The sequence below is a fragment of the Arachis ipaensis genome, chromosome B2, assembly GCF_059453495.1.
Source record: "Arachis ipaensis isolate K30076 ecotype BB chromosome B2, ASM5945349v1, whole genome shotgun sequence".
NCBI classification, from domain to species: domain Eukaryota; kingdom Viridiplantae; phylum Streptophyta; class Magnoliopsida; order Fabales; family Fabaceae; genus Arachis; species Arachis ipaensis.
The window spans coordinates 246607-317796 of record NC_142437.1 but is presented as its reverse complement, the minus strand read 5'-3'; the positions used below and the strand labels follow the sequence as shown (position 1 = coordinate 317796).

General features: G+C 35.1%; 2 protein-coding genes, 4 long non-coding RNA genes, 1 other non-coding gene and 3 pseudogenes across 7 annotated transcripts in view; 8 read left to right on the top strand and 2 right to left on the bottom strand.

Annotated features, from left to right (window-relative positions):
- Window positions 1-6737: 6737 nt before the first annotated feature.
- Window positions 6738-6841, bottom strand: LOC148572756 (small nucleolar RNA R71). The gene has a single exon (XR_015906444.1). It is a non-coding gene; the product is annotated as a small nucleolar RNA R71 (small nucleolar RNA).
- A 15875-nt stretch (window positions 6842-22716) lies between these two features.
- On the top strand, window positions 22717-31637 carry LOC107626631 (elongation factor G-2, mitochondrial). Its single transcript, XM_088504483.1, is given in 13 exon segments — window positions 22717-23242; window positions 23950-24171; window positions 24732-24853; window positions 24941-25091; window positions 25726-25797; window positions 26642-26737; window positions 27765-27853; window positions 28556-28622; window positions 29029-29058; window positions 29060-29067; window positions 30755-30880; window positions 31167-31287; window positions 31399-31637. Coding segments are annotated over 13 exon segments (1701 nt in total). The 5' UTR covers window positions 22717-22819; the 3' UTR covers window positions 31573-31637.
- Window positions 31638-31750: 113 nt separating this feature from the next.
- Window positions 31751-37997, top strand: LOC148572755 (uncharacterized; annotated as a pseudogene).
- A 776-nt stretch (window positions 37998-38773) lies between these two features.
- LOC148572754 (uncharacterized) lies at window positions 38774-41253 on the top strand. Its single transcript, XR_015905473.1, has 4 exons — window positions 38774-39604; window positions 39695-40039; window positions 40693-40755; window positions 40882-41253. It is a non-coding gene; the product is annotated as an uncharacterized LOC148572754 (long non-coding RNA).
- A 500-nt stretch (window positions 41254-41753) lies between these two features.
- On the top strand, window positions 41754-44385 carry LOC148572753 (uncharacterized). The gene is made up of 4 exons (XR_015905472.1): window positions 41754-42739; window positions 42830-43174; window positions 43828-43890; window positions 44017-44385. It is a non-coding gene; the product is annotated as an uncharacterized LOC148572753 (long non-coding RNA).
- Window positions 44386-45816: 1431 nt separating this feature from the next.
- Window positions 45817-47523, top strand: LOC148572752 (uncharacterized; annotated as a pseudogene).
- Window positions 47524-48646: 1123 nt separating this feature from the next.
- LOC148572751 (uncharacterized) lies at window positions 48647-50658 on the top strand. The gene is made up of 4 exons (XR_015905471.1): window positions 48647-49009; window positions 49100-49444; window positions 49675-50160; window positions 50287-50658. It is a non-coding gene; the product is annotated as an uncharacterized LOC148572751 (long non-coding RNA).
- Window positions 50659-50668: 10 nt separating this feature from the next.
- On the top strand, window positions 50669-59161 carry LOC107623259 (uncharacterized). The gene is made up of 9 exons (XM_088506445.1): window positions 50669-52144; window positions 52235-52579; window positions 52810-53295; window positions 53422-53552; window positions 55054-55162; window positions 55253-55597; window positions 56256-56318; window positions 56445-56505; window positions 58991-59161. Exons 4-7 carry the CDS (start codon window positions 53502-53504, stop codon window positions 56261-56263), a joined length of 513 nt encoding a protein of 170 aa, XP_088362571.1. The 5' UTR covers window positions 50669-52144; window positions 52235-52579; window positions 52810-53295; window positions 53422-53501; the 3' UTR covers window positions 56264-56318; window positions 56445-56505; window positions 58991-59161.
- Window positions 59162-60981: 1820 nt separating this feature from the next.
- On the top strand, window positions 60982-66280 carry LOC148572750 (uncharacterized; annotated as a pseudogene).
- Window positions 66281-69819: 3539 nt separating this feature from the next.
- Window positions 69820-71190, bottom strand: part of LOC148572749 (uncharacterized) — a 2574-nt gene continuing 1203 nt past the window's right edge. The window contains exons 2-3 of the long non-coding RNA XR_015904841.1: window positions 71014-71190; window positions 69820-70469 (exon numbers count right to left, since the gene is read on the bottom strand). The exon at window positions 71014-71190 is cut by the window's right edge and continues 371 nt beyond it. This is a non-coding gene — a long non-coding RNA (uncharacterized LOC148572749). The remainder of the gene's footprint in view (window positions 70470-71013) is intronic.

Genomic DNA, 71190 nt, shown 5'->3' with positions numbered 1-71190 from the left:
TTTCACTGAGAGGACGGACGGTAGCCATTGACAACGGTGATCCCCCAACATACAGCTTGCCATGGAAAGGAGTATGAAAGATTGGATGAAGACAATAGGAAAGCAGAAGTTCAGGAGGAACAAAGCATCTCCATACGCTTATCTGAAACTCCCTCCAATGAATTACATAAGTATCTCTATCTTATTTTATGTTTTATTTATCTTTTAGTTATCAAAACCCCATAACCATTTGAATCCGCCTAACTGAGATTTACAAGATGACCATAGCTTGCTTTAAGCCGACAATCTCCGTGGGATCGACCCTTACTCACGTAAGGTATTACTTGGATGACCCAGTGCACTTGCTGGTTAGTTGTATCGGGATTGTGAATAACAATTTAATGCGACCAAGTCTTTGGCCATTGCCCACGAGGGAGCGAACAATAATTCCGTGCACCAAGTTTTTGGCGCCGTTGCCGGGGATTGTTCGAGTTTGGACAACTGACGGTTCATCTTGTTGCTTAGATTGGGTAATTTTATTTTATGATTAAACCTTCTTTTATTTTTTTATTTTAAAAAAGAATCAAAAATTTCAAAAAATTTTATTCTGTTCTTCAGAATTTTTAAGAATGAATTCTAGAGTTTCAGATGATATGTGAAGTCTGGTTGGCTGTTAAGCCATGTCTAATCTTTTGGACCGAGGCTTCAATTTATCATCACAAGAGCTTGTTGATTTCTATCAATCTTGCTGTTGAATGTAATGATCTGCTAAAGCTTGGCTGGCCATTGGCCATGTCTAGTGTTTTGGACCGAAGCTTTCACTTAAAGCTTGGCTGGCTAGTAAGCCATGTCTAATCTCTGGACCGGAGCTTTAGACTAACATTGCATGATTCCTGGAATTCTCATTAAGAATTTTGATTTCCTTATTTTCTTTTTTCCAAAATACTTTCAAAAAATACAAAAAAAAATTTATAAAAATCATAAAACTAAAAAAAATATTTTGTGTTTCTTGTTTGAGTCTAGTGTCAAGTTTTAAGTTTGGTGTGAATTGCATGTTTTTCTTTTTTTTTTCTTGCATTTTTTTCGAAATTTTATGCATTGTGTTATTTATTGATCTTCAAGTTGTTCTTGATGATTTTCTTTGTTCTGATCTTTAAATTCTCTTGTTTTGCGTCTTTTGTTGTTTTTCATATGCATTTTCAAATTGTTAGTGTCTCTAGTATAAAAATTTTTAAGTTTGGTGTCTTGCATGTCTATCTTTTCTTAAAAATTTTCAAAAATGTGTTCTTGATGTTCATCATGATCTTCAAAGTGTTCTTGGTGTTCATCTTAACATTCAAAGTGTTCTTGCATGCATTATTAGTTTATATCTTAAATTTTTCTGTTTTGAGTCATTTTGTTATTTTTCTCTCTCATCATTAAAAATTCAAAAAAAATAAAAAAAATATCTTTTCAAGTCAATAATATAGAGAATTGAAGATTCAGAACATACAGTAGAGGAATTACAGAGAAAAAACTGGGCGTTCAAAACGTCCAGTGAGGAAGGATTTCTGGCATTTAAATGCCAGCCAGGGTACCTGGCTGGGCGTTAAACACCCAAAAAGGTAGTGATTTGGGCGTTAAACGCTAGAATTGATACCATTCTGGGCATTTAACGCCAGGAAGACACAAGGGAGGTAAGCTTGTTTTCAATTCAAATCTTTTTCAAATTCTCATAACTTTTCAAAATCAAATCTTTTTCAAATCTTATCTTTTTAATCATATCCTTTTTAAAATCAAATCTTTTTCAATTTTCTTTTAATATTTTTGAAACCCTTGCTAACAATTAATGTTTTGATTCAAAAATTTCAAGTTTGTTACTTTCTTGTTAAGAAAGGTTCAATCTTTGAAATTTTAGAATCATATCTTTTAGTTTCTTGTTAGTCAAGTCATCAATTTTAAAAATCAAATCTTTTTAATTTTGTTTTTCAATCATATCTTTTTCTAATTAAATCTTTTTCAATCATATCTTTTTAAAACCCTTTGATTTTAAAATCTTTTTCTAACTTCTTATCTTTTCAAAATTTATTATTTCTTATCTTTTTCAAAACCACCCAACCACTTTCTCACTTTCAATTTTTGAAAACCATTAACCATTTTTCAAAATTCTTTCTAATTAAATAATTGTTTTGAACTCTAGTTTATTTTATTTTAAAAATTTTTTGAAGATTCCCTCTCTCTCATCTCTTTCTATTTAATCACTAACACTTCTCCTCTCTTAATAATTCGAACTCTCTACTCTCCTTATATGTTCGAATTCTTCTCTATCTACCTCATCCTTCTGTTCTTCTTTTCCTCTGACACATCAAGGAATCTCTATACTGTGATATAGAGGATTTCATACTTTTTTTATTTTCTTCTCTCTCATATGAGCAGGAACAAGGACAAAGGCATTCTTGTTGAAGCTGATCATTAACCTGAAAGGACCTTGAAGAGAAAGCTAAGAGCAGCTAAAGCACAATACTCTAAAGAGGACCTGACAGAAATTTTCGAAAAGGAAGCAGACAAAACAGTCATGGCCGAACCCAACAACAACAATGCAAGGAAGGTACTTGGTGACTTTACTGCACTAACTCCCGACTTCTATGGGAGAAGCATCTCTATTCCTGCCATTGGAGCAAACAATTTTGAGCTTAAGCCTCAATTAGTTTCTCTGATGCAACAGAATTGCAAGTTTCATGGACTTTCATTGGAAGATCCTCATCAGTTTTTGGCTGAATTCTTGCAAATCTGTGACACTATTAAGACCAATGGAGTTGATCCCGAGGTCTACAGGCTACTGCTCTTCCCCTTTGCTGTAAGAGACAGAGCTAGGATATGGTTGGACTCACAACCTAAGAAAAGCCTGAACTCTTGGGAAAAGTTGGTCAGTGATTTTCTGGCTAAATTCTTTCCACCTCAAAAGATGAGCAAGCTTAGAGTGGAAGTCCAAACCTTCAGACAGAAGGAAGGTGAATCCCTCTATGAAGCTTTAGAAAGATACAAGCAATTGATCAGAAGGTGTCCTTCTGACATGCTTTCAGAATGGAGCATCATATGCATATTTTATGATGGTCTGTCTGAACTGTCCAAGATGTCATTGGACAGCTCTGCTAGAGGATTGATGAGCGGATAATTTATACGCTTTTTGGCATTGTTTTTAGGTAGTTTTTAGTAGGATCTAGCTACTTTTTGGGATGTTTTTATTAGATTTTATGCAAAATTCATATTTCTGGACTTTACTATGAGTTTGTGTGTTTTTCTGTGATTTCAGGTATTTTCTAGCTAAAATTGAGGGACCTGAGCACAAATCTGATTCAGAGGCTGAAAAAGGACTGCTGATGCTGTTGGATTCTGACCTCCCTGCACTCGAAATAGATTTTCTGGAGCTACAGAACTCCAAATGGCGCGCTCTCAATTGCGTTGGAAAGTAGACATCCAGGGCTTTCCAGAAATATATAATAGTCTATACTTTGTGCGGGTTTTGATGACGTAAAATGGCGTCAAAACGCCCATTCTCTGCCCTATTCTGAAGTCAAAATGCCAGAACTGGCATAAAAGCTGGCGTTTCAACTCTAAGGAGCCTCTGCTCGAGTAAAAGCTCAATGCTCAGCCCAACACACACCAAGTGGGCCCCGAAAGTGGATTTCTGTATCAATCATCTATTTCTATAAACCTTAGTAGCTAGTCTCAGTATAAATAAGACTTTTTACTAATGTATACGGAGTCTTTTAGGCGGGGATCTTTGGACGTTTAGTCCTTAGACCGTATCTTTGGATTATTTGTTGATCCTTTGATCACGTTTTGGAGGCTGGCCTCACGGCCATGCCTGGACCTTGTTCTTATGTATTTTCAACGGTGGAGTTTCTACACACCATAGATTAAGGGTGTGGAGCTCTGCTGTACCTCGAGTTTTAATACAATTACTACTAGTTTCTATTCAACTCAAACTTATTCTTGTTCTAAGATATTCACTCGCACTTCAACCTGATGAATGTGATGATCCGTAACACTCATCATCATTCTCACCTATGAACGTGTGCCTGACAACCACTTCCGTTCTACCTAAGATGGAGCATTTATCTCTTAGATTCCTGGCTTATGCGTGTTGATTGCCTCTCCTGACAATAGAGCCGTCAACTCTTTGAGATCAGAGTCTTCATGGTATAAGCTAGAATCCATTGGCAGCATTCTTAAGAATCCGGGAAGTCTAAATCCTGTCTGTGGTATTCCGAGTAGGATTCAGGGATTGAATGACTGTGACGAGCTTCAAACTCATGAGTGCTGGGCGTAGTGACAGATGCAAAAGGATCACTGGATCCTATTCCAACACAATTGAGAACCGACAGATGATTAGCCCTACGTAACCCGTAGTTGGACCATTTTCACTGAGAGGACGGGAGGTAGCCATTGACGCCGGTGAAACCCAACATAACAGCTTGCCATGGAAATGAGTAGGAATGATTGGATGAAGACAGTAGGAAAGCAGAGATTCAAAAGGAACACAGCATCTCCATACACTTATCTGAAATTCTCACCAATGAATTACATAAGTTCTTCTATCTTTATTTTATGTTTTATTTATCTTTATATTTTCGAAAACCCATAACCACTTTGAATCTGCGTGACTGAGATTTACAAGGTGACCATAGCTTGCTTCATACCAACAATCTCCGTGGGATCGACCCTTACTCACGTAAGGTATTACTTGGACGACCCAGTGCACTTGCTGGTTAGTTGAGCGAAGTTGTGACAAAGTGTGATTCACGTTTGAGAGCACCAAGTCTTTGGAGCCATTGTTGATGATCACAATTTCACCCACCAAGTTTTTGGCGCCGTTGCCGGGGATTGTTCGAGTTTGGACAACTAACGGTTCATCTTGTTGCTCAGATTGGGTAATTTTATTTTATTTTGTTTTTCTTTAATTTCGAAAAAAAATCATAAAATTATAAAAATCCAAAAAAATAAATATTTCATGATTCTTGTTTGAATCTAGTGCCAAATTTTAAGTTTGGTGTTAATTGCATGAATTTAATTATCTTGCAATTTTCGAAGAACATGCATAATGTTCTTGATGATCTTCAAGCTGTTCTTGATGAATTGCCTTGTTTGATCTTCATGATTCCTTGTTTTGCATTGCATAATGTTTTACATGTGCATTCTTGCAAAGCATATGGACCAAACATGAGAAAATTCTAAGTTTGGTGTCTTCCATGTTTTCTTTTATTGAAAACTAAGTTCTTGATGTTCATCATAATCTTTATGATTGTTCTTGGTGTTCATCTTGACATTCATACTGTTCTTGCATATATCTTGTGTTTGATCCAAGAATTATATATTTTGACTCATTTTGCTGTTTTTCAAAATTGAAAATACATCTTCTTGAATAAAGAATATAGCAAAATGAGGTTTCAAGAACAAAAAGCAGAAGATTTACAGAGAAAAAGCTGGACATTCAAAACGCCCCGTGAAGAAGGAAACTTGGCGTTTAAACGCCAACTAGGGTACCTGGTTGGGTGTTTAAACGCCCAATGAGGAAGAAAAACTGGCGTTTAAACGCCCAACCAGGGTACCTGGTTGTGCGTTTAAACGCCCAATAAGGAAGGAAAACTGGCGTTTAAACGCCAGCCATGATACCTGGCTGGGCGTTTAAACGCCCAAAACATGCATCAAGTGGGCATTAAATGCCCAAAACGTGCAGCTCCTGGGCGTTTAACGCCAGAAAGCACTAGGGGAGGAAATTGTTTTCAAATCAAATCTTTTTCAAAATCTTCATAATTTTTAAAAATTTTTCAAAATCTTATCTTTTCCATATCTTTTCACATCAATCATATCTTTTTCAAATTATATCTTTTCAAAATTTGATTTCAAAATCTTTTTCTAACCTCTTATCTTTCCACATTTATTATTTCTTATCTTTTTTAAAACCACCTAACTATTTTTCTCTCTCTAGTTTTCAAAAATTATTAACTACTTTTTCAAATTTTAATTTTAATTTTCGAAAAATTTCCCCCCTTTTTCTCATTTTTTAAATTGAACACTAACATTCCTCCTCCATTATCAATTCGAACCCCATCTCTCCTTGAGTGTTCGAATTCTTATTCTCCTTCATCCTTCTATTCTTATTTTCCTCTGACACCTCAAGGAATCTCTATCCTGTGACATAGAGGATTCCATATTTTCTTTGTTTTCTTCTCTTGAGCAGGAACAAGGATAAAGGCATAATTGTTGAAGCTGATCCTGAACCTGAAAGGACTCTGAAGAGAAAGCTAAGAGCAGCTAAAGCACAAAACTCTGAGGAGGACCTCACTGAAATTTTTGAAAAAGAGGCAGCCCAAGAAACAACTATGGCCGAACCCAATAACAATGTAAGGAAGATGCTTGGTGACTTTACTGCACCTAAATCCAACTTCCATGGAAGAAGCATCTCAATCCCTGCCATTGGAGCAAACAATTTTGAGCTAAAGCCTCAATTAGTTTCTCTAATGCAACAGAACTGTAAGTTTCATAGACTTCCATCAGAAGATCCTTATCAGTTTTTAACTGAGTTCTTGCAGATCTGTGACACTATTAAGACTAATGGAGCAGATCCTGAAGTCTACAGGCTTATGTTTTTCCCTTTTGTTGTAAGAGACAGAGCTAGAACATGGTTGGACTCACAATCTAAAGATAGCCTGGACTCTTGGGATAAGCTGGTCACGGCCATCTTGGCCAAGTTCTTTCCTCTTCAAAAGCTGAGCAAGCTTAGAGTGGATGTTCAGACCTTCAGACAAAAAGATGGTGAATCCCTCTATGAAGCTTGGGAAAGATACAAGCAGCTGACCAAAAAGTGTCCTTCTGACATGCTCTCAGAGTGGACCACCTTAGATATATTCTATGATGGTCTATCTGAGTTTTCTAAGATGTCACTGGACCATTCTGCAGGTGGATCCATTCACCTAAAGAAAACGCCTGCAGAAGCTCAAGAACTCATTGAGATGGTTGCAAATAACCAATTCATGTACACCTCTGAGAGGAATCCTGTAAATAATGGGACGCCCCAGAAGAGAGGAGTTCTTGAAATTGATGCTCTGAATGCCATACTGGCTCAGAACAAAGTATTGACTCAACAAGTCAATATGATATCTCAGAGTCTGAATGGATTGCAACATGCATCCAACAGTACTAAAGAAGCAACTTCTGAAGAAGAAGTCTATGATCCTGAGAACCCTGCAATGGCAGAGGTAAATTACATGGGTGAAGCCTTTGGCAACACTTATAATCCTTCATGGAGAAATCACCCAAACTTTTCATGGAAGGACCCACAGAAACAAGGCTTCAATAATAACAATGGTGGAAGAAACATGTTTAGCAATAGCAAACCTTTTCCATCATCATCTCAGCAACAGACAGAGCATTCTGAGCTGAACCCTTCTAGCTTAGCAAACTTAGTCTCTGATCTATCTAAGGCCACTCTCAGTTTCATGTCTGAAACAAGGTCCTTCATTAGAAACTTGGAGGCACAAGTGGGCCAGCTGAGTAAAAGGGTCACTGAAACTCCTCCCAGCACTCTCCCAAGCAATACAGAAGAAAATCCAAAAGGAGAGTGCAAGGCCATTGAAGTAATCAAAATGGCCAAACCTGAGAAGGAGGAGGAGGACAAAAATTCCAATGAGGAATACCTCAAGGAACGTCTACCATTCAGTAAGGAGTACCCTAATGAGGAACCAAAGGAATCTGAGGCTCATACAGAGACCATAGAGATTCCATTGGACTTCTTTTTACCATTCATGAGCTCTGATGATTATTCATCTTCTGAGAAAGATGAAGATATTGTTGAAGGGCAAGTTGCCCAGTACTTAGGAGCAATCATGAAGCTGAATGCCAAATTGTTTGGTAATGAGACTTGGGAAGATGAACTTCCCTTGCTCACCAATGAAGAGAATGCATTGGTTCAGCAAACTCTACCTCAACAGAGACAGGATCCTGGTAAATTCTTATATCGGCACCATGATCTTTGAAAAAGCTCTGTGTGACCTAGGGTCAGGGATAAACATGATCCCACTCTCTGTAATGGAGAAACTGGGAATCTTTGAGGTACAGGCTACAAAATTCTCAATAGAGATGGTCTACAGCTCTACAAAAAAGCCTTATAGATTAGTAGAGGACATGTTGATAAAGGTTGGAGGCCTTTACATCCCTGCTGATTTCATAATCCTGGACACTGTGAAGGATAAGGATGAATCCATCATCCTTGGAAGACCCTTCCTAACCACAGCAAAAGCTGTGATTGATGTTGACAGAGGAGAGATGATCCTTTATGTAAAGGACGAATGCCTTGTAGTAAGGACTCAAGGTTCTCCCTCTGTAACCATGAAGAGTGAGCATGACAAGCTTTTCTCCATACAGAGTCATACTGAGCCCCCACATTCAAACTCTAAGTTTGGTGTTGGGAGGCCACAGCCAAACTCTAAGTTTGGTGTTGAGAAATCTCAACCATGCTCTGATCATCTGTGAGGCTCCATGAGAGCTCACTGTCAAGCTATTGACATTAAAGAAGCGCTTATTGGGAGGCAACCAATTTTATTTTATCTAACTTTATTTTATCTATGTAATTTTTGTTTTCTTTTAGGTAGATGATCATGTGAAATCACAAAGACACTCATAAAAATAAAGCAGAAGTCGAAAACAGCACACCCTGGAGGAAGAACTTACTGGCGTTTAAACGCCAGTAAGGGTAGCAAAATGGGCATTTAAACACCCATCCTGGCACCTTTCTGGGCGTTTAAATGCCAGAACAGGGCAGGAAGCTGGCGTTTAAATGCTAGAACAGGAAGGAAAGCTGGCGTTTAAATGCCAGAACAGGAAGGAAAGCTGGCGTTTAAATGCCAGAACAGGAAGGAAAGCTGGCGTTTAAACGCCAAAACAAGGCAGCAATCTGGCGTTTAAATGCCAGGATTGCACTCCTAAGGCGTTTTGAACGCCCAATTGGAGCAGGGATGAAAAATCCTTGGCCCCACAGGATCTGTGGACCCCACAGGATCCCTACCAACCTCAACTCCTTATACTCCCCTCTTTCTTATTTTGCTCGAGGACGAGCAAACATTTTAAGTTTGGTGTGGTAAAAGCATTGCTTTTTGTTTTTCCATAACCATTTATGGCACCTAAGGCCGGAGAAACATCTAAAAAGAGGAAAGGGAAGGTAAAAGCTTCCACCTCCGAGTCATGGAAGATGGAAAGATTCATCTCAAGGGTCCATAGTCCAGTGGTAGAGCATTTGACTGTAGATCAAAGAGCCACGAGAAAAGAGTAATAAAGTCAAAGAAGAGACATAGAGGAGCTCAAAAGCACCATTGGTCATTCAAGAGGAGGAAGACACCACCCTCACAAAGGTGGACTCATTCCTTAATCTCCTTGTTTATTTTTTTTTTCTGTTTTTTCGAATTTTTGCTTGATATGCTATCTATGTTTGTGTCTTCACTACATGATCATTAGTGTCTAGTGTCTATGCCTTAAAGCTATGAATAACTCTATGAATCCTTCACCTCTCTTAAATGAAAAATGTTTCTAACTACAAAAGAACAAGAAATACATGAGTTTTGAAATTATCCTTGAAATTAGTTTAATTATTTTGATGTGGTGGCAATACTTTTTGTTTTCTGAATGAATACTTGAACAGTGCATATTTTTTATCTTGTTGTTTATGAATGTTAAAATTGTTGGCTCTTGAAAGAATAAGGAAAAAGGAGAAATGCTATTGATGATATGAAAAATCATAAAATTGATTCTTGAAGCAAAAAAAAGCAGTGAAAAAGAAAAAGCTTGCGGAAAAAAAAAAGAAAAGAAAGAAAAAGAAAAAGCAAGCAGAAAAAGCCAATAGCCCTTTAAACCAAAAGGCAAGGGTAAAAAGGATCCAAGGCTTTGAGCATTAAAGGATAGGAGGGCCCAAGGAAATAAAATCCAGGCCTAAGCGGCTAAATCAAGCTGTCCCTAACCATGTGCTTGTGTCATGAAGGTCCAAGTGAAAAGCTTGAGACTGAGTGGTTAAAGTCGTGATCCAAAGCAAAAAGAGTGTGCTTAAGAGCTCTGGACACCTCTAATTGGGGACTTTAGCAAAGCTGAGTCACAATCTGAAAAGGTTCACCCAGTTATGTGTCTGTGGCATTTATGTATCCGGTGGTAATACTGGAAAACAAAATTCTTAGGGCCACGGCCAAGACTCATAAAAGTAGCTGTGTTCAAGAATTAACATACTGAAATAGGAGAATCAATAAAACTATTTGAATTCTGAGTTCCTATGGATGTCAATCATTCTAAACTTCAAAGGAAAAAGTGAGATGCCAAAATTGTTCAGAAGCAAAAAGCTACTAGTCCCGCTCATCTAATTGGAGCTAAGTTTCATTGATATTTTGGAATTTATAGTATATTCTCTTCTTTTTATCCTAATTGATTTTCAGTTGCTTGGGGACAAGCAACAATTTAAGCTTGGTGTTGTGATGAGCGGATAATTTATACGCTTTTTGGCATTATTTTTAGGTAGTTTTTAGTAGGATCTAGCTACTGTTTGGGATGTTTTTATTAGTTTTTATGCAAAATTCACATTTCTGGACTTTACTATAAGTTTGTGTATTTTTCTGTGATTTCAGGTATTTTCTAGCAGAAAATGAGGGACCTGAGCACAAATCTGATTCAGAGGCTGAAAAAGGACTGCTGATGCTGTTGGATTCTGACCTCCCTGCACTCGAAATGGATTTTCTGGAGCTACAGAACTCCAAATGGCGCGCTCTCAATTGCGTTGGAAAGTAGACATCTAGGGCTTTACAGAAATATATAATAGTCCATACTTTGTACGGGTTTTGATGACGTAAAATGGCGTCAAAACGCCCATTCTCTGCCCTATTCTGAAGTCAAAACGCCAGAACTGGCATAAAAGCTGGCGTTTCAACTCTAAGGAGCCTCTGCTCGAGTAAAAGCTTAATGCTCAGCCCAACACACACCAAGTGGGCCCCAGAAGTGGATTTCTGTATCAATCATCTATTTCTGTAAACCCTAGTAGCTAGTCTCAGTATAAATAAGACTTTTTACTAATGTATACGGAGTCTTTTAGGCGGGGATCTTTGGACATTTAGTCCTTAGACCGTATCTTTGGATTATTTGTTGATCCTTTGATCACGTTTTGGAGGCTGGCCTCATGCCCATGCCTGGACCTTGTTCTTATGTATTTTCAACGGTGGAGTTTCTACACACCATAGATTAAGGGTGTGGAGCTCTGCTGTACCTCGAGTTTTAATACAATTACTACTAGTTTCTATTCAACTCAAACTTATTCTTGTTCTAAGATATTCACTCGCACTTCAACCTGATGAATGTGATGATCCGTGACACTCATCATCATTCTCACCTATGAACGCGTGCCTGACAACCACTTCCGGTCTACCTAAGATGGAGCATTTATCTCTTAGATTCCTGGCTTATGCGTGTTGATTGCCTCTCCTGACAATAGAGCCGTCAACTCTTTGAGATCAGAGTCTTCGTGGTATAAGCTAGAATCCATTGGCAGCATTCTTGAGAATCCGGAAAGTCTAAACCCTGTCTGTGGTATTCCGAGTAGGATTCAGGGATTGAACGACTGTGACGAGCTTCAAACTCATGAGTGCTGGGCATAGTGACAGATGCAAAAGGATCACTGGATCCTATTCCAACACAATTGAGAACCGACAGATGATTAGCCCTACGTAACCCGTAGTTGGACCATTTTCACTGAGAGGACGGGAGGTAGCCATTGACGCCGGTGAAACCCAACAATAACAGTTGCCATGGAAAGGAGTAGGAATGATTGGATGAAGACAGTAGGAAAGCAGAGATTCAAAAGGAACACAGCATCTCCATACACTTATCTGAAATTCTCACCAATGAATTACATAAGTTCTTCTATCTTTATTTTATGTTTTATTTATCTTTATATTTTCGAAAACCCATAACCACTTTGAATCTGCCTGACTGAGATTTACAAGGTGACCATAGCTTGCTTCATACCAACAATCTCCATGGGATCGACCCTTACTCACGTAAGGTATTACTTGGACGACCCAGTGCACTTACTAGTTAGTTGAGCGGAGTTATGACAAAGTGTGATTCACGTTTGAGAGCACCAAGTCTTTCGAGCCATTGTTGATGATCACAATTTCGCCCACCAAGGATCTCTTCATCTAAAGAAGACACCTGCAAAGCTCAGGAACTTATTAAAATGGTTGCAAATAACCAGTTCATGTACACCTATGAGAGGAATCCTATGAATAATGGGACGCCTCAGAAGAAGGGAGTTCTTGAAATTGATGCTCTGAATGTCTTATTGGCTCAGAACAAAATATTGACTCAGCAAGTCAATATGATTTCTCATAGTCTGAATGGATTGCAAGCTGCATCCAACACTACTAAAGAAGCATCTTCTGAAGAAGAGGCTTATGATCCTGAGAACCCTGCAATAGAAGAGGTGAATTACATGGGAGAACCCTATGGAAACACCTATAATCCTTCATGGAGAAATCATCCAAATCTCTCATGGAAGGACCAACAAAAGCCTCAACAAGGCTTCAACAATAATAATGGTAGAAGAAATAGGTTTAGCAATAGCAAGCCTTTTCCATCATCTTCTCAGCAACAGACAGAGAATTCTGAGCAGAGCCTCTCTAGCTTAGCAACCATAGTCTCTGATCTATCCAAGACCACTCTCAGTTTCATGAATGAGGCACGGTCCTCTATCAGGAATCTGGAGGCACAAGTGGGTCAGTTGAGTAAAAAGGTTACTGAAACTCCTCCTAGCACTCTCCCAAGCAATACAGAAGAAAATTCCAAGAGAGAGTGCAAGGCCATAACTGTAACCACAATGGCCGAACCTGGAGAGAGTGAAAAGGCAGTGATTCCCAGTGAGGAAGACCTCATGAGACGTTCACTGACCAATAAGGAGTTCCCCTTTGAGGAACCAAAGGAATCTGAGGCTCATACAGAGACCATAGAGATTCCATTGAACCTCCTTCTGCCATTCATGAGCTCTGATGAGTATTCTTCCTCTAAAGAGGATGAAGATATTACTGAAGAGCAAGTTGCTAAGTACCTAGGAGCAATCATGAAGCTGAATGCCAAGTTATTTGGTAATGAGACTTGGGAGGATGAACCCCCTTGCTCACCAATGAACTGAATGACTTGATTAGGCAGACATTACCTCAGAAGAAACCGGATCCCGAAAAATTCTTAATACCCTGTACCATAGGCACCATGACCTTTGAGAAGGCTCTGTGTGACCTGGGGTCAGGCATAAATCTCATGCCACTCTCTGTAATGGAGAAACTGGGAATCTTTGAGGTACAAGCTGCAAGAATCTTACTAGAGATGACAGACAAATCCATGAAACAGGCTTATGGACTAGTAGGGGATGCCTTCGTGAAGGTTAAAGGCCTTTACATCCCTGCTGACTTCATAATCCTAGACACTGGAAAGGATGAGGATGAATCTATCATCCTTGGAAAACCTTTCCTAGCCACAGCAAGAGCTGTGATTGATGTGGACAGAGGAGAGTTGGTCCTTCAATTGAATGATGACCACCTTGTGTTTAAAGCTCAAGGATCTCCCTCTGTAACCATGGAGAGGAAGCATGAAAAGCTTCTCTCAATACAGAGTCAAACAAAGCCCCCACATTCAAACTCTAAGTTTGGTGTTGGGAGGCCCCAACCATGCTCTGAATATCTGTGAAGCTCCATGAGAGCTCACTGTCAAGCTATTGACATTAAAGAAGCGCTTATTGGGAGGCAACCCAATTTTATTTATCTATGTTATTTTATGTTTTCTTTAGGTTGATGATCATGTGAGGTCACAAAAACAACTACAGAATTAAAGCAAAATCAAAAACAGCATTAAAAACAGCACACCCTGGAGGATGAGCTTACTGGCATTTAAACGCCAGTAAGGGTAGCAGAATGGGCGTTAAACACCCAGTTTGGCACCATTCTGGGCGTTTAACGCCAGAAAAGGGCACCAGATTGGCGTTTAACGTCAGAGAAGGGCACCAGACTAGCGTTTAACGCCAGAAAATGGCAAAAAGCTGGCGTTAAACGCCAGAAAGGGAAGAAAAGCTGGCGTTAAACGCTAGAAATGGGCAGCAACCTGGTGTTTAACGCCAGGATTAGCACAGGAATGGGCGTTTACACGCCAGAATGGTGCAGGGATGAGAAATCCTTGACACCTCAGGATCTGTGGACCCCACAGGATCCCCACCTATCTCAACTCACTCTCTCTCTTCTTCACACCTTCCCATAACACCCTTCCCCAAATACTCTTCACCAATCACCTCCATCTCTCTTCCCTAAATACCCCCTCACCAATTACATCCACCCATTCTTTCCCAAAAACCCCCACCTACCTCACCATTCAAATTCAAAACCTTTCCCTCCCAAAACCCAACCCTCACACACGGACACCCCTCTCTTTCCGCTCCTATATAAACCCCTCATCACTCCTTCATTTCCACACATCTTATACACTTTCTCCCTACTTGGCCGAACCTTTCTTCCCCCTCCATCTCCTCTGTTTCTTCTTCTTCTCCGCCCTTCTTTCTTCTTTTGCTCAAGGACGAGCAAACCTTCTAAGTTTGGTGTGGTAAAAAGTGTTGCTTTTCGTTTTTCTATAACCATTTATGGCACCTAAGGCCGGAGAAACCTCTAGAAAGAGGAAAGGGAAGGCAAAAGCTTCCACCTCCGAGTCATGGGAGATAGAGAGATTCATCTCAAAGGTCCATCAAGACCACTTCTATGAAGTTGTGGTCAAGAAGAAGGTGATTCCTGAGGTCCCTTTCATGCTCAAGAAGAATGAGTATCTGGAGATCCGACATGAGATTCGAAGAAGAGGTTGGGAAGTTCTCACCAACCCCATTCAACAAGTCGGAATCTTAATGGTTCAAGAGTTCTATGCTAATGCATGGATCACTAAGAACCATGATCAAAGTATGAACCCAAACCCAAAGAATTGGCTTACAATGGTTCGGGGGAAATACTTAGATTTCAGTCCAAAAAATGTAAGGTTGGCATTCAACTTGCCAATGATGCAAGGAGATGCATGCCCCTACACTAGAAGGGTCAACTTTGATCAAAGGTTAGACCAAGTCCTCATGGACATATGTGTAGAAGGAGCTCAGTGGAAAAGAGACTCTAAAGGCAAGTCGGTTCAACTAAGAAGGCTTGACCTCAAGCCCATGGCTAGAGGATGGTTGGAGTTCATCCAACGCTCTATCATTCCTACTAGCAACCGGTCCGAAGTAACTGTGGATCAGGCTATCATGATCCATAGCATCATGATTGGAGAGGAAGTAGAAGTTCATGAGGTTATATCTCTAGAACTCTACAAAGTGGCTGACAAAACCTCCACCTTGGCAAGGTTAGCCTTTCCTCATCTCATATGTCACCTATGCAATTTAGCTGGAATTGTCATAGAAGGAGACATCCTCATTGAAGAGGACAAGCCCATCACTAAAAAAGAGGATGAAGCAAACAAGAGAGTCCACTCATGGACCTCAACAAGAGCATGAGGAAGTCCCTCATCAAGAAATCCTTGAGATGCCTCAAGGGATGCATTTTCCTCCATACAACTATTGGGAGCAACTCAACACCTCTTTGGGAGATTTGAGTTCCAATATGGAGCAACTGAGGATGGAGCACCAAGAGCACTCTATTATTCTCCATGAAATTAGAGAGGATCAAATAGCTATGAGGGAAGAGCAACAAAGGCAAGGAAGAGATATTGAGGAGCTCAAGCACTCCATAGGATCTTCAAGAAGGAGAACTAGCCGCCATCACTAAGGTGGACCCGTTCTTTAATTTCCTTGTTCTTATTTTTCTGTTTTTCGATTTTTATGCTTGATGTTTTATCTATGTTTGTGTCTTCATTACATGATCATTAGTGTCTAGTGTCTATGTCTTAAAGCTATGAATGTCCTATGAATCCTTCACCTTTCTTAAATGAAAAATGTTCTAAATGCAAAAGAACAAGAAGTACATGAATTTCGAATTCATCCTTGAAATTAGTTTAATTATTTTGATGTGGTGACAATACTTTCTGTTTTCTGAATGAATGCTTGAACAGTGCATATTTTTTTTAGTGAAGTTTATGAATGTTAAAATTGTTGGCTCTTGAAAAAATGATGAAAAAAGAGAAATGTTATTGTTTATCAGAAAAATCATAAAATTGATTCTTGAAGCAAGAAAAAGTAGTAAAGAACAAAGCTTGCAAAAAAAAAGGCCGAAAAAGAAAAGAAAAAGAAAAGGCAAGCAGAAAAAGCCAATAGCCCTTTAAACTAAAAGGCAGGGGTAAAAAGGATCCAAGGCTTTGAGCATTAATGGATAGGAGGGCCTAAAGGAATAAATTCCTGGCCTAAGCAGCTGAATCAAGCTGTCCCTAACCATGTGCTTGTGGCATGCAGGTCCAAGTGAAAAGCTTGAGACTGAGTGGTTAAAGTTGTGATCCAAAGAAAAAGAGTGTGCTTAAGAACTTTGGACACCTCTAAATGGGGACTTTAGCAAAGCTGAGTCACAATCTGAAAAGGTTCACCCAGTTATGTGTCTGTGGCATTTATGTATCCGGTGGTAATACTGGAAAACAAAGTGCTTAGGGCCACGGCAAAGACTCATATAGTAGCTGTGTTCAAGAATCAACATACTAAAACTAGGAGGATCAATAACACTATCTGAATTCTGAGTTCCTATAGATGCCAATCATTCTGAACTTCAAAGGATAAAGTGAGATGCCAAAACTATTCAGAAGCAAAAAGCTACTAGTCCCGCTCATCTAATTGAAACTAAGCTTCATTGATAGTTTGGACTTTATTGTATATTCTCTTCTTTTTATCCTATTGTGTTTTCAGTTGCTTGGGGGCTAGCAACAATTTAAGTTTGGTGTTGTGATGAGCGGATAATTTATACGCTTTTTTGCATTATTTTTAAGTAGTTTTTAGTATGTTTTGATTAGTTTTTATTATATTTTTATTAGTTTTTATGCAAAATTTACATTTCTGGACTTTACTATGAGTTTGTGTGTTTTTCTATGATTTCAGGTATTTTCTGGCTGAAATTGAGAGACCTGAGCAAAAATCTGATTCAGAGGCTGAAAAAGGACTGCAGATGTTATTGGATTCTGACCTCCCTGTACTCGAAATGGATTTTTTAGAGCTACAGATACCCAATTGGCGCGCTCTCAATTGCGTTGGAAAGTAGACATCTTGGACTTTCCAGCAATATATAATAGTCCATACTTTGCCCGAGTTTTGATAACGCAAACTGGCATAAAAGCTGCAGTTAAACGCCCAAACTGGCACCAGAGCTGGCGTTTAACTCCAGGAAAAGCCTATGCACGTGTAAGCTTCAATGTTCAGCCCAAGCACACACCAAGTGGGCCCGGAAGTGAATTTCTACATCATTTACTTATTTCTATAAACCCTAGGTTACTAGTTCATTATAAATAGAACTTTTTACTATTGTATTTTCATCCGAAGATCATTTTATCCTCTAGTATTGGAGGCTAGCCATTCGGCCATGCCTGGACCTTCATCACTTATGTATTTTTAACGGTGGAGTTTCTACACACCATAGATTAAGGTGTGGAGCTCTGCTGTTCCTCATGAATAAATGCAAAGTACTATTGTTTTTCTATTCAATTCATGCTTATTCTTGTTCTAAGATATCCATTCGCACTTCAACATGATGAATGTGATGATCAAGTGACACTCATCACCATTCTCACTTATGAACGCGTGCCTGACAACCACTTCCGTTCTACCTGAAAATAAGCTTGAATGCATATCTCTTGGCCTCCTGGTTCACGACGCATGATTGCCTCTCCTGACAACAGAGCATTCCATTCCGTGAGATCAGAGTCTTCGTGGTATAAGCTAGAATCATTTGACAGCATTCTTAAGATCTGGAAAGTCTAAACCTTGTCTGTGGTATTCCGAGTAGGATCCGGGATGGGATGACTGTGACGAGTTTCAAACTCACGAGTGTTGGGCGCAGTGACAGTGTGCAAAAGAATAATTGTATCCTATTCCGACATGAGTGAGAACCGACAGATGATTAGCCCTACGTAACCCGTAGCCGGACCATTTTCACTGAGAGGACGAATGGTAGCCATTGACAACGGTGATCCCCCAACATATAGCTTGCCCTGGAAAGGAGTATGAATGATTGGATGAAGACAATAGAAAAGCAGAAGTTCAGGAGGAACAAAGCATCTCCATACGCTTATCTGAAACTCCCTCCAATGAATTACATAAGTATCTCTATCTTATTTTATGTTTTATTTATCTTTTAGTTATCAAAATCCCATAACCATTTGAATCCGCCTGACTGAGATTTACAAGATGACCATAGCTTGCTTCAAGCCGACAATCTCCGTGGGATCGACCCTTACTCATGTAAGGTATTACTTGGACGACCCAATGCACTTGCTGGTTAGTTGTATCGGAATTGTGAATAACAATTTAATGCGACCAAGTCTTTGGTGCCATTGCCCACGAGGGAGCGAACAACAATTCCGTGCACCACACATATACTCTTATTAGATTTTGTGCAGCCCCCTTCTTGTGCCCTACATCACCACAATTAGAGCATCTTTGAATTTGACCCCTCTGTGATAGGTGATTCTGGCTTCTATTCTCCTCATCTCCAGATCCTCGCTTCCTCTTTTTCACAGGTATGTGACTTGGCCTCCTATATGGAGGTGGCATGACATCATCATATTGGGTTCTCTCCTATAAATCCGGTCCATTCAGAGGGTATATCACCTTCTGGTAGCAGCACTTCTGGTTAGCATCTTTCTTTTAGCAATCATCCCCATAGGATTTTAAATCTAGTCCTTTGAAGTTAATGCAACTAATGGCATGAGGACATGAAATTCCACTCATCTGCCACTTCCTACAAGAACACTAAGCAGCAGCCAGATCCACAATAAATTTATCTAATCCACACATGACCTCATATTTATTAGTAGCTGACCAGTATGGCCTCCAGTCCCTAGCTAACCTTGCCCATTTCTCCAATTTATTCCTAATTATTGGCATAATATTTTCCTAGTAAAGCTTAATCCTATCTCTATTGGCAACCTATCTAGTCATGAGATACACCATAATGTCATCTAACATGGTTACAATAGGTTTTTCTCTTGCCTCTACTATGACAGCATTAAAACTTTCACTCATGTTATTAACAAGGGTGTCACATTTTGAATGAAATATAAATCTAGAACGCGACCAAAACCTGTGTGCAATGCCGTTTAAATGTCAAAATTCCCCATCATTACAAGTCTCAGAGATTTCATTTCCTTCTCCCAATCCCTCCAATGAGTTGCCTTTGCACATTGCCACATTCTGTTCTTCAGCTCTAAACTAGGAAATTTCTATCTGAAATTGCTATAGAGATGCCTCATGCAGAGTCTGTTGTCACCCCTGGTATGACCTCTTCAAATGCTGGTAACAAACCTTATGAAATGAAGGTGAGCATGCATTTGGTTAGTCCAGAAATCATTATATCTAATTTGAAACAATCATTATTTGTTAAAGCATAACAATAATGTAAACTGTATCATTACCTTCTGCTGATCAGACATGAAGGTGCATTTTCCAATTTTTTCCAACTCCAAATCCTCAACAAGATGGCGCAAAAACCAAATCAAGGAGTCATATGTCTCAGCTTCAACCACTACATAAGCAATTGGAAGCATATGATCGTTCGGGTCTCTTCCAATTGCAGTTAACAGTTGTCCACCCTGAGGAGTCTTTAAGAAGCATCCGTCCAAACTAACAAACGGTCTACAGTGTTGGAAGATTTTCTTGCATGCATCAAAGGATACATACAGTCTCTGGAATACACAATAATTCATCAAGATTGGGTTCTGGATCTCCTGAGCAAAATCTAGGGACCGAATCATTTTCAGGTAAACGGATGATCCTGGATTTGCTCTTAGAAGTTCAAACAATAATCGTTAATCCTCTTATACTGCTCTCTAAATGCCCTGAATCTGGCTCAATGCCTTTTGCTTGGTTTTTACTGCCATTGATTTAGTCACAGTCAGATTCCACTTTTTGTATGCCTTTGCCACCAACTCCTTTATTTTGATTCTTGGATTAGACTCCACCTTCTTCTTAAACTGGTTGTCTAGCCATTTGGAGTTCATTATGCCAATCCTGTGTGTTTGCATGCAAGTATGTTGCAAATTTAAGCTTCTTAATTGCCATGTTGACTCCTCCCCGCCAATCCTGTGTGCATAAAGCCAAAAGAGGCACTCTTTGTGACAAACAGCCCTCTTCCAATCTGTCCTCCACCTCCTAACTCTCCTGAAACACCCTCGTTATGTTCCCCACTTTCTGCATTCTGAAATTCTATTTCAACCTCATCATCAACTGCTTCAGTCAAAGGGTCATCATCCTTTACTATCACACTCCTTTCTTGCTTTCCTTCAAATACCAACTATCTCAACACCAGCACCATTAAGTTTCTCACTTTCAACGCCCCAATAACTCCCCCTACATTAATATAACTAACTTTCGGAAATCCATCCGCATCCCCAACATCATAGACCACAAACAAATCACCAAACCCCACATCTCAGCTATTTTGCACATCTCAATTACATCTGAGTCACCTTTTAACATCTTCAAGTTATTTTCAGAATCTTCCGTAGTTGGATCTTTATACCATAATGCTGCAATGTTGGACTCCAAGTATCCAAACCGTCTTAACTCTTCACAGGCCTCAACACAGAGCACCGATTGCCATCAATTTTTTCGATAATTGTAGTTTGCCCCTTCAAATGCTTAAATACCCCGTTCTCATATCCGAATGCACCCCATGATGCACCCTCATGTAAAGTACACCGTCTTCTACTCAAACAACCTTATTATTATTCAACATAATACATTACTAAAACAAACAAGAAAGAAAAGAAATAGATCATCACAAACCTAGCTTTATCCACCGTCAATGCAGTCTACATTAAACCCTAAACAATTCAGATGCAGCAACATTGTTGTAAAGCTTAAACCACCCAAATGTAAGAAATATTTGAGGTGAAGCGACATTGCATGGAAAGCAAGCTTACCTCAACAACGGCTATCTACAGCGATGAAGATGAGTGACGAATGCGACATCACGCCACACCCTCGGTCAAACTCCTAACAACAAAATGTCTTCAACTACTAGCGTAGATCATCCTCGCAGGAACACTTTTGTAGGGTTTCACGCAAATGTTTCAAAGACCAAGTGTGTTCTCAAATATTGTGAGTTATTTGAGGAAGACGAAATGATTTCACGAGAATAACATGAAGGAAAAGAAACCATAAAGAGCAAAATCGTCTTTAAAAAGTATTTTTTAGCCCGAAGGACGATTTAAAACAAACTCGAACCTTAGGGACGATTTTGTATGAAAAAAAGATTAGAGACAAAAAAAATTTCGGCCTATACATTAAAGACCAAAATTGTACTTAACCCTATTGTTTATTTGGTTAAATTATCTATTTTTATTATGAATTAAGTTAATTACTTTATGATAGTAATTAATTTTATTTTTGAAATTTATAAAAATTAATTGTTAACTTTATAAAAAATAAATAAAATTATAAATTCAATAAAGCATAAATTTATATTCTAAAATCAATATTAAAAACATATTTTATAAATAGACTAATCCAACATGTTTTTATTATTTTCACAAACAAATTATATTTTTAAAATATAAAAAGTTAAAAATAAAAATTATTTTCAAAAATAAAAATACAAAAGAAAAATAGAAATTATTTTAACTAATCATACTTTGTGTATTTAAAAAATTAACTATTCATATAAAATATATATAAAAATATAATAATATATTAAAAATAAGTTAAATACTATATATATCTATATACATATAAATACATAATAATTAATTTAATACCTTATTTTTTTTATATAATATTTTGTATTTTCATAACAACATTTGGCTAATTTTTTTAAAAAAGTACACAAATATATAATTATTAAATATTTTATTGAGTATATATTCAAATAGGTTCCAAAAAATTTTGTATAAGACGATTTAGTCTTTGACAATTTTTTATTATAATCAAGGTCCCCCAAACTTTACATAAACGAGACATTTTAGATATCTAGTTAGTCAAAGTCGTTGACTACTAACAGTAAAAGTAGATGTGGTCGTTAAGTTGCTGACGTGGCCATAACGTTGTCACGTGTCGCCAGTCGGACTAATAGGTCTTCCAAATTAAAGGACAAAAGCAATGTCGTTTTTTTTTTTTTTTTGATAAAATGCTGCTTTTCTACTTAAATTCTGAAATGAATGACAGAATACAAGAGTTCTTATGTGAATGTCAATGCAAAAAATTTTGATATAAATTTGAATGCGATTGGTATATCTGAATATGAATATTGTTGTTTTAATTTAAATAAAAATGCAGTATTTTGTCCAAAAAATTTAATTAAAGAACCTATTAATTTGATTGGCGATACGTAATAACATTATAGTCAGCAATTTAATGCTCACGTAGTCTTTGACTGTTAGTAATTAATAGCCTAATTGTTTTATAAAATTCGAAAACTTTGATTGTAAAAAAATTTCATTACACCAAAACGTGGAATATGAAATTTTTTGAATCTTATTTGACCGTATATACTCTATTTTATTTATTAAAAAAAATCCTAAGAACATTTGCCTAATAATTTCCTATTTCGAACCACAGGGTTTCCGCACCAGTAAGCCCCCACAAAACCACAAACCAAACGACAAACCCTGCGCCACCTCTTCCACCACCATCATGGCACGGATAGCCAGGTCCTCTGCGCCGCGCCTGCTCTACACCTTCTTCTCCTCCTCCGTGCCCCCGGCATCCCCATCGCCGTCTCCGTCTCCGGCGTCGTCCCTCCTTGCCGGTGCATTCCACCTGCGGCACTTCTCGTCGGGCAACGCTGCTCGAGCGAGGGCGGCGGCGGCGGACAAGGAGCCATGGTGGAAGGAGTCCATGGAGCGGTTACGCAACATCGGGATCTCTGCTCACATCGACTCTGGCAAGACAACTTTGACGGAGCGAGTGCTTTTCTACACTGGTCGTATCCACGAGATCCACGAGGTTCGGGGCAGAGACGGCGTCGGCGCCAAGATGGATTCCATGGACTTGGAGAGGGAGAAAGGTATCACTATCCAGTCTGCTGCTACTTACTGCTCTTGGAAAGACTATAAGGTAATATCTCTTTCTCTGCTATTGATAAACTGTTCCCCTTCTCCAAATGGTTTTGTTGTTTTGCTATTCCTCAAATGATAAAACAATATAAAAGTAGTTATTTACTCCAATTTTAGTCTAATTTTTCAAAAAGTAATTATTTTTTTTACGTTTTCTGTAAAGAAAATGTGTATTGAAGTACCTGTCAATCTACTAGTGACTATGATGAATCAGTCAGTTTCATTTCAGTGTTGCAGTTATGATTGGAGTTGAGATTCAGTTGGATGAATTTTATGTGGTTATGAGTTGACTGAGCTCAGACTGAATTTAAGTATTAAATCAATTTTGAAGAGCTAATGAGCTTTTAATGTATAGTGAGATTTGAGTGCTGCTGTTACTGCAATCCCTAACATACTAATTATTGTTATGGATTAGTTATTAGTTATGATGGATAATGGAGAAAAGGTTGAAAAGGTTTCTCTGTGTAATCATTCTTAAGTGGAATTGAGAAAATAAAAAAGTTAGTCTGCTAAGCAAAAGTAAATTGTCTCGATGACAGTCAGAAATGTTGAAACATTGGAATATTGGAATAAGAATTCTATATTATACTTGCAGTACTGATGACTTCCTTCTTTCATCTCTTTGACTTGCTAATTATTTATACTTTCTAATTTTTGGGTATAAATATAATTGTATCTGTATTTCTTTTGGGAAATTTGTCATTGCAGATTAACATAATTGACACACCTGGTCACGTTGATTTCACCATTGAAGTTGAGAGGGTTTTGCGTGTCCTTGATGGTGCTATTCTTGTACTTTGTAGTGTTGGTGGTGTGCAAAGTCAGTCCATCACGGTAGATTGACAAATGAGAAGATACGAGGTTCCAAGACTTGCATTTATTAACAAGCTTGATCGAATGGGAGCAGATCCATGGAAAGTTTTAAATCAGGTTCATTGGAGATTAATGAAGACCGTATAGATGATATGTTTTATAGTTTTATTGCCATTCATACGATTTTATGGAAGAGAATTTCGCAGATTTGGTTCCTCAATCCCTTGGTTGCTGATCTTTGAGAAATTAAGGAATTTGAAAAAGTTGAACCTCTTCTAAAGCTGATTTTTCATGATAAAACCTTCTGTAACCTGTTTACTAAAAATCTTCTATGACTTCACCTTAATTTTTATATGTATATAGCATCACATTAATTAAGATTTTGCAGCAATATATAAGCTATCAAATTTTAGTTTGGTAGTTTAGTAAGTATTATTTGTTATTACCTTTGTGCATTCTGGAAATCCTTTTAGTTTCCTTTTGATTCATTATATCATTGTCACCATACTTTCTTTTTTATTGTATTTATATTGACAAAAGAAGAATATCATTAATACGGATAGAAGGAGAAGGAGGATAAGAGATCATATATACAATAGCAAAATATAGCCAAAAGTGCTTACATCATCATTATAGTTGTATAACTTTTTTCTCATTTGAGGACTATACTTTTACAGGCACGATCTAAACTTCGGCATCATAGTGCTGCAATGCAAGTTCCGATAGGCTTGGAGGATGATTTTGAGGGACTTGTTGATCTTGTGCAGTTAAAAGCATACTATTTTCGGGGTTCTAATGGGTTTGTTTCAAAATTATTGCTGTTTATTACTAAAATTAATTCTCCTTATGGCTTACTTTTAGCATGCTCTGTTGTTGCTTATTTCAGTGAAAAAGTTGTCACTGAAGAGGTGCCTGCAGATATGGAAGCCTTGGAAGTAGAAAAAAGGCGTGAGCTCATAGAAGCTGTGTCAGAAGTTGATGATCAACTTGCTGAAGCTTTTCTTGGTGATGAGCCCATATCACCTGCTGACCTTCAGGTCTGTGGGTTTTCTTTTTTCATTTTTCGGTTTTTTTTTTCCCTTTCCCTCATCCCTATTGAAGTTTGGTATTAACTGAAACTGAGTAGAGAGAGAAGATATTTTCTGAATCTGTTGTATTTATCCTAATCTAGCTGGTAGGGTCAGTTTCTTAAGTCCCTACTCTTCTAATCAAGTTAGAGAGTTTTCTAGCTTTCTCTATTAGGTATGTTCATTATTTGATTTATAGGATATGCATCGAATTTGGTTTACCTCTGACAATTGTTTTGTTGGGATGTTTTATTGTTGATTACATAGAAGTCTTGAGCATTCTAGATGTGTATCAGAAATAGTAAAGGCATAGGTGTGTCAATGGGAAGTGGTCTTGTTATTTTATGATTATCAGTGAAAAAAATTGCTTATATTGTAATATGTATGGTTTCTGCTAATAAAAGTTGTAAGCATGGTTCTTTGGTTCTTCGTTGATGCTTAGTTCTTGCATTTTTCACTCACTTCGGCCTATGGTTTTTCACCAATAGATTATCATGAAGTTGATGTACGGCATTCTCCTTTAGCTTTATATGTAGTTTAGAATATTTAATTATTTTATTAAATATTGAGTTTTATTATTGTGATGTCATTTTTCTTTGAGCAGGAAGCAATTCGTAGGGCCACCATAGCACTGAAGTTTGTACCAGTGTTCATGGGTAGTGCTTTTAAAAATAAGGCAACCATTGAATTACCTTTAGTTATTATGTGTATTCTATGCTATATAGTCATTGCTTTCTGTATTCCTCCTCTTTACATTATTAATATGTTGTATCCTTATTTTCCATATGTACACAATGCACCTAATTTGGATTTTTTTTTTTTTCCTTTTCTTTTTTTGAGAACTTAAATCCTCTTGGCATAGTTGCCTCGACATTCTGTAATACACAACTGCTATAATGGTTGAGTATGCATATCATATGGGATCATAAATGGCATGCATCATGTTAGCAGGTATTTAATATTTGTCAGGATGGCTCAAAATATTAGGAGTGTAAAATATTCAAATATTGCAAGAGGTAGCTTAAGTTGCCCAACCTACTAGATCCTTTACGTTTGTTTTGATTGGATCATAGATGTCTGGGATTTTTGATCCCATCATATGCCCAAATGAAATCAAATACAGGTCAATTTATGACCATACACAATAAATATAAAGGAATAAAATATTTTGTCCTGATAAATTTTTATTAGAATGCTGCTGTGTTTATAACTATCTATTACTGACTACTAGTCTCCTATTTGTGTTCGATCTCCTATCTTGCTTGTGATATTCTGGATTGCTCTGTTAATGTGGCGTGTAATGTTTTGTAATTTGTATCATTTATTAAGTTACCTTTTGATCGGGTTTGTGTAATTGATGAATCTTTTTATCATCAATTCGTCTTGGGTTGGTATCCTTGCTCTCAAGTTCAAACTCCCAAACCCCCAAGAGGTTCTCTTGTACATGCATATGCTTGCAGGCATCCCTATTTTTACCTTCTGCCTCTTATGCTTTTCATTGTCTTCTGTTACTGATACAGGGAGTACAGCCACTTCTGGATGGTGTACTTAATTATTTGCCATGTCCAATTGAAGTTAGTAGTTATGCCCTTGACCAAACAAAGAATGAGGAAAAGGTACCTGATTTGTAAGATGTTTATCTTTGTTTTGCTTTGATATTATGATCTATTTGTCATAAATTGTCAATTGGCCTCTGAATTTGCAGGCTATTTTTTAATGATGATTTATAAGTTTCTTTATATTTATAGATTAGATATATATTTGAGTGGGAGTGAAAGAAGAATATTTGGTTTGAAGAATCATACAAGAAAATATATGGAGAATAGAGTAAAACCTAGAAAAAGGGGAAAAACATCAATTAAGAACTTGGTTAATTACTCGAATAATTAAATTTTCATGGATTTTTTAAAATGTAATTACTAGTTAAACATAATCTTTAAAAAAGTTAAAAATTCTCATGTGGACATTTTCTTGCATCTATAGTAGCATTTGTAAGACTCCAGGCAGAAAAAGTAAATACAAAATGAAAAATAACATAACTTAGATTTAACCGGGATGATAACTATTGCATAAGTTTTCAAAATATAAATCACAACTTAGTCAAGGGAAGGTTAAATTATTTTGATAGAAAAAGAAATTTTATTAGGAGAGAGAAGAATGTACACAAGAGGATGGAATATCCTCACATGGATACAAAATGGTATCACCCAACAAACAGGACCATGTACTAAAGCATGCCAATCCCTTTGAATGTTAGCTAGAGGAAGTGAGGAACACCCTTAGACAGACCATGTACTAAGCACCAAAGCGAGGCCGAAAAGGTAATCGTATCTCAATTAAATGAGTAGTCGAAAAGGAGCTGTTAAAAGGCATGGACTTCCTTTACAAGTTTCAACCGAATGCGCCAAAACACTGAAAAGTTACCAGTTGTATTTGCTTCTTGGTATGATCCAAAACTCTGAATGTGGTAATTAGAAACTGATGCAAATCCATCGGGAAAAACCCAAGGATTTTAAATGATACCAAAAGGTCTCAAGAGTTCTTGCTGTGGCAATGAGAGGCCTGCAAATGATTTTGCAAGCCGATTTTGCATTTGTGCTCTTGTTTCTTTTTTTATTGAATAATTTATCTATGCACTTTCAGGTTGAGTTGACTGGAAGTCTTGATGGGCCACTTGTAGCGTTGGCATTTAAGTTGGAGGAAGGGCGGTTTGGCCAGTTGACATATTTAAGGTAATATAACTTCAAACTCTTTTTCAACATATATATGGCAGTATCAAGTGAGAGAAGTTGGCTGTTATGAGAGTGAGAGCAATTCTTGGCTGCATCATCGTACATGAATGGTTGACGTACTTTAGAGCTCACATGATTACATATAGAAGTCGCCTCTCGTATGACTGTATGTAACAACTGGTACCAATTGTAGGTAGAAAAGAGATCAAACAGTACAGAAACTGAAGGAAATGGGTAAAATCCAATGTGGCTTTACCCTTCCCCAGGTCATATGTGTTCTTTACTGAGAAAGGAAAAAACAATGTGTGACAAATGGCAGACTTTTGAGAGACCTGACTCTCTCCTAGTCTGATTCTAATCCCAACAATCTGAATGCCCTCCTCAGCATTTTGTCACCTCCCAATATACTCCCCAACTCTCTTTTCTAACAAAATCATTTCACTACCCCTCCCCACCAGTCTTGCCACCCAGAGTTACCAGTCCCTCGGGCCCATATTGCGCTCCCCTCCTCCCCGTCCTGAGCATTTTGTTTTTCCACAACCGAGATTTACTCATTTTATTCTCACCATTAACCATTTTATCACTTTCCCTGCGTGTGTTTGTCTGCATATATTTTGTTTTGAATGTGTTAACTTTGTAAATTACACAAAATTATTGGATTGTTTTCTCAATTTTCCCTCCCCCCGGCTTTGGGTGTTGAAGAATTTACGAGGGTGTGATCCGCAAGGGCGAGTTTATTATTAATGTAAACACCGGCAAGAAGATCAAGGTAAAATCTAAGGCTTTTTGTGATTGTGTTATTCATGTGCATATGTGCAATTGAATCCTGGATTTTTTTTTGGCTAATGCTATGCTATAAATCATAGGTGTAACTCTCAAGATTTTTCCAAACACAACTTTGCAGTATTTTGTTGAAATCTTCAGCTTTTTATTATTTCCTTTAGATTTCATCTTGGGAAGAGTAATAAATTACATGACATAAGATTATAGCAATTATTCAATTTTAATCTACCCTGGGTTCATGAATTTCTTTAAAACTATGCACCAAAATTTTGTTGCTGTGCTACCAGTGATGTAATATTTTCACTAGTTAGATCATTAGGTCTGTGCTTTCATGTATTGCATTTCAAAATTAGAATGAATTTTTGGCTAAATGTTTTTCTTAATGGATGCAGGTTCCTCACTTAGTTAGGATGCATTCTGATGAGATGGAGGTTAGGTTTTGGATTTACAGTATTACTGGCGGATTTTCATGTTATTGGTATTTTTTTCTCATTATTTTTTTATGGTAAAGAGTAACTCTTATCCCCTTGTCCTACCCAGTTTGTTTAGTTTTCTCTTCATATTAAAAAAAGTCTTCTTTTTGGATTTGTTTCTCATGAAAGTGTTAGATATAAAATCGTGTCGCTGACCAACAATTTAAGTTCATGGGAAAGATGGTTCATATCATGGTATATTACTGTACCAGAACCTATTCTATGGTTGTTTTTGGGTCACCCCAAAATGTCTAGTCAACCAAATAGCAAGTCTTTGTCCAGTCTTGAGCATGAGAAGCTATATTATAGTTCCACATGTCCTAAGGATAAGGTGTGGTAGAAGCCTTTACAAGTCTAGGGCAACCCTCTCCCTTGAGCTATTTTTTAAAGTTTAATTAGAGTGACTGAGTTTCAATAATGGTGTAAGAGCTTCTATGACTAGACAGAGGGTTCAATCCTTGTTGTCTCTCAATTATTCTTAATAAAAGCTGCATCCCAAGATAGGATGGACCTGTGCATTGTCCATTCTTCAAACTCAAAAAGAATAAGCGACATTCGTGTGAAGGGGCCTGTTCTATATTAAACCATTCTTTTGAGTTTTACCTTTATCCAATTACAATAATTACAACTTTAGGAGAGATACTTACTGACAAACTGTTAGCATCAAAGATATAACTCCAAATAAAGTTTAATTGCAATTACAATTACAATTTTCAATACCCTATGGTTGGAGCATAGAAATCATGTGAACCAACCTTGCAAGAAATATAATGACTGTGACTTAGTCGTGATTAACTTTCTCTCAAACAACCGCATGTCTAAATATGCATAGACCTTGCATGCAAGGCAAGATTAGGGAGTAGGCACTGTTTGAAGAACTGTTTGATCATTACAAGATTGATTAATTATTTTTCCCCAAGTTTTAACTTACTGAATATTACAAGATAAATATGTCGTTGTAGTGTGTAAATTATATATTTTTTATATTAGGCTCAATAAGTACTTTCTAAAGGATAAAAAAAAAGTAACTTATATTAATCTTACAGCAAATTGTTTATTCAGAAATTACTTTTTGAGAAGTTCCTTTTAATATAAGCACTTGACAAAAGAGGCATTTTTGTCCATGTTAGTTTTTAAACAAATTTGTCTCAAATTTATATTCTTTTCTGTGTGATTAGAAATAAAATTAAGTTGATGCATTATTAAAAAAATTTAAAGTTAGTCAAAAAAGTTTTGTTAAATAAAAGGTGTTGTGAATTAATAAATGAAGAAAGTATACATTGTGATTTTCAAACAATGTCATCCAAACTAAATGCATGTCTCTTAGGAACAGAAAATTGCTGGTATTCAAGGGCAATCAAATTTTAGAAAGGGATTTTCATTTACTTCCAGACTTCTCCATGTGTATAAATATCCTTTTTCTTTTCTCAATAAAAGTGTAATAATCCTTAGATTTAAAACAAATTGGATAAAGCCTTCTTCTCTTTGCTGTGGTTCTGGTTCTGGTTCTGGGCTAATGGCTTCCGTATAAAGTATATCTTACTTTATGATAGCAGCTGATTGTGAATTTGTGATGTTCCAACTTATCCCTAATCACCTTTTGTTTCTTGATGCTTAGTGAATTCACTATGTTCTATGTTTGCAGGTATATTGAACCACTTCGGGCAGGATCACCAACTAAATTCGAATTTGAAAACCTCCTTGTTGGGCAAGCTATTCCATCAGGTTTTATCCCTGCAATTGAAAAAGGTTTTAAGGAAGCCGCCAACTCGTGAGTGAAATTTTCATCATTGCTTATTTGTGATTTCTACTTTAAGTCTAATTGTCGTTCAACATATATTATCTTATTCCCCATGAATGTAATAAAGACCACCGAAAAATGTAATGATGGAATAAGTGAGCATTCAAAAGTAATTTATGGGGACTAAGAATGTAATATTGAGGAAGCCAAAGTTCATTCATTGGCATATTTACGAAACATCAATTTTATTATGCGATTCAGCCATGATAGTATTACAATACTCATTTTATGGTAACGTAATGTTGCTTTCATACAGGGGGGCTTTAATTGGACATCCTGTCGAAAATCTTAGAGTTGTCTTGACAGATGGTGCTGCTCATGCCGTTGATTCTAGTGAACTTGCATTTAAGTTGGCTTCTATCTATGCTTTCAGACAGGTTCTTTACAATTCTGCATCCATATTCATAACATTGCACATATCATCCTGATAATATTGTCCATAGTTTTGTTCTCATAGTAATGACCATATTCTTTGATATTTGTATCAGTGCTATACAGCTTCCAGGCCATTTATATTAGAACCTGTTATGCTTGTTGAGCTGAAAGTACCAACAGAATTCCAAGGAGCTGTTGCTGGTGACATTAACAAGTGGGGTTCTTATTTTATTCTATCCTTGTTTCTCTTTTCAAATGGTTTATTTATGATATTGGTTTATTTATGATATTTTTATCTATGGTATTGGTTTATGATATTGGTTTATTTTATTCTATCTTTGATATTGGTTTATTTATGATATTTTTATCTATGGTATACGATGTCAGATTTTTTTTTTTATTAAATTTTAATTTAGGTTAAAAGTTTTTAAGTCATCTTAATTAGTGGTTAGAAAAACTGACAGAATGCTTTTTGAGAAAAAAACTGACAAAACCTATGCTTTGCCTCTGATACCACTTTTAGACGGTGATTATAATGTGAAAAAGGTTAATGAACTCCTCAATTTTTAGATTTATATACACTAATTAATTATTACTCATAATTATAATATATAATAAAGAAGAACATGATGAGTCCTAATTGATCTTAATTAATTCTAGTATATCCTAATCGATACATAAACACACTTTAATATAATATTAATCATAGTTATCATAACCAAATGACCAGGTGACCCGATTACTGAATCAACTGGTGGGTCACTGGTTTATCCGGTTGATCCGGTTATAATTTAAAAAATATAAATTATATAAATAAAATTAAAATTACATACTAAGACTTAAAATGTAAGTCTTTACAAATATAATAATAATAATCAAATGTTAATTTTTAGACAACTAATGATGCAAAAAAAGATAATAAATTAGTTTTTAATACAAAATACTTTCTCTATTTAAATAAACAAGAGCAATTAAAAGATAACATAATTGATAATCAAGTCCAAGTGATCTTAAAATTGAAATTTATATCTTTATAGGACAAATTTAGAGCTTGATCAACATTTTTCTCATTTTGATTTGCATCTATATCTTTCATAAGAAACACTGCATTATGATGTTATGCAAGACATCAGAATAGGAGAAAGAAGAGTTTGAAAAAGAAGAGTTTGAAGAGAGAGATACAAGAAACTAGTTACATTGTATGATAACTATGATAACTTTCAGGCAGCAACAAAAAAAAAACAAGAAAATTGAAACAGAAAGAACAGGGAAAACTCACTAATAAATTCAAGGTTCATGATAATCAGTAACAAATTTCAGCAACATATTCGGTTTTCAGCAACAAAATTAAAACAGAAAGAATAGGGGGAACTCACCAATTTCAGCAACATATTCGGTTTTCAGCAACAAAATTAAAACAGAAAGAATAGGGGGAACTCACCAAATCGGGTTGCACGAAGGAATCTGACGGCGAAGGAGAAGCTGATGGTGAGGGAGAAGCTAACGGCAAGGCTCGAAGCAAGAAGACGACAACGAAGACCAGTCCACCGGGACCTGTTGCCTCTATTACCGGCGACGAAGAGCGCAGGGAAGGGAGAGATCGAGACCAGGTGCAAGACAGAGACCGTGAGAAGCAAGAAGATGACCACCACCACTACCCGAGGGACCAGATGCGGTTCCGTCTGCTTCTGTCGCCAACGGAGCGAACACCGGGGCACGGGACCGCGACGACGACCAAGGTGAGTGGACGAGGTGAGAGACCGAGAGAGCGACGAGGTGAGGCCGTGAGAGACTGAGAGTGACGACTGTCGAGGTGAGGGGAGAGACGAGAAAGGGACTACTGAGTATTGAGTTCCGACTGCCGAGCTAGAGATGGAGAGAGCACAGAGACTGGCTGGGTTAGGGGGGTTTTACTTAGACTCTCAGAGTCAAGAGTCTCAGATTTGGCATTTGGGCATAGGGTTTCATCTAAAGGGAAAGGTTAGGAGGGGGGTTATGAAAGGACGTCGTTTCAAGTATTAGGAAGGAAAAAAAATAAAAAAGACCCGGATCGGGTTAAATTAACCGGCCGGGTCATCGGATTTCACGAAAACCCGTTTGGTCGAACCGGGTTCGACCTGGTCTGTTGCACAACCAGTTCAACGAGTGGCTTGGCCCGACCAAGTAACCGGGTGATCGAGTTTTCGGTCGAACCGGCAAGATCAAGCCGGATTTGATAAATATGTCTACAATAGACCACAAATAAAGATACAAATATCATACATAATATAATTTGCAACATTCATGTATAGGTCTCCAACATTCATTAAAAGTTTTCAACTATCGCCATTTTAATCTACATTATTACTTAATAGACCAAAAATTATAACAGGTGGATAGCTTTTTGTCACCTCCCAAAGCAATCACTCGATATTTCCTCACAACATCCTTTATTATTTTTTCCTCCATCTTATGTTATATGTCCATTCTCTTTGTAGCATTTAGCAACATGATACATATATAGAGATATCTTTTAGTCATCACAATATGTTTTTAGATGCCCTTTATATCAATGCATATCTCAACTTTGCTTTCTTCCTTCTTTCTTTCTCTTTTTATTTCTTTCTCTCTTTTTGCTTAACTCATTTCACGAAAACCCGTTTGGTCGAACCGGGTTCGACCTGGTCTGTTGCACAACCAGTTCAACGAGTGGCTTGGCCCGACCAAGTAACCGGGTGACCGAGTTTTCGGTCGAACCGGCAAGATCAAGCCGGATTTGATAAATATGTCTACAATAGACCACAAATAAAGATACAAATATCCTACATAATATAATTTGCAACATTCATGTACAGGTCTCTAACATTCATTAAAAGTTTTCAACTATCGCCATTTTAATCTACATTATTACTTAATAGACCAAAAATTACAGCAGGTGGATAGCTTTTTGTCACCTCCCAAAGCAATCACTCGATATTTCCTCACAACATCCTTTATTATTTTTTCCTCCATCTTATGTTATATGTCCATTCCCTTTGTAGCATTTAGCAACATGATACATATATAGAGATATCTTTTAGTCATCACAATATGTTTTTAGATGCCCTTTATATCAATGCATACTCAACTTTTCTTTCTTCCTTCTTTCTTTCTCTTTTTATTTCTTTCTCTCTTTTTGCTTAACTCATTTTCTTCCTTGATATCTTTTGATTGTAAATTGTTAATTTTTTTTTAATCCAAAATGGGACGAAAGTGATCCCAGAGATTGTGTTTCTTGAACTTCTCAACTTTTTCAATGAATAATAATATTCTGTGGTCTGATATATTTCAATTAACAAATTAATATAGACAATAATAAAAAACAGAAATATGGTTGGTCTAACAAGCAGTCATCAATTGCATAACCATAAAGGAGTTGCATTACGTGAATAAAGGATAAATTGAGAATCGCAAACATTCATATGCAAGACACTTATTAAATTGTATTTAATGAAGATCGATTAGTGAACCTAAATGGTAAGCAAAACCGAAGCAAACTAAGGCCTTCATTCTTCCATTTTTCTTTAATTAAATTCAAATGACAAGCAAATTAAGTCCCTAAAATGTTAACTAGTTCATTCTTTTATAAAGCAGCAAGGTTTAATCATACACAAGCAAATTAAGCCTCTATTTGGGAAGAACACATCACAAATATTAAAAAGCTCTAACTAAATTGAATAAAGTTTAATCACACTATATTTTAATCTCATAAAGAGGCAATCTAGAACTAACCTAATAAAAAAGATAGATGAACAAAGAAATTTAAAAATTGAACTAATCCATATTCTTAACTAATCAAGTCATCAATATTCAATAATCAATTAATCAAAAATCAAGATATGCACAGAAAAGTAGAAGAAAAAATACGTCATCAATGTCCATTTCATTAAGCAAATTCTAGTGCCAAAGCTCTATCATTCGAGAAAATGACACAAAACAATCATACAAAATACCATAGGTTAAAAATAAATAAATTCAATTCACAGAGCAAGAGGAAAAATATTTAGATAAAATCAAACAAGAGACACAAATTTAGGTTTCAAATTGAGAAATGACAACAAATAGAAGATAAAGAAGGAGAACGCATACCTAATTTTCTGAAGGAAGGAGACGTTCGTTGCAGTGCTGGCAGCAGAGTTTGCAGGCGGCGGCGGAGGCTGCTAGTGGATAGAATAGCGGCGGTGTGCGTAGAGAAAGCAAAAGGTTGGAGAGGGAGTACATAGTAGAGAGCACAGCAGCAGCGAAGAGAGAAGAAATGAGCAGATCGGCATCGAGCTCAAAGGTTGCAGCCTCAACAGCAATAGTAGCGGTGTACAATGAAGAGATCAGAGGGATGCTGGAGAAAGAAGTGGTTGCCGTTCTGGTCTATGACAGGGTGGGAGACTGAGGGGCTGTGGAAGAAGAATATTGGAGATTTGAAAGTAGTGGGTATTATTGGGTAAGCAAAGAGAAAATGGGATGTCATAGTCGTTGGGGTATTTTTTTGGGGGTTTGTCACTCATGTATTAATTTGAAATTTTTATATTTTTTATTTTTGTTAATAGTTTATTAGTTTGACAATATTTCTTTATATTTAAAGATCAAATTAAAATTATGATTAAAAATCAAATATTTCAAATTTAAACAATAAAATTTAAGAGGCTAAATTGGAATAAATTAAAATTGTTTGAATACCTTACAAATAAACTATGTCAAAATATGACAAATTAGAGGATTGGAAATTGAGAGTGACTAACTTACATCCTATATATGTATATGTTATAAAAATATGTTATAGGTGGGTATTAAACCAAGGATCTCTCACTTAGTGCAAAACCCTAAAAAAACCCTAAAAAATCCTAAAAAATCCTAGAAAACTCTTAAAAAATCCTAAAAAATCCTAGAAAACCAAGGATCTCTAGGATTTTCTAGGGGTTTTTTAGGGTTTTATAAGATTTTCTAGGGTTTTCTAGGGGTTTTAAGGTGTTATAGGGTTTTTTTTATGGTTTTTAGGGTTTTCTAGGATTCTTTAGTGATTTTAGGGTTTTCTAAGATTTTCTAGGGGTTTCAAGGGTGTTCTAGGGTTTTAGCGTTTTTTAAAGTTTTTTTTATGGTTTTTAAAGTTTTTTAAGGTTTTTCTAGAATTTTCTTGGGTTTTCTAGTGTTTTTCTATTATTTTCTAGGATTTTTCTAGGGTTAATTTTAGTATATTAAAGGCAAAATTTCCAAGCGTAGAGCAAAGAAAAGGGTCAAACAATCAACTTAATTGAAGGAACCTAAAATCGAAACGCAACAACCTCAATTCAAGGAGCTTGAAATCGAAGGTACAGCAAAATCAAATAACAAATTTCTTGATCAGCATAAAGTTTTCACTATTTATTTTCATTAAAACTCTACCTGTGTGTTTGTGGCAGTGGAGCGTCAAATCAGTGCAATTAGGGTGGTTCGTGATGTTGACATCGAGCGATTGTTGATGGAACTTCGTTTGGTTCGATCGTGTTTCAGTGAGGAACAGATCTGGAAGCCAATGCTGCAGGTCTTCAAAGAAACCTTAACGAATCTCTCAATTGTGAAAGATGAAGGGAATGGGAAATTCGATGTGAAATGGAAAGAGAGAGGGAGCAGAGTGTCCACGACCTGTGGTGGTGTAGGAAGAGATTTGCATGCTTCTCTATTCCAGAGGCTTTCGATTGCTTTTCCTTCGGAATATCCTTCTTCGATTCCTCAGTTTGGTGGTTTTGAATACTCTAGCAATACTGGTAGTGTTTTGTTTTCTCTTTCGATTTAACTCATTTCATATCTGAATTAAAGTTTCTTAAATTGAATTAAAAAAATGGAAATGTGTGTTACGAAACATACTATTGTTCTATGCCCCTTAAAATGTTTGACTTCCTTCAATTTTGAACGATTTTACTATCGATATTATAGTTCTTATACATTTTGGCATAGATTGTAATTTATACCTGTTAGTTTACTTCTTTGTTGATAGGGAGAACATGATTTCTTGGTGATGAGAATCTTCATTTTAAGGACTTTGTATGTTCTCTATCTTCTCTGTGCACTTTGATTAATTGTATTTTGTAACATCCTTAGCTGGCTTGTTTGGGTCATTTATGCAGGACTTGATGCGACATAAAATTGGGGTAGCTATGTAGGAGCAGCATTAATATAGCACTTCCATTCTTATTTCCATCATGTGCTGAAGCATCCATGAATTGATTTGAATGAGAAATGTTGCTATTCATTTAGGATCGTTTCATGTACAGATGGAAGAGAACTTACCTCTATTACTAGTTTCTTTGCATACGCTGCTAAATATATTATGACTAACTTAATCAGGTTGCAAATAACAACTAATTAGTGATTGCAATGTATTGTGATAATATGAATTGATTGAATATTTGTTACATAGGTTTTTGAGGAGCCATGTGAAGCTCAGACTCTCACAAGTCAAGAAGGTCTTCAAACTCCTAATGTCTGTATTTTCTCCTTTTATTTTTTACCATCTGTTTTTTATGGATGACTTTATGAACTCTAGTATTCATTGCTGAGGCTATTTTTTAAACAGCTGTGATTGATTTGGCTTTGTTACCTTTTGCAGGTGAGTAGTCAGCGCTTGTCTGTTGGGATGACACCCAAGACCTTTAGGCTGCCGAAACCTGGCGAGACGCTTCTCTGTCCATGGATCACGTTTTGGTGTTTACAAGGAAAATAATATGGAAGCTATATATGGTATAAAGCAAATGTTCTAATTGAAATTATTGCTATATCTTGTTCATTTTTCTAGGGTTTTCTAGGGTTATCCAAGGTTTTCCAGAGTTTTTTAGTGTTTTCTAGAGTTATCTAGGATTTTCTAGGGTTATCTAAGGTTTTCAAGGGCTTTTTAGGGTTTTCTTAGGTTTTTTCTAGGGTTTTATAGGTTTTTCTTGAATTTTCTAGCGTATTTAGGGTTTTCTAGCATTTTTATGGTTTTTAGGGTTTTTTAATATTTTTCTAGGATTTTCTAGATTTTTCTAGGGCTTTCTATTATTTTCTAGGTTTTTCTAGAATTTTCAAGGATTTTCTAGGGTTTTTCTAAGATTTTTAGGTTTTTTAAGGTTTTCTAGGGTAATCTAAGGTTTTCTAGGGTTTTTAGGGGTTTTTAGGGTTTTCTAAATTTTTCTAGGGTTTTCTAGGGTTACCTAGAATTTTCTAGAGTTTTTTAGGATTTTTCAGGGTTATCTGGATTTTCTATGATTTTTTAGGATTTTCTAGGATTTTTATAGGGTTTTCTAGGGTTATCTAAGGTTTTCTAAAATTTTCTAACGTTATCTAGGATTTTCTAGGGTCTTTCTAGGGTTTTCTTTGGTTTTCTAGGGTTACCTAGGGTTTTCTAGGTTTTTTCTAGGATTTTCTAGAGTTTTAAAGATTTTTTATGGTTTTTAGGATTTTTAGGGTTTTGTAAAGTTTTTCTAGGAGTTTTTAGGGTTTTCTAGGATTTTTCTAGGCTTTTTTAGGGTTATTCTAGGGTTTTCTAGAGTTTTCTAGGTTTTTTCTAGGGTTTTCTAAGGTTATCTAGGGTTTTCTAAGGTTTTTTAGGATTTTCTAGGGTTATATAGGGTTTTTCTAGGATTTTTCTAGTATTATCTCGCGTTTTCTAGGATTTTCTTGGGTTTTCTAGGATCTTCTAGGATTTTCTAGGAATTTTAGGTTTTTCTAGGGTTATCTAGGGTTTTCTAGAGTTTTTTAGGATTTTTCTAGGATTTTCTAGGGTTTCTAAGATTTTCTAGGATTGTCTAGGTTTTTCTAGGGTTTTCTACGATTTTCTAGGGTTTTTAGTTTTTTAGAGTATTTTTTATGGTTTTTAGGGGTTTTTTAGGATTTTTCTAGGGTTTTCTAAATATTTCTAGGGTTTTCTAGGATTTTTCTATTGTTTTCTAGGGTTTTTCTAGAGTTTTCTGGGGTTTTTCTAAGGTTTTCTAGGGTTATCAAGGGTTTTCTAGGATTTTGTAGGGTTTTCTAGGATTTTTCTAGGATTTTGTATAACTTTTTAGGATTATCTAGGGTTTTCTAGACTTTTTAGGGTTTTTCTTAGATTTTCTTGGGTTTTTTAGGGTTTGTTAGGATACTTCGGTTTTTTAGGGGTTTCTAGAGTTTTCTAGGGTTTTCCTGGATTTTTTAGGATTTTCCAGGATTTTTTAGAGTTTTCTAGTGTTAATTTTAGTATATTAAAGGCAAAATTTCCAAGGCGTAGAGCGAAGAAAATGGTCAAACAATCAACTTAATTGAAGGAACTTAAAACCGAAACGCAGCAACCTCAATTCAAGGAGTTTGAAATCTAAGGTACAGCAAAATCAAATAACAAATTTCTTGATCAGCATAAAGTTTTCACTATTTATTTTCATTAAAACTCTACCTGTGTGTTTGTGGCAGTGGAGCATCAAATCAGTGCAATTAGGGTGGTTCGTGATGTTGACATCGAGCGATTGTTGATGGAACTTCGTTTGGTTCGATCGTGTTTCAGTGAGGAACAGCTCTGGAAGCCAATGCTGCAGGTCTTCGAAGAAACCTTAACGAATCTCTCAATTGTGAAAGATGAAGGGAATGAGAAATTCGATTTGAAATGGAAAGAGAGAGGGAGCAGAGTGTCCACGACCTGTGGTGGTGTAGGAAGAGATTTGCATGCTTCTCTATTCCAGAGGCTTTCGATTGCTTTTCCTTCGGAATATCCTTCTTCGATTCCTCAGTTTGGTGGTTTTGAATACTCTAGCAATACTGGTAGTGTTTTGTTTTCTCTTTCGATTTAACTCATTTCATATCTGAATTAAAGTTTCTTAAATTGAATTAAAAAAATGGAAATGTGTGTTACGAAACATACTATTGTTCTATGCCCCTTAAAATGTTTGACTTCCTTCAATTTTGAACGATTTTACTATCGATATTATAGTTCTTATACATTTTGGCATAGATTGTAATTTATACCTGTTAGTTTACTTCTTTGTTGATAGGGAGAACATGATTTCTTGGTGATGAGAATCTTCATTTTAAGGACTTTGTATGTTCTCTATCTTCTCTGTGCACTTTGATTAATTGTATTTTGTAACATCCTTAGCTGGCTTGTTTGGGTCATTTATGCAAGACTTGATGCGACATAAAATTGGGGTAGCTGTGTAGGAGCAGCATTAATATAGCACTTCCATTCTTATTTCCATCATGTGCTGAAGCATCCATGAATTGATTTGAATGAGAAATGTTGCTATTCATTTAGGATCGTTTCATGTACAGATGGAAGAGAACTTACCTCTATTACTAGTTTCTTTGCATACGCTGCTAAATATATTATGACTAACTTAATCAGGTTGCAAATAACAACTAATTAGTGATTGCAATGTATTGTGATAATATGAATTGATTGAATATTTGTTACATAGGTTTTTGAGGAGCCGTGTGAAGCTCAGACTCTCACAAGTCAAGAAGGTCTTCAAACTCCTAATGTCTGTATTTTCTCCTTTTATTTTTTACCATCTGTTTTTTATGGATGACTTTATGAACTCTAGTATTCATTGCTGAGGCTATTTTTTAAACAGCTGTGATTGATTTGGCTTTGTTACCTTTTGCAGGTGAGTAGTCAGCGCTTGTCTGTTGGGATGACACCCAAGACCTTTAGGCTGCCGAAACCTGGCGAGACGCTTCTCTGTCCATGGATCACATTTTGGTGTTTACAAGGAAAATAATATGGAAGCTATATATGGTATAAAGCAAATGTTCTAATTGAAACTATTGCTATATCTTGTTCATTTTTCTAGGGTTTTCTAGGGTTATCCAAGGTTTTCCAGAGTTTTTTAGTGTTTTCTAGAGTTATCTAGGATTTTCTAGGGTTATCTAAGGTTTTCAAGGGCTTTTTAGGGTTTTCTTAGGTTTTTTCTAGGGTTTTATAGGTTTTTCTTGAATTTTCTAGCGTATTTAGGGTTTTCTAGCATTTTTATGGTTTTTAGGGTTTTTTAATATTTTTCTAGGATTTTCTAGATTTTTCTAGGGCTTTCTATTATTTTCTAGGTTTTTCTAGTGTTTTTCTAGAATTTTCAAGGATTTTCTAGGGTTTTTCTAAGATTTTCTAGGGTTTTCTAGGAATTTTAGGGGTTTTTAGGGTTTTCTAAGATTTTTAGGTTTTTTAAGGTTTTCTAGGGTAATCTAAGGTTTTCTAGGGTTTTTAGGGGTTTTTAGGGTTTTCTAAATTTTTCTAGGGTTTTCTAGGGTTACCTAGAATTTTCTAGAGTTTTTTAGGATTTTTCAGGGTTATCTGGATTTTCTATGATTTTTTAGGATTTTCTAGGATTTTTATAGGGTTTTCTAGGGTTATCTAAGGTTTTCTAAAATTTTCTAACGTTATCTAGGATTTTCTAGGGTCTTTCTAGGGTTTTCTTTGGTTTTCTAGGGTTACCTAGGGTTTTCTAGGTTTTTTCTAGGATTTTCTAGAGTTTTAAAGATTTTTTATGGTTTTTAGGATTTTTAGGGTTTTTCTAGGGGTTTCTAGAATTCTCATAGATTTTTTAGGGTTTTTAGGGTTTTTAGGATTCTTAGGGTTTTTAGGGTTTTGTAAAGTTTTTCTAGGAGTTTTTAGGGTTTTCTAGGATTTTTCTAGGCTTTTTTAGGGTTATTCTAGGATTTTCTAGAGTTTTCTAGGTTTTTTCTAGGGTTTTCTAAGGTTATCTAGGGTTTTCTAAGGTTTTTTAGGATTTTCTAGGGTTATATAGGGTTTTTCTAGGATTTTTCTAGTATTATCTCGCGTTTTCTAGGATTTTCTTGGGTTTTCTAGGATCTTCTAGGATTTTCTAGGAATTTTAGGTTTTTCTAGGGTTATCTAGGGTTTTCTAGAGTTTTTTAGGATTTTTCTAGGATTTTCTAGGGTTTCTAAGATTTTCTAGGATTGTCTAGGTTTTTCTAGGGTTTTCTACGATTTTCTAGGGTTTTTAGTTTTTTAGAGTATTTTTTATGGTTTTTAGGGGTTTTTTAGGATTTTTCTAGGGTTTTCTAAATATTTCTAGGGTTTTCTAGGATTTTTCTATTGTTTTCTAGGGTTTTTCTAGAGTTTTCTGGGGTTTTTCTAAGGTTTTCTAGGGTTATCAAGGGTTTTCTAGGATTTTGTAGGGTTTTCTAGGATTTTTCTAGGATTTTGTATAACTTTTTAGGATTATCTAGGGTTTTCTAGACTTTTTAGGGTTTTTCTTAGATTTTCTTGGGTTTTTTAGGGTTTGTTAGGATACTTCGGTTTTTTAGGGGTTTCTAGAGTTTTCTAGGGTTTTCCTGGATTTTTTAGGATTTTCCAGGATTTTTTAGAGTTTTCTAGTGTTAATTTTAGTATATTAAAGGCAAAATTTCCAAGGCGTAGAGCGAAGAAAATGGTCAAACAATCAACTTAATTGAAGGAACTTAAAACCGAAACGCAGCAACCTCAATTCAAGGAGTTTGAAATCGAAGGTACAGCAAAATCAAATAACAAATTTCTTGATCAGCATAAAGTTTTCACTATTTATTTTCATTAAAACTCTACCTGTGTGTTTGTGGCAGTGGAGCATCAAATCAGTGCAATTAGGGTGGTTCGTGATGTTGACATCGAGCGATTGTTGATGGAACTTCGTTTGGTTCGATCGTGTTTCAGTGAGGAACAGCTCTGGAAGCCAATGCTGCAGGTCTTCGAAGAAACCTTAACGAATCTCTCAATTGTGAAAGATGAAGGGAATGAGAAATTCGATTTGAAATGGAAAGAGAGAGGGAGCAGAGTGTCCACGACCTGTGGTGGTGTAGGAAGAGATTTGCATGCTTCTCTATTCCAGAGGCTTTCGATTGCTTTTCCTTCGGAATATCCTTCTTCGATTCCTCAGTTTGGTGGTTTTGAATACTCTAGCAATACTGGTAGTGTTTTGTTTTCTCTTTCGATTTAACTCATTTCATATCTGAATTAAAGTTTCTTAAATTGAATTAAAAAAATGGAAATGTGTGTTACGAAACATACTATTGTTCTATGCCCCTTAAAATGTTTGACTTCCTTCAATTTTGAACGATTTTACTATCGATATTATAGTTCTTATACATTTTGGCATAGATTGTAATTTATACCTGTTAGTTTACTTCTTTGTTGATAGGGAGAACATGATTTCTTGGTGATGAGAATCTTCATTTTAAGGACTTTGTATGTTCTCTATCTTCTCTGTGCACTTTGATTAATTGTATTTTGTAACATCCTTAGCTGGCTTGTTTGGGTCATTTATGCAAGACTTGATGCGACATAAAATTGGGGTAGCTGTGTAGGAGCAGCATTAATATAGCACTTCCATTCTTATTTCCATCATGTGCTGAAGCATCCATGAATTGATTTGAATGAGAAATGTTGCTATTCATTTAGGATCGTTTCATGTACAGATGGAAGAGAACTTACCTCTATTACTAGTTTCTTTGCATACGCTGCTAAATATATTATGACTAACTTAATCAGGTTGCAAATAACAACTAATTAGTGATTGCAATGTATTGTGATAATATGAATTGATTGAATATTTGTTACATAGGTTTTTGAGGAGCCGTGTGAAGCTCAGACTCTCACAAGTCAAGAAGGTCTTCAAACTCCTAATGTCTGTATTTTCTCCTTTTATTTTTTACCATCTGTTTTTTATGGATGACTTTATGAACTCTAGTATTCATTGCTGAGGCTATTTTTTAAACAGCTGTGATTGATTTGGCTTTGTTACCTTTTGCAGGTGAGTAGTCAGCGCTTGTCTGTTGGGATGACACCCAAGACCTTTAGGCTGCCGAAACCTGGCGAGACGCTTCTCTGTCCATGGATCACGTTTTGGTGTTTACAAGGAAAATAATATGGAAGCTATATATGGTATAAAGCAAATGTTCTAATTGAAACTATTGCTATATCTTGTTCATTTTTCTAGGGTTTTCTAGGGTTATCCAAGGTTTTCCAGAGTTTTTTAGTGTTTTCTAGAGTTATCTAGGATTTTCTAGGGTTATCTAAGGTTTTCAAGGGCTTTTTAGGGTTTTCTTAGGTTTTTTCTAGGGTTTTATAGGTTTTTCTTGAATTTTCTAGCGTATTTAGGGTTTTCTAGCATTTTTATGGTTTTTAGGGTTTTTTAATATTTTTCTAGGATTTTCTAGATTTTTCTAGGGCTTTCTATTATTTTCTAGGTTTTTCTAGTGTTTTTCTAGAATTTTCAAGGATTTTCTAGGGTTTTTCTAAGATTTTCTAGGGTTTTCTAGGAATTTTAGGGGTTTTTAGGGTTTTCTAAGATTTTTAGGTTTTTTAAGATTTTCTAGGGTAATCTAAAGTTTTCTAGGGTTTTTAGGGGTTTTTAGGGTTTTCTAAATTTTTCTAGGGTTTTCTAGGGTTACCTAGAATTTTCTAGAGTTTTTTAGGATTTTTCAGGGTTATCTGGATTTTCTATGATTTTTTAGGATTTTCTAGGATTTTTATAGGGTTTTCTAGGGTTATCTAAGGTTTTCTAAAATTTTCTAACGTTATCTAGGATTTTCTAGGGTCTTTCTAGGGTTTTCTTTGGTTTTCTAGGGTTACCTAGGGTTTTCTAGGTTTTTTCTAGGATTTTCTAGAGTTTTAAAGATTTTTTATGGTTTTTAGGATTTTTAGGGTTTTTCTAGGGGTTTCTAGAATTCTCATAGATTTTTTAGGGTTTTTAGGGTTTTTAGGATTCTTAGGGTTTTTAGGGTTTTGTAAAGTTTTTCTAGGAGTTTTTAGGGTTTTCTAGGATTTTTCTAGGCTTTTTTAGGGTTATTCTAGGATTTTCTAGAGTTTTCTAGGTTTTTTCTAGGGTTTTCTAAGGTTATCTAGGGTTTTCTAAGGTTTTTTAGGATTTTCTAGGGTTATATAGGGTTTTTCTAGGATTTTTCTAGTATTATCTCGCGTTTTCTAGGATTTTCTTGGGTTTTCTAGGATCTTCTAGGATTTTCTAGGAATTTTAGGTTTTTCTAGGGTTATCTAGGGTTTTCTAGAGTTTTTTAGGATTTTTCTAGGATTTTCTAGGGTTTCTAAGATTTTCTAGGATTGTCTAGGTTTTTCTAGGGTTTTCTACGATTTTCTAGGGTTTTTAGTTTTTTAGAGTATTTTTTATGGTTTTTAGGGGTTTTTTAGGATTTTTCTAGGGTTTTCTAAATATTTATAGGGTTTTCTAGGATTTTTCTATTGTTTTCCAGGGTTTTTCTAGAGTTTTCTGGGGTTTTTCTAAGGTTTTCTAGGGTTATCAAGGGTTTTCTAGGATTTTGTAGGGTTTTCTAGGATTTTTCTAGGATTTTGTATAACTTTTTAGGATTATCTAGGGTTTTCTAGACTTTTTAGGGTTTTTCTTAGATTTTCTTGGGTTTTTTAGGGTTTGTTAGGATACTTCGGTTTTTTAGGGGTTTCTAGAGTTTTCTAGGGTTTTCCTGGATTTTTTAGGATTTTCCAGGATTTTTTAGAGTTTTCTAGTGTTAATTTTAGTATATTAAAGGCAAAATTTCCAAGGCGTAGAGCGAAGAAAATGGTCAAACAATCAACTTAATTGAAGGAACTTAAAACCGAAACGCAGCAACCTCAATTCAAGGAGTTTGAAATCTAAGGTACAGCAAAATCAAATAACAAATTTCTTGATCAGCATAAAGTTTTCACTATTTATTTTCATTAAAACTCTACCTGTGTGTTTGTGGCAGTGGAGCATCAAATCAGTGCAATTAGGGTGGTTCGTGATGTTGACATCGAGCGATTGTTGATGGAACTTCGTTTGGTTCGATCGTGTTTCAGTGAGGAACAGCTCTGGAAGCCAATGCTGCAGGTCTTCGAAGAAACCTTAACGAATCTCTCAATTGTGAAAGATGAAGGGAATGAGAAATTCGATTTGAAATGGAAAGAGAGAGGGAGCAGAGTGTCCACGACCTGTGGTGGTGTAGGAAGAGATTTGCATGCTTCTCTATTCCAGAGGCTTTCGATTGCTTTTCCTTCGGAATATCCTTCTTCGATTCCTCAGTTTGGTGGTTTTGAATACTCTAGCAATACTGGTAGTGTTTTGTTTTCTCTTTCGATTTAACTCATTTCATATCTGAATTAAAGTTTCTTAAATTGAATTAAAAAAATGGAAATGTGTGTTACGAAACATACTATTGTTCTATGCCCCTTAAAATGTTTGACTTCCTTCAATTTTGAATGATTTTACTATCGATATTATAGTTCTTATACATTTTGGCATAGATTGTAATTTATACCTGTTAGTTTACTTCTTTGTTGATAGGGAGAACATGATTTCTTGGTGATGAGAATCTTCATTTTAAGGACTTTGTATGTTCTCTATCTTCTCTGTGCACTTTGATTAATTGTATTTTGTAACATCCTTAGCTGGCTTGTTTGGGTCATTTATGCAAGACTTGATGCGACATAAAATTGGGGTAGCTGTGTAGGAGCAGCATTAATATAGCACTTCCATTCTTATTTCCATCATGTGCTGAAGCATCCATGAATTGATTTGAATGAGAAATGTTGCTATTCATTTAGGATCGTTTCATGTACAGATGGAAGAGAACTTACCTCTATTACTAGTTTCTTTGCATACGCTGCTAAATATATTATGACTAACTTAATCAGGTTGCAAATAACAACTAATTAGTGATTGCAATGTATTGTGATAATATGAATTGATTGAATATTTGTTACATAGGTTTTTGAGGAGCCGTGTGAAGCTCAGACTCTCACAAGTCAAGAAGGTCTTCAAACTCCTAATGTCTGTATTTTCTCCTTTTATTTTTTACCATCTGTTTTTTATGGATGACTTTATGAACTCTAGTATTCATTGCTGAGGCTATTTTTTAAACAGCTGTGATTGATTTGGCTTTGTTACCTTTTGCAGGTGAGTAGTCAGCGCTTGTCTGTTGGGATGACACCCAAGACCTTTAGGCTGCCGAAACCTGGCGAGACGCTTCTCTGTCCATGGATCACGTTTTGGTGTTTACAAGGAAAATAATATGGAAGCTATATATGGTATAAAGCAAATGTTCTAATTGAAACTATTGCTATATCTTGTTCATTTTTCTAGGGTTTTCTAGGGTTATCCAAGGTTTTCCAGAGTTTTTTAGTGTTTTCTAGAGTTATCTAGGATTTTCTAGGGTTATCTAAGGTTTTCAAGGGCTTTTTAGGGTTTTCTTAGGTTTTTTCTAGGGTTTTATAGGTTTTTCTTGAATTTTCTAGCGTATTTAGGGTTTTCTAGCATTTTTATGGTTTTTAGGGTTTTTTAATATTTTTCTAGGATTTTCTAGATTTTTCTAGGGCTTTCTATTATTTTCTAGGTTTTTCTAGTGTTTTTCTAGAATTTTCAAGGATTTTCTAGGGTTTTTCTAAGATTTTCTAGGGTTTTCTAGGAATTTTAGGGGTTTTTAGGGTTTTCTAAGATTTTTAGGTTTTTTAAGGTTTTCTAGGGTAATCTAAGGTTTTCTAGGGTTTTTAGGGGTTTTTAGGGTTTTCTAAATTTTTCTAGGGTTTTCTAGGGTTACCTAGAATTTTCTAGAGTTTTTTAGGATTTTTCAGGGTTATCTGGATTTTCTATGATTTTTTAGGATTTTCTAGGATTTTTATAGGGTTTTCTAGGGTTATCTAAGGTTTTCTAAAATTTTCTAACGTTATCTAGGATTTTCTAGGGTCTTTCTAGGGTTTTCTTTGGTTTTCTAGGGTTACCTAGGGTTTTCTAGGTTTTTTCTAGGATTTTCTAGAGTTTTAAAGATTTTTTATGGTTTTTAGGATTTTTAGGGTTTTTCTAGGGGTTTCTAGAATTCTCATAGATTTTTTAGGGTTTTTAGGGTTTTTAGGATTCTTAGGGTTTTTAGGGTTTTGTAAAGTTTTTCTAGGAGTTTTTAGGGTTTTCTAGGATTTTTCTAGGCTTTTTTAGGGTTATTCTAGGGTTTTCTAGAGTTTTCTAGGTTTTTTCTAGGGTTTTCTAAGGTTATCTAGGGTTTTCTAAGGTTTTTTAGGATTTTCTAGGGTTATATAGGGTTTTTCTAGGATTTTTCTAGTATTATCTCGCGTTTTCTAGGATTTTCTTGGGTTTTCTAGGATCTTCTAGGATTTTCTAGGAATTTTAGGTTTTTCTAGGGTTATCTAGGGTTTTCTAGAGTTTTTTAGGATTTTTCTAGGATTTTCTAGGGTTTCTAAGATTTTCTAGGATTGTCTAGGTTTTTCTAGGGTTTTCTACGATTTTCTAGGGTTTTTAGTTTTTTAGAGTATTTTTTATGGTTTTTAGGGGTTTTTTAGGATTTTTCTAGGGTTTTCTAAATATTTCTAGGGTTTTCTAGGATTTTTCTATTGTTTTCTAGGGTTTTTCTAGAGTTTTCTAGGGTTTTTCTAAGGTTTTCTAGGGTTATCAAGGGTTTTCTAGGATTTTGTAGGGTTTTCTAGGATTTTTCTAGGATTTTGTATAACTTTTTAGGATTATCTAGGGTTTTCTAGACTTTTTAGGGTTTTTCTTAGATTTTCTTGGGTTTTTTAGGGTTTGTTAGGATACTTCGGTTTTTTAGGGGTTTCTAGAGTTTTCTAGGGTTTTCCTGGATTTTTTAGGATTTTCCAGGATTTTTTAGAGTTTTCTAGTGTTAATTTTAGTATATTAAAGGCAAAATTTCCAAGGCGTAGAGCGAAGAAAATGGTCAAACAATCAACTTAATTGAAGGAACTTAAAACCGAAACGCAGCAACCTCAATTCAAGGAGTTTGAAATCTAAGGTACAGCAAAATCAAATAACAAATTTCTTGATCAGCATAAAGTTTTCACTATTTATTTTCATTAAAACTCTACCTGTGTGTTTGTGGCAGTGGAGCATCAAATCAGTGCAATTAGGGTGGTTCGTGATGTTGACATCGAGCGATTATTGATGGAACTTCGTTTGGTTCGATCGTGTTTCAGTGAGGAACAGCTCTGGAAGCCAATGCTGCAGGTCTTCGAAGAAACCTTAACGAATCTCTCAATTGTGAAAGATGAAGGGAATGAGAAATTCGATTTGAAATGGAAAGAGAGAGGGAGCAGAGTGTCCACGACCTGTGGTGGTGTAGGAAGAGATTTGCATGCTTCTCTATTCCAGAGGCTTTCGATTGCTTTTCCTTCGGAATATCCTTCTTCGATTCCTCAGTTTGGTGGTTTTGAATACTCTAGCAATACTGGTAGTGTTTTGTTTTCTCTTTCGATTTAACTCATTTCATATCTGAATTAAAGTTTCTTAAATTGAATTAAAAAAATGGAAATGTGTGTTACGAAACATACTATTGTTCTATGCCCCTTAAAATGTTTGACTTCCTTCAATTTTGAACGATTTTACTATCGATATTATAGTTCTTATACATTTTGGCATAGATTGTAATTTATACCTGTTAGTTTACTTCTTTGTTGATAGGGAGAACATGATTTCTTGGTGATGAGAATCTTCATTTTAAGGACTTTGTATGTTCTCTATCTTCTCTGTGCACTTTGATTAATTGTATTTTGTAACATCCTTAGCTGGCTTGTTTGGGTCATTTATGCAGGACTTGATGCGACATAAAATTGGGGTAGCTGTGTAGGAGCAGCATTAATATAGCACTTCCATTCTTATTTCCATCATGTGCTGAAGCATCCATGAATTGATTTGAATGAGAAATGTTGCTATTCATTTAGGATCGTTTCATGTACAGATGGAAGAGAACTTACCTCTATTACTAGTTTCTTTGCATACGCTGCTAAATATATTATGACTAACTTAATCAGGTTGCAAATAACAACTAATTAGTGATTGCAATGTATTGTGATAATATGAATTGATTGAATATTTGTTACATAGGTTTTTGAGGAGCCGTGTGAAGCTCAGACTCTCACAAGTCAAGAAGGTCTTCAAACTCCTAATGTCTGTATTTTCTCCTTTTATTTTTTACCATCTGTTTTTTATGGATGACTTTATGAACTCTAGTATTCATTGCTGAGGCTATTTTTTAAACAGCTGTGATTGATTTGGCTTTGTTACCTTTTGCAGGTGAGTAGTCAGCGCTTGTCTGTTGGGATGACACCCAAGACCTTTAGGCTGCCGAAACCTGGCGAGACGCTTCTCTGTCCATGGATCACGTTTTGGTGTTTACAAGGAAAATAATATGGAAGCTATATATGGTATAAAGCAAATGTTCTAATTGAAACTATTGCTATATCTTGTTCATTTTTCTAGGGTTTTCTAGGGTTATCCAAGGTTTTCCAGAGTTTTTTAGTGTTTTCTAGAGTTATCTAGGATTTTCTAGGGTTATCTAAGGTTTTCAAGGGCTTTTTAGGGTTTTCTTAGGTTTTTTCTAGGGTTTTATAGGTTTTTCTTGAATTTTCTAGCGTATTTAGGGTTTTCTAGCATTTTTATGGTTTTTAGGGTTTTTTAATATTTTTCTAGGATTTTCTAGATTTTTCTAGGGCTTTCTATTATTTTCTAGGTTTTTCTAGTGTTTTTCTAGAATTTTCAAGGATTTTCTAGGGTTTTTCTAAGATTTTCTAGGGTTTTCTAGGAATTTTAGGGGTTTTTAGGGTTTTCTAAGATTTTTAGGTTTTTTAAGGTTTTCTAGGGTAATCTAAGGTTTTCTAGGGTTTTTAGGGGTTTTTAGGGTTTTCTAAATTTTTCTAGGGTTTTCTAGGGTTACCTAGAATTTTCTAGAGTTTTTTAGGATTTTTCAGGGTTATCTGGATTTTCTATGATTTTTTAGGATTTTCTAGGATTTTTATAGGGTTTTCTAGGGTTATCTAAGGTTTTCTAAAATTTTCTAACGTTATCTAGGATTTTCTAGGGTCTTTCTAGGGTTTTCTTTGGTTTTCTAGGGTTACCTAGGGTTTTCTAGGTTTTTTCTAGGATTTTCTAGAGTTTTAAAGATTTTTTATGGTTTTTAGGATTTTTAGGGTTTTTCTAGGGGTTTCTAGAATTCTCATAGATTTTTTAGGGTTTTTAGGGTTTTTAGGATTCTTAGGGTTTTTAGGGTTTTGTAAAGTTTTTCTAGGAGTTTTTAGGGTTTTCTAGGATTTTTCTAGGCTTTTTTAGGGTTATTCTAGGGTTTTCTAGAGTTTTCTAGGTTTTTTCTAGGGTTTTCTAAGGTTATCTAGGGTTTTCTAAGGTTTTTTAGGATTTTCTAGGGTTATATAGGGTTTTTCTAGGATTTTTCTAGTATTATCTCGCGTTTTCTAGGATTTTCTTGGGTTTTCTAGGATCTTCTAGGATTTTCTAGGAATTTTAGGTTTTTCTAGGGTTATCTAGGGTTTTCTAGAGTTTTTTAGGATTTTTCTAGGATTTTCTAGGGTTTCTAAGATTTTCTAGGATTGTCTAGGTTTTTCTAGGGTTTTCTACGATTTTCTAGGGTTTTTAGTTTTTTAGAGTATTTTTTATGGTTTTTAGGGGTTTTTTAGGATTTTTCTAGGGTTTTCTAAATATTTATAGGGTTTTCTAGGATTTTTCTATTGTTTTCTAGGGTTTTTCTAGAGTTTTCTGGGGTTTTTCTAAGGTTTTCTAGGGTTATCAAGGGTTTTCTAGGATTTTGTAGGGTTTTCTAGGATTTTTCTAGGATTTTGTATAACTTTTTAGGATTATCTAGGGTTTTCTAGACTTTTTAGGGTTTTTCTTAGATTTTCTTGGGTTTTTTAGGGTTTGTTAGGATACTTCGGTTTTTTAGGGGTTTCTAGAGTTTTCTAGGGTTTTCCTGGATTTTTTAGGATTTTCCAGGATTTTTTAGAGTTTTCTAGTGTTAATTTTAGTATATTAAAGGCAAAATTTCCAAGGCGTAGAGCGAAGAAAATGGTCAAACAATCAACTTAATTGAAGGAACTTAAAACCGAAACGCAGCAACCTCAATTCAAGGAGTTTGAAATCGAAGGTACAGCAAAATCAAATAACAAATTTCTTGATCAGCATAAAGTTTTCACTATTTATTTTCATTAAAACTCTACCTGTGTGTTTGTGGCAGTGGAGCATCAAATCAGTGCAATTAGGGTGGTTCGTGATGTTGACATCGAGCGATTGTTGATGGAACTTCGTTTGGTTCGATCGTGTTTCAGTGAGGAACAGCTCTGGAAGCCAATGCTGCAGGTCTTCGAAGAAACCTTAACGAATCTCTCAATTGTGAAAGATGAAGGGAATGAGAAATTCGATTTGAAATGGAAAGAGAGAGGGAGCAGAGTGTCCACGACCTGTGGTGGTGTAGGAAGAGATTTGCATGCTTCTCTATTCCAGAGGCTTTCGATTGCTTTTCCTTCGGAATATCCTTCTTCGATTCCTCAGTTTGGTGGTTTTGAATACTCTAACAATACTGGTAGTGTTTTGTTTTCTCTTTCGATTTAACTCAATTCATATCTGAATTAAAGTTTCTTAAATTGAATTAAAAAAATGGAAATGTGTGTTACGAAACATACTATTGTTCTATGCCCCTTAAAATGTTTGACTTCCTTCAATTTTGAACGATTTTACTATAGATATTATAGTTCTTATACATTTTGGCATAGATTGTAATTTATACCTGTTAGTTTATTTCTTTGTTGATAGGGAGAACATGATTTCTTGGTGATGAGAATCTTCATTTTAAGGACTTTGTATGTTCTCTATCTTCTCTGTGCACTTTGATTAATTGTATTTTGTAACATCCTTAGATGGCTTGTTTGGGTCATTTATGCAGGACTTGATGCGACATAAAATTGGGGTAGCTGTGTAGGAGCAGCATTAATATAGCACTTCCATTCTTATTTCCATCATGTGCTGAAGCATCCATGAATTGATTTGAATGAGAAATGTTGCTATTCATTTAGGATCGTTTCATGTACAGATGGAAGAGAACTTACCTCTATTACTAGTTTCTTTGCATACGCTGCTAAATATATTATGACTAACTTAATCAGGTTGCAAATAACAACTAATTAGTGATTGCAATGCATTGTGATAATATGAATTGATTGAATATTTGTTACATAGGTTTTTGAGGAGCCATGTGAAGCTCAAACTCTCACAAGTCAAGAAGGTCTTTAGACTCCTAATGTCTGTATTTTCTCCTTTTATTTTTTACCATCTGTTTTTTATGGATGACTTTATGAACTCTAGTATTCATTGCTGAGGCTATTTTTTAAACAGCTGTGATTGATTTGGCTTTGTTACCTTTTGCAGGTGAGTAGTCAGCGCTTGTCTGTTGGGATGACACCCAAGACCTTTAGGCTGCCGAAACCTGGCGAGACGCTTCTCTGTCCATGGATCACGTTTTGGTGTTTACAAGGAAAATAACATGGAAGCTATATATGGTATAAAGCAAATGTTCTAATTGAAACTATTGCTATATCTTGTTCATTTTTCTAGGATTTTCTAGAGTTATCCAAGGTTTTCCAGAGTTTTTTAGGGTTTTCTTTGGTTATCTAAGGTTTTCTAGGGCTTTTTAGGGTTTTCTTTGATTTTTTCTAGGGTTTTATAGTTTTTTCTTGGGTTTTCTAGCGTATTTAGGGTTTTCTAGCATTTTTATGATTTTTAGGGTTTTTTAAGATTTTTCTAGGATTTTCTAGATTTTTCTAGGGCTTGCTATTGTTTTCTAGGTTTTTCTAGTGTTTTTCTAGGATTTTCAAGGATTTTCTAGGGTTTTTCTAAGATTTTCTAGGGTTTCTAGGAATTTTAGGGGTTTTTAGGGTTTTCTAGGATTTTTAGGATTTTTTAAGGTTTTCTAATGTGATCTAAGGTTTTCTAGGGTTTTTAGGATTTTCTAAATTTTTTTAGGGTTTTCTAGGGTTACCTAGAATTTTCTAGGGTTTTTTAGGATTTTTTAGGGTTATCTGAGTTTTCTAGGATTTTTTAGGATTTTCCAGGATTTTCTAGGGTTATCTAAGGTTTTCTAGAATTTTTTTAGGTTATCTAGGATTTTCTAGGGTCTTTCTAGGGTTTTCTTTGGTTTTCTAGGTTTATCTAGGATTTTCTAGGGTTTTTAAGATTTTTTATGGTTTTTAGGGTTTTTAGGATTTTTCTAGGAGTTTCTAGAATTCTCATGGATTTTTTAGGGTTTTTAGGATTCTTAGGGTTTTTAGGGTTTTGTAAAGTTTTTCTAGGAGTTTTTAGGGTTTTCTAGGATTTTTCTAGGATTTTTTAGGGTTATTCTAGGGTTTTCTAGAGTTTTCTAGGTTTTTTCTTGGGTTTTCTAAGGTTATCTAGGGTTCTCTAAGATTTTTTAGGATTTTCTAGGGTTATCTAGGGTTTTTCTAGGATTTTTCTAGTATTATCTAGGGTTTTCGAGGATTTTCTTGGGTTTTCTAGCTAGGATCTTCTAGGATTCTCTAGGACTTTTAGGTTTTTCTAGGGTTATCTAGGGTTTTCTAGAGTTTTTTAGGATTTTTCTATGATTTTCTAGGGTTTTTAAGGTTTTCTAGGATTGTCTAGGTTTTTCTAGGGTTTTCTACGATTTTCTAGGGTTTTTAGTTTTTTAGGGTGTTTTTTATGGTTTTTAGGATTTTTTTAGGATTTTTCTAGGGTTTTCTAGATATTTCTAGGGTTTTCTAGGATTTTTCTATTGTTTTCTAGGGTTTTTCTAGAATTTTCTGGGGTTTTTCTAAAATTTTCTAGGGTTATCAAGGGTTTTCTAGGGTTTTCTATGAATTTGTAGAATTTTTTAGGGTTTTTCTTAGATTTTCTCGGGTTTTTAGGGTTTGTTAGGATACTTCGGTTTTTTTAGGGTTTTGTAGAGTTTTCTAGGATTTTCCTGGATTTTTTAGGATTTTCCAAGATTTTTTAGAGTTTTCTAGTGTTAATTTTAGTATATTAAAGGCAAAATTTCCAAGGCATAGAGCGAAGAAAATGGTCAAACAATCAACTCAATTGAAGGAACTTAAAACCGAAACGCAACAACCTCAATTCAAGGAGCTTGAAATCGAAGGTATAGCAAAATCAAATAACAAATTTCTTGATCAGCATAAAGTTTTCACTATTTATTTTCATTAAAACTCTATCTGTGTGTTTGTGGCAGTGGAGCGTCAAATCAGTGCAATTAGGGTGGTTCGTGATGTTGACATCGAGCGATTGTTGATGGAACTTCGTTTGGTTCGGTCGTGTTTCAGTGAGGAACAGCTCCGGAAGCCAATGCTGCAGGTCTTCGAACAAATCTTACCGAATCTCTCAATTGTGAAAGATGAAGGGAATGGGAAATTCGATGTGAAGTGGAAAGAGAGAGGGAGCAAAATGTCCACGACCTGTGGTGGTGTAGGAAGAGATTTGCACGCTTCTCTGTTCCAGAGGCTTTCGATTGCTTTTCCTTCGGAATGTCCTTCATCGGTTCCTCAGTTTGGTGGTTTTGAATACTCTAGCAATACTGGTAATGTTTAGTTTTCTCTTTCAATTTAACTCATTTCATATCTGAATTAAAGTTTCTTAAATTGAATTAAAAAATGGAAATGTGTGACAACAGATATTATAAATGATTTTACTATTGTTCTATGCCCCTTAAATTGTTTGACTTCCTTCAATTTTAAATGATTTTACTACAGATATTATAGTTCTTATACATTTTGGCATATATTATAGTTTATACTTGTTAGTTTACTTCTTTGTTGACACATGATTTCTTGGTGATGAAAATCTTTATTTTAAGGACTTTGTATGTTCTCTATCTTCTCTGTGCACTTTAATTAATTGTATTTTGTAACATCCTTAGCTGGCTTGTTTGGGTCACTTACGCAGGACTTGGTGCGACATAAAATTGGGGTAGCTGTGTAGGAGCGGCATTAATATAGCACTTCCATTCTCATTTCCATCATGTGCTGAAGCATCCATGAATTGATTTGAATGAGAAATGTTGTTATTCATTTAGGATCGTTTCATGTACAGATGGAAGAGAACTTACCTCTATTACTTGTTTCTTTACATACGTTGCTAAATCTATTATGACTAACTTAATCAGCTTGCAAATAACAACTAATTAGTAATTTTAACGTATTGTGATAATATGAATTGATTGAATATTTGTTACATAGGTTTTTGAGGAGCCATGTGAAGCTCAGACTCTCACAAGTCAAGAAGGTCTTCATACTCCCAATGTCTGTATTTTCTCCTTTTATTTTTTACCTTCTGTTTTTTATGGATGACTTTATGAACTCTACTATTCATTTTTGAGGCTATTTTTTAAACAGCTGTGATTGATTTGGCTTTGTTACCTTTTGCAGGTGAGTAGTCAGCACTTGTCTGTTGGGATGACACCCAAGACCTTTAGGCTACCGAAACCTGGTGAGATACTTCTCTGTCCATGGATCACCTCTTGGTGTTTACAAGGAAAATAACATGGAAGCTATATATGGTATAAAGCAAATGTTCTAATTGAAACTATTGCTATATCTTGTTCATTTTTCTAGGTTTTTCTAGGGTTATCTAAGATTTTCCAGAGTTTTTTTAGGATTTTCTAGAATTTTCTACGGTTATCTTGGATTTTCTAGGATTATCTAAGGTTTTTATAGGGCTTTTTAGGAATTTCTTGGGTTTTCTAGGATTTTCTAGGTTTTTCTAAGATTTTCTAGGTTTTTCTTGGGTTTTCTAGCGTATTTAGGGTTTTCTAGCATTTTTATGGTTTTTAGGGTTTTTTTAAGATTTTTCTAGGATTTTCTAGATGTTTCTAGGGTTTTCTAGTATTTTCTACGATTTTTAGGGGGATTTTTAGGGTTTTCTAGGATTTTTAGGGTTTTCTAGGATTTTTAGGATTTTTTAGGGTTTTCTAGGGTGATCTAAGGTTTTCTAGGGTTTTTAGGAGTTTCTAGGATTTTCTAGTTTTTTTAGGGTTTTCTATGTTACCCAGAATTTTCTAGGGTTGTTTATGATTTTTCAGGGTTATCTAGGGTTTTCTAGGATTTTTTAGGGTTTTCTAGGTTTTTCTAGGGTTTTTTAGGGTTTTCTAAGGTTTTCTAAAATTTTCTAAGGTTATCTAGGATTTTCTAGGATTTTACTAGAATTTTCTTTGGTTTTCTAGGGTTATCTGGTGTTTTCTAGGTTTTTCTAGGATTTTCTAGGATTTTTAGGATTTTTTATGATTTTTAGGATTTTTAAGGTTTTCTAGGGTTTTCTAGAATTTCTTGGATTTTTTAGGGGTTTCTAGGATTTCTAGATTTTTCTAGGGTTATCTAGGGTTTTTAGGATTTTTAGGGTTTTAAGGATTTTCTAGAGTTTTTCTAGGAGTTTTTAGGGTTTTTTAGGATTTTTCTAGGATTTTTAGGGTGATTTTAGGGTTTTCTAGAGTTTTCTAGGGTTTTTCTAGGATTTTCTAAGGTTATCTAGGGTTTTGTAGGGTTTTCTAGGGTTTTTTAGGATCTTCTAGGGTTATCTAGTGTTTTTCTAGTGTTATCTAGGATTTTTTGGAATTTTCTAGGGTTTTCAAGGATCTTCTAGAATTTTCTAGAATTTTTAAGTTTTTCTAGGGTTATCTAGAGTTTTCTAGGGTTTTTTAGGATTTTTCTAGGGTTTTCTAGGGTTTCTAAGGTTTTCTATGATTTTTTGGATTTTTCTAGGGTTTTCTACGATTTTCTAGGGTTTTTAGTTTTTTTTAGATTTTTTTATGGTTTTTAGGGTTTTTTAGGATTTTTCTAGGGTTTTCTAGATTTTTCGAAGGTTTAGGATTTTTCTATTGTTTTCTTGGATTTTCTAGGATTTTTTTTAAAGTTTTCTAGGGTTATCTAGGGTTTTTTAGGATTTTGTAGGGTTTTCTAAGATTCTTCTAGGATTTTCTAGATTTTTATAGGATTATCTAGGGTTTTCTAGAGTTTTTAGGGTTTTTCTTGGATTTTCTAGAGTTTTTTAGGGTTTGTTAGGATACTTCGGTTTTTTTAGAATTTTCTAGGGTTTTTTAGGATTTTTTAGGGTATTCTAGGGTTCTTTAGTGTTTTTTAGAATTCTCTAGGATTTTCTAGGTTTTTTCTAGGTTTTTCTAGTGTTATCTAGAGTTTTCTAGGATTTTCTAGGGTTTTCTAAGTTTTTTAGGATTTTTCTAGGATTTTTTAGTGTTTACTAGGTTTTTTCTAGGGCTTTAGGGTTTTCTAAGGTTTTTTTTTATGGTTTTTAAGATTTTCAGAATTTTTTAGATTTTTTAGGATTTTTCTATTGTTTTCCAGGGTTTTTCTAGGGGTTTCTAGTGTTCTCTAGTGTTTTTCTAAAGTTTTCTAGGTTTTTTTTTTGTATTTTCTAGGGTTTTCCAGGATATTTTAAGGTTTTCTAAGATTTTTTTAGGATTTTTTAGGATTTTTCTAGGATTTTTCACCAAGTGAGAGGTCCTTGTTTTAATACCCATCTATAACATATTTTTATAACATATACATATATAAGATGTAAATTAGTCACACTCAATCTCTCATCCTCTAATTTATCATATTTTGACATAGTTTATTGTTAAAGTATTCAAACTATTTTAAATTATTCCAATTTAGCCACTTAAATTTTATTGTTTAAATTTTAAATATTTGATTTTTAATCATATTTTTAATTTTATCTTTAAATATAAAAAAATATTGTTAAACTAATGAACTATTAACAAAAATGAAAAATCTAAAGATTTCAAATTAATACATGAGTGGCAAACCCCCCAAAAAATACCCCAACGACTATGACATCCCATTTTCTCTTTGCTTACCCAACAATATCCACTACTTTCAAATCCCCAATCTTCTTCTTCCACAGCCCCTCAGTCTCCCGCTCTGTCATAGACCATAACGGCAGCCATTTCTTTCTTCAGCATCCCTCCGATCTCTTCATTGTACATTGTTGCTGTTGCTGTTGAGGCTGCAACCTTTGAGCTTGATGCCGATCTGCTCTCTACTATGTACTCTCTCTCCAACCTTTTACTTTCTCTACGCACACCGCCGTTGTTCTATCCACTAGCAGCCTCGGCTGCCGCCTGCAAACTCTGCTGCCAGCACTGCAACAAATGTCTCCTTCCTTCAGAAAATTAGGTATGCGTTCTCTTTCTTCATCTTCTATTTGTTGTCATTTCTCATTTTGGAACCTAAATTTGTGTCTCTTATTTTATTTTATCTAAATATTTGTTTTTTTTCTCTTCCTCTATGAATTGAATTTATTTATTTTTAAACTATGGTATTTTGTATGATTGTTTTGTGTCATTTTCTGGAATGATAGAACTTTGGCACTAGAATTTGCTTAATGGAATGGACATTGATAGCGTGTTTCTTCTTCTATTTTTTTGTGCATCTCTTGATTTTTGATTAATTGATTATTGAATATTGACGAGTTGATCAGTTAAGAATATGGATTAGTTGTATTTTTAAATTTCTTTGTTCATCTATCTTTTTTATTAGGTTAGTTCTGGGTTGTCTTTTTATAAGATAAAAATACAGTGTAATTAAACTTTATTCAATTCAGTGAGAGCTTTTTAATATTTGTGATGTGTTCTTTCAAAATAGAGCCTTAATTTGCTTGTGTATGATTAAACCTTGTTGCTTTATAAAAGAATGAACTAGTTAACATTTTGGGGCCTTAATCTGCTTGTCATTTGAATTTAATTAAAGACAAATGGAAGAATGAAGGCCTTAGTTTGCTTCGGTTTGCCTTACCATTTAGGTTCACTAATCCATCTTCATTAAATACAATGTAATAAGTGTCTTGCATATGATTGTTTGCAATTCTCAATTTATCTTTTATTCATGTAATGAGACTCCTTTATGGCTATGCAATTGATGACTGCTTGTTAAACTAACCATATTCTTGTCTTTTATTATTGTCTATGTTAATTTGTTAATTGAAATATATCAGATCACACAGAATATTATTATTCATTGAAAAAGTTGAGAAGTTGAAGAAACACAATCTCTGGGATAACTTTTGTCCCATTTTAGATTAAAAAAAATAATAGTTTACAATCAAAAGGTGTTAAGGAAGAAAATGGGTTAAGCAAAAAAAGAGAAAGAAATAAGTAAGAAAGAAAAGTTGAGATATGCATTGATATAAAGGGCATCTAAAAACATATTGTGATGACTAAAAGATATTTCTATATATGTATCATGTTGCTAAATGCTACAAAGGGAATGGACATATAACCTAAGATGGAGGGAAAATAATGAAGGATGTTGTGAGGAAATATTGAGTGATTGCTTTGGGAGATGACAAAAAGCTATCCATCTGCTGTAATTTTTGGTCTATTAAGTAATAATGTAGATTAAAATGACGATAGGTGAAAACTTTTAATGAATGTTGGAGACCTGTACATGGATGTTGCAAATTATATTATTTAGGATATTTGTGTTTTTATTTGTGGTCTATTGTAGACATAGTTATCAAACTCGGCTTGACTCCGGTCACCTGGCCGGGCCGAGCCACTCGTTGAACCGATTGTGCAACAAACCCGGTCGAATCCCGGTTCGACTCGACGGGTTTTTGTGAAACCCGGTAACCCGACCAGTTAATTTAACCCAGTCTGGCATCATTTCATAACCCCCTCCTCCCCTTTCCCTTTCGATGAAACCATATGCCCAAATGCCAAATCTGATACTCTTGACTCTGAGAGTCTGAGTAGAACCCCCCAACCCAGCTAGTCTCTGTGCTCTCTCCATCTCTAGCTCGGTAGTCAGAACTCAGTACTCAATAGTCCCTCTCTCGTCTCTCCCCTCACCTCGACAGTCGTCACTCTCAATCTCTCACGGCCTCACCTCGTCGCTCTCTCAGTCTCTCACCTCGTCCACTCACCTTGGTCGTCGTCACGATCCCATACCCATGCGCTCGCTTCGCTGGCGGCAGAAGCAAATGGAACCGCATCTGGTCCCTTGGGTGGTGGTAGTGGTCATCTTCTTGCTTCTCACGGTCTCTGCCTCACACCTGGTCTCAATCTCTCCCTTCCCTACGCTCTTCATCGCCGGTAACAGAGGCAACAGATCCTGGTGGGCTGGTCTTCGTTGTCGTCTTCTTGCTTTGAGCCTTGCCGTCAGATTCCTTCGTGCAAACCGATTTGGTGAGTTCCCCCTGTTCTTTCTGTTTCAATTTTGTTGCTGCATTACTGCACTTTGATTTTGTTGCCAAAATAATTTGTTGCTAAAAGTTGAACGTGATGCTAAAATTTGTTACTGATTATCATGAACCTTGAATTTGTTAGTGAGTTTTCCCTGTTTTTTCTGTTTCAATTTTCTTGTTTTTTTTGTTGCTATCTTAAAGTTATCATAGTTATCATAGCTGAATTTATTGCTAGAACTCTAGAAGTAGAATTTGTTGTCAGCTGTAAGTTGAATTTGATGCTGAACCTATCATAAATGTGGTTGTTGCTGGAAGTAGAATTTGTTACTGGATAACTGAAGTAGAATTAGTGGCACTGCTTACAGGCTTACAGGGTTTTTCACTTCTTCGGTTCTTGCTTTTATGCTCTGTTTAGTGATTTACTGATTTCTGAATGTGGATTGAAATTAAATGGTTGATTTTGTGTTGTTAAAATAGATTTGTTACTCTGCTGCTGCTCTTTTTAATTTTTGAGGAAGTGGTGAAGTGGAGAAGAAGGAATAACAGTGGTCGTCGTCTGGTGGCCGTCCTGCTCGCCGTCGTCTACTCGCTGTCGCACTCAACTGCTCAGATCGAAGGTCGATGCACATTGCTATTGCTTGTTCTTCTTTTTTTATGCTCTGTTCAGAAGTGAGAACGAAGTGTTTAGGGTTTTACTACTGTTAACACTATTGTTGAATGATTAACTCTGTTGCTACTGCTGTGCTGTACTCTGTTTGGTTTTTTTTCTATGCTGTATTGAAATAATTATACTGAAACTTTGATAATTCTTTGTTAATTATGTTAAAATTTTGATCAATCTGCTGTCTGCTGAAAATGTTACTAATCTTTGTTAAAATTATGGTGAGGTGTGAGCTTTTATTTGTTCAATGTAATCACTTTGTTAAAATGATACTAAAGCATGAGCTTTTATATGAATGATTGAGTCTTCTCTATTGTATTAAACTGAATTTATTTATTAAATTTTTTAGTTAAATTTTGCCAAGTTGTATCTTGTTTTGAATTGATTAAAATGAATGATGGAATTTTTATTGTTGTTAAATCTTGTTTCCATTGAAAAAAAGAAACTAAAAGGAGTAGAAAGCTTCCACAAACTATAGAATATTAAGTTAATTCCCACAAAAAAACATAAGCAAATGTCATGAGTTATGCAAAAATAGCATAAACAACTTACATGAATTCCATGTATTGAAGTTTATTAATGATCATGTTTCACAACAATAGTATAAGCAAATGTCAATGCTTCTACAAATTATTAACTGTTAATATCTATTTTTGTACAATTGTTCTCTCTGTTTTAGATGTTGAGTATTGCTAATTTTCAAAATGTTAGTGCTCAACCTCTGCATATTTGGTCTATGTTCACTTATCTTTTCAATCATTTGGTTGCCAAAGAAATGAAGAATCAAGGAGTTTTAATTTTTATTTGTTTTTTTATTGAGCTTCAAGTCAATAAAATTATTGAATGTGACCTCTATGATGTATTGCACATAAGATGAGGAAAATGTTGATCAAGCTCCAAATTTGTCCTATGAAGATATATATGTCGATTTTAAGATCACTTGGACTTGATTATCGATTATGTTATCTTTTGCTTGCTCTTGTTTATTTAAATAGAGAAATTATTTTGTACTAGAAACTAGTTTATTATCTCTTTTTACATTATTAGTTGTCTAAAAATTAACATTTGATTATTATTAATATGTTTGTAAAGACTTGCATTTTAAGTTTTAGTATGTAATTTTAATTTCATTTATATAATTTTATATTTTTTAAATTATGACCGGGTCAACCGGGTGAATCAGTAACTCACTGGTTGAACCAGTGACCCGGTGAACCGGTCATATGACCGGGTGGATTGCCGGTTCGGTTCTGATAACTATGATTGGAGATTGTAGCCCTTTTTTCTTACTATATTATTTTTAGTATATTAAAGGCAAAATTTCCAAGGCGTATAGCGAAGAAAATGGTCAAACAATCAACTCAATTGAAGGAACTTAAAACCCAAACGCAGCAACCTCAATTCAAGGAGCTTGAAATTGAAGGTACAGCAAGATCAAATAACAAATTTCTTGATCAGCATAAAGTTTTCACTATTTGTTTTCATTAAAACTCTACCTGTGTGTTTGTGGCAGTGGAGCGTCAAATCAGTGCAATTAGGGTGGTTTGTGATGTTGACATCGAGTGATTGTTGATGGAACTTCGTTTGGTTCGGTCGTGATTCAGTGAGGAACAGCTCCGGAAGCCAATGCTGCAGGTCTTCAAAGAAACCTTACCGAATCTCTCAATTGTGAAAGATGAAGGGAATGGGAAATTCGATGTGAAGTGGAAAGAGAGAGGGAGCAAAATGTCCACGACCTGTGGTGGTGTAGGAAGAGATTTGCATGCTTCTCTGTTCTAAAGGCTTTCGATTGCTTTTCCTTCGGAATGTCCTTCTTCGGTTCCTCAGTTTGGTGGTTTTGAATACTCTAACAATACTGGTAATGTTTAGTTTTCTCTTTTGATTTAACTCATTTCATATCTGAATTAAAGTTTCTTAAATTGAATTAAAAAATGGAAATGTGTGACACGAAACATACTATTGTTCTATGCCCCTTAAATTGTTTGACTTCCTTCAATTTTGAACGATTTTACTATAGATATTATAGTTCTTATACATTTTGGCATAGATTGTAGTTGATACCTATTAGTTTACTTCTTTGTTGGCATGGAGAACAGGATTTCTTGGTGATGAAAATCTTCATTTTAAGGACTTTGTATGTTCTCTATCTTCTCTGTGCACTTTGATTAATTGTATTTTGTAACATCCTAGCTGGCTTGTTTGGGTCACTTACGCAGGACTTGATGCGACATAAAATTGGGGTAGCTGTGTAAGAACAGCATTAATATAGCACTTCCATTCTCATTTCCATCATGTGCTGAAGCATCCATGAATTGATTTGAATGAGAAATGTTGCTATTCATTTAGGATCGTTTCATGTTGTTGGAAGAGAACTTACCTCTATTACTAGTTTCTTTGCATATGCTGCTAAATCTATTATGACTAACTTAAACAGCTTGCAAATAACAACTAATTAGTGATTGCAATGTATTGTGATAATATAAATTGATTGAATGTCTGTTACATAGGTTTTTGAGGAGCCATGTGAAGCTCAGACTCTCACAAGTCAAGAAGTTCTTCAGACTCCCAATGTCTGTATTTTCTCCATTTATTTTTTACCTTCTGTTTTTTATGGATGATTTTATGAACTCTAGTATTCATTGCTGAGGCTATTTTTTAAACAGCTGTGATTGATTTGGCTTTGTTGCCTTTTGCAGGTGAGTAGTCAGCGCTTGTCTGTTGGGATGACACCTAAAACCCTTAGGCTGCCGAAACCTGGCGAGATGCTTCTCTCTGTCCATGGATCACCTCTTGGTGTTTACAAGGAAAATAACATGGAAGCTATATATGGTATGAAGCAAATGTTCTATTTGAAACTAATGCTATATCTTGTTCATTTAGTTTCCTTGTTGCATTAAGAGAAGGCGACAACTCCTTTTGTTTAACATCTGCAAACTTTCCCAAAAATAAACTTCCAATATGGTACTCGAAAGTTTATGCCGCTAATAAAAATAACCTGGAAAGATAACAAATAAGCTCCAAAAGATTTAAAAAGTGAGAAAACTAACTGGATATTAGTTATATTTTTTCATAAAATACTTTAGATATTAGATTTCGATGCGATTTTTTGTAAGTATTATTAGAAAAATGAGACTTTGTCATAGTTAAAATTTGGTGATTTGTCAAGGAATTTTTTCAATGTGTTTTGTGAATGATTGAATTTAAAATAAAATGCAAAAGTTGTTTGCTAAATACAAAATTCCTTTATCATTTATGTAAAAAAAATATGATATTTTTGTTAATTTTGTCACGTTTTTAAATCTTTTGAGACTTCTTTGTCATTCATAGAAATCTTATTTGGTTATTTTTCATAGCGATATGAGTTTTTTGGTGCAATTTTGGTAGTTTACCTTGTTCCTAATAGCATGTGAGCTATTTTTAGCTCAATTTGTTACTTACTTTATAAGCTAAGCTCCTGAGCCGGTGAGCTACTGAGCTTGAGCTAAAAATTTGAGCTCATTTATTAAATGAGTCAAACTTAACTTTGCTATGTTCCATGAGCAGGGTTGTATATTCATTTATCGGTTCACATAGATATGTAGATGCTTGAGACCTTGGCATAATATCACCTATATCATTATATATTATCAATAATAATATATAATATCTCAATTATTTGCATAATGTGTCTTGTAGATTAAATATGTTGAAAATAAGTATGTACTTATAGCCAAAAGCTTAATTAATATCTAAGGGTTAATGTTTAAAATGGTCTTTGAAATTTTACTCGTGCATCAAGATTCCATAATAAGATTAAGCTCGATAATAAATCAGTCAAACCATGAGTTGAGCTAAATATTATCAAGCTGTGTTTGAGCATTGTCAATTTTGGGGTTGACTTTGCGTAAATTCAACCCTTGATTTTGTTTTTGTTCTTTCACACTGAATGAAAATCCTGGAATCTTCCAGAATACTCTAGTTATGATATCTATTATTATCTGCAGAGTCAGAAGAAGATTAAATGCCTGCTAAAGCTATTATGCGCACAAACAGTACCATCCTCTTCATCTCCTTAGAGGATAGCCATGTAAATTTGGTGGCTCCTAGTTCATCATTTTTCATTTAATGTTCTACAGTTTTAGATGAATGCCATTGACTAATTAGATCGAAGAAATGCAAGTATTGGTTTTCAGTTGCTAGACCATTCTACAAAGTTGCTTATACCATATAGTTTCAAATTCAGTGTTGGTTTATACTTGGGGAAGCATAATTGTTAGATTATTACATAGTTACATTGAGGTTCAGTTATTTAGTCAGTAATGAGAATTATTCTCCTAAATATGTTGTTAGGATTGGTTTCATTCTGTTAAGAGTAGTACAAACTACTTAAAATGAGTATGTAAGTGATAGCTATGATTGATTGTATCGGTCAACCTCATTTTAAATTTATGCTTAGATTTTTCTCCCAGCCTACTCAATTTGTTTGAGCCTCCGTGCATCCCATTGGCTATTGACATTCGTTAACCCTTCGTGTTATAAATTTTAATAATTTGAATTGTGTATTCTCTTTGCTAATAGATGTTTTATATTGTTATGAAAACCATCATGTAGTATTTAATTTGAAAGTAATAGCAGAAGCAATAGAATAATAGCAAGCGGCATACAATCCCATAAAAAAAGAAAATAAAAAGGTAGACGTAAGTTGATTGTGCAATAAATCTTTCTCCTTTTTCACCCTATCGACGTTTGCAATGTAGAATTTGGATTAAATACATTTAAGATTGTTCGTTTGCACCGGAAAAGTTTTTGAGATTTTAAATACATTATAAATATCTTTAAGATTAAAAAAATTGTATTATTATCATTTCAACAAATATTTATCGTCAAAACTAAAGTAACGTCGTTTTGTCTAATTCAAGTTATTCAAGATATGATGTGTAACTCGACAGAGAGGGGATAGGAACCACGTGGTGCAATTTTTTTAATCTTAGAGATTTTTATAGTGCAATTAAAATTTTGGTGATTTTTTTCGATGCAAGCAGCCAATTTTAATGACTACTTTAGAGTTTAATAGAGTTTACGTCGTAATATTTTTTCTTATGTTGCAAATAGTTGGTGTTTTTTTTTATCTTGAAGCAGTTGGTGTTTAATCCATGGCCTGACTATTGGCATACTTTTCGCTCAAAGATAAAGTCTCTGTATTATATTTAGTGGGAAGTATATAAAAATAAGTTATATGTCAGGATCCTGTTTAGTTGAAGATAAATATAGAAATTGAAATAAACAAAATTACTAAAATATCTTTACTAATAAAAAAAATTAAAATTAGAATAAAATTTTCATTCGGTTATCCCACACATTGAAAACAAAAGAAACAAAGAAAGAGAGAGCAGAGACAACAAAAAGATAGAGAAAAAAGGAAGGAAAAAGAAAAAAGAGGGGAGGGAGAGACGACGCCAATGGTAGGGGTGTTCGTGCAGTTTAGATAAGTTTTGAGTCAAACATTCACTTGATTCGAATACTAATTTTACTTGCGGTGCGGTTTGGATGGAATTAGATTTGCGGTTTTGTAAATAACAAAATTAAATATAATAAGTTTCAACATCAAATTTTAAATAACCAACAACAACATAACGAATATCAATAGTATAACGAAAAATCAACAATAACATAATAGAAATAAAATTTATAAGTTGGTAAAAATAAATAAATAATTTTTTTAATTCATAAAATATTCATTAAATAATAATAATAATAATAATAATAATAATAATAATAATAATAATAATAATAATAGAGGTAAATACCAAATCGGTATCCAAAAAACTCTGGTGCTGATAAAATGGTACCTGACTTTCGTTATTGACAAAATGGTCTCTAGAAGATTTTAAAATTTGATATGCGTGTCCCCGAACTCGCCGGAGCAAATCTCCTACAAGTACAATGCTGACGTGGCCACCATATTTTGGTGAACTGGAAAATCACTCCCAAACACTAATCCTTCCCACACTCCCTGCTCCCCCCTCCCAATCACAGCCCCCCTTTCTTCTCCTTCCCCATCGCAGCCCCCCCTCAGGAAGACTAGCAGACTAGCAGCATCCTCAAGGGAGACACCAGGTGGAAGGGAGGACTGCGATAGGAAGGGAGAAGGAGGGGTGAGTGTCCGTTGGGGAGGAAGGGATTAGGGGTTTGGGGGTGGTTTGTCAGATCACCAAAATACAGTGGCTACGTTAGCATTATGCTTGCTGAAGATTTGCTCCGGTGAGCTTGGGGACATGCTTGTCAAATTTTAAAATCTCTTAGGGACCATTTTGTCAATAACAAAAATCAGATACCATCTTGTCAGTGCTAGAATCTTTCAGGTACCGATTTAGTATTCACCTCGATAATAATAATACATGAATAAGATAAAAATGTATAACAAATTGAACATATTACACGTAAAATTTTAAATATAATAATAAAAAGTTATATTATATCACATTGTGTGGTTTGGATTGGATTGAATTAGTTTTAAGAGGTAGATTTAGAATCCGATTCAATCCATGCGGTTTGCCAAGAATAATATCCAATCAAATCCAAATTAATGCAGTTTTAATTGGTTTCGGTTTGAATTGGATAAGCGGTTTGATTTGGATCGGTTTAGATTTGAACACCCATTCCATTGGAGTCACTATTACTACTACGGTTGTTGGAAGAAGACAAAGAAGAGGGGGAGAGGATTCGAGAAGAATCGAAGAGAGAGAGAGAGAGTGCGCACATAGCAGGAGAGAGAATACAAAGGAGAGAGATGCTCGTCAAAAGAAGAGGAAGGCAGTGACAACGCCAGAGAGAGAGAGAGAGCACTATTGGGAAGGCAGGAATGCAGGGAAGGAGGAGTCTCTACCGTTTTCATGTGATCATCAAACTCGGCCGCCAGAACTGCCCAGAAACCACCGTTTTGAATGAGGGCATTTTCGAGATTAAATATTAGTAAAGTTTCAATGTCTGTTTTTAGAAATTTCAGTGCAGAGACAGAGACAGAAAGACTGAAACTGAGAGACAGAGACTAAGAGACAGAGATTGAAATAAATCTCAATATTCTGTTTGGTGCAAAGTAGGAGACATAAATTGAAACAAGAATGAAGCTCTAATTTAATTTGTACAAAGGGTAAAATTGGAATTAATTAATTGAAATGAGGATATTTTAGGTATAAAATGTTACTAAAGTTTCAGTATCCATCTCTAAAAATTTTAGTCCTCTGTGTCCATACTTTTTGAAGGTACTGAAATACTGAAATTTTAGGGACAGAGACAAAAATTTTAGTACCAGTCTCTGAACCAACAAACATGATACCAAATCTGAATCTCTCAGTCTTTGTCTCAATACCTTAAAACAAACGCTGCCTAAGTACTAATTGCCTAGTCTCAGTCTTCGTCTCTAGAAACAAACACAACTTTCGGAATCCAATTAAAAAAAAAAATATAACAACCTTCAGGATCCAATTGAAAAAAAAAATATAAGAACTTATTTATAAATTTAATAAATATGGACCAATTAAACTTAAAATAATATATTTATGTATAAAATATATAATTTAAAAATAATAATTTTGTTATTTTTAATCAATTAACCGTTAAAAAATAAGACTAATTTAACTTAACTAATTGTTAGATTGATTTTTTCAATTTTTGATCGGTTCATTGCTAAACGATTTTTATCTTGAATCGAACCGATGATTTGGTGATCGATTTCTAATTAACCGAACTGATTTTCAGTTTAGTTCCCAGAACAACAGCTTAAACGGGTTAGTGCATTTATTCTTTATTTTTTATCTACATAGGCAATTTTTAATTAAAAAACAAAAATAATGATTAAAAATTAGAAAGAAGTTGTGCGTATGAGCGTATCAGATTCTCCTGAGGTAACTGATACATAACATTCACCTGACAACTGATACATAGATGATACTGGTAACATAAAAGAGGTCGAATAAAATAGGGCACACTGAACCATTGCAACATATGTTCATATTTAATAGCCACACTGGTCAAGTATACACAATTTGCTTGTCTATATAAAAAGCTAAAAGTAGAGGGTTAACCGCAGTAGCTTACGCTGTTTCCTCTTCAACATTACGATGCTTGGAGAAGCATCTCAAATGGCAAAGGGATATATAGCGATGGTACAAGAATACAAGAGTATTTGGGAAGGAATGCAAAGATTTGAAACAACATATACAACTTATCTTATATTTACAATAGCTCCAATGAATATGTGCATTTGCAGATAGCCCAAAATAGAAATGACTTAGAAGAGCATTCACACAATGAAGCCAAAACTGTTCCTGTGGATGACATAACCCACCATAATTGAATAAAAATTAATTACGAAATCATAGATGAGAATTTCGTAAATGGCATAAAACTTTTATTCATTTGTTACTGTTTAGGGTGGGGGGTTATCATGTTATATCATTGCCATTTAAAGGAAATTATTTCTGCTGCAGTACCTACATTTTGGGATGCAGGTACTCGTCCACACTGAGAGGTTTAGGACCGCCATACCAATCGATTAGAAATATATCTTCTATTTCTAATTTGAAGACTTGAAAGTTGTGACCCTCAGTTCAACCTGTTAAAGAATACCAAAATTAAAATAGCAGAAATAAGTTTTTTTTAGCAAGAATCAAATATATAATGAGGAGAAAGCTGGTCATTGAAAATTTGCAACTAGTCAAATATCCGACATAAAACACATAGGATTCTAATCTAATTTAATGAAGGTGTTTAGATAATTTATAAATATAAGATATTTTTTATTTTATAAATTAGTTTTTGGAGTTGAATTAAGTTCACATCATTTCAATTCTAATATACGTGAATAAAATTATTACTCATATGATTCAAATTAATCTATATCACGAATTATATATTTATTTTGAGTCACATTTGTTATATGCAGTAGCTATTTTAATTCATTAGAATCAACCTACACTAAATTAAACAACTCAGAAATACACCTAAGAAAACACATGATTAACCAAGGCTTTATAAATTGTTTTGGGTTTGGCAATGAGAAAAACATGGTCTAATAAGTAGTGTGCAAGTGCAACACACTGTTGCATAGAGAGAGAGGCATAAAAATGTAGTGTAGGAGTAGAACAGAGAATAATTACCTGAAGGACAAGATCATCCCAAGCATCCTGAAAGTGGGTCCCAAAGAGGAGACCAGCACCACCCTGGTCGGTGGGGTCCACAGAGGTTCTGCCCAATCAAATTGACAGAAATGACTCTGCTACAATCAAATTGGAAACCCAATTGACAGTTGCAGACATGCCGCCGTAAATTCCTCG

What these genes read in the sequence shown, in the direction of transcription:
- LOC107623259 (XM_088506445.1), top strand. Translation starts at nt 53,502, where the DNA reads ATGGATCACGTTTTGGTGTTTACAAGGAAAATAACATGGAAGCTATAT. An exon ending in TAACATGGAAGCTATATATG is followed by an intron (nt 53,553 to 55,053) that starts GTATAAAGCAAA and finishes AGTATATTAAAG; the next exon opens with GCAAAATTTCCAAGGCATAG. An exon ending in CAAGGAGCTTGAAATCGAAG is followed by an intron (nt 55,163 to 55,252) that starts GTATAGCAAAAT and finishes TGTTTGTGGCAG; the next exon opens with TGGAGCGTCAAATCAGTGCA.